General features: G+C 46.5%; 4 protein-coding genes across 8 annotated transcripts; 2 read left to right on the forward strand and 2 right to left on the reverse strand.

Annotated features, from left to right (window-relative positions):
* Positions 1-11,914: 11,914 nt before the first annotated feature.
* KCNE2 (potassium voltage-gated channel subfamily E regulatory subunit 2) lies at positions 11,915-17,959 on the forward strand. The gene is made up of 2 exons (XM_014843719.3): positions 11,915-11,995; positions 17,426-17,959. The coding sequence occupies exon 2, from the start codon at positions 17,438-17,440 to the stop codon at positions 17,807-17,809; it is 372 nt and encodes a 123-aa protein (XP_014699205.1). The 5' UTR covers positions 11,915-11,995; positions 17,426-17,437; the 3' UTR covers positions 17,810-17,959.
* A 3,955-nt stretch (positions 17,960-21,914) lies between these two features.
* Positions 21,915-33,131, forward strand: SMIM11 (small integral membrane protein 11). Of its 5 annotated transcripts, none has more exons than XM_070488822.1 (6): positions 21,940-22,007; positions 23,444-23,528; positions 24,801-24,883; positions 25,518-25,620; positions 30,455-30,632; positions 32,901-33,131. In XM_070488822.1, exons 4-5 carry the CDS (start codon positions 25,609-25,611, stop codon positions 30,617-30,619), a joined length of 177 nt encoding a protein of 58 aa, XP_070344923.1. In that variant the 5' UTR covers positions 21,940-22,007; positions 23,444-23,528; positions 24,801-24,883; positions 25,518-25,608; the 3' UTR covers positions 30,620-30,632; positions 32,901-33,131. The 5 variants fall into 5 exon arrangements, with proteins under 5 accessions (XP_044606897.1, XP_014699206.1, XP_070344923.1 ...); XM_070488823.1 differs by having other exon boundaries at positions 25,523-25,620; XM_044750962.2 differs by lacking the exon at positions 23,444-23,528 and having other exon boundaries at positions 21,915-22,007; positions 25,523-25,620.
* Positions 33,132-43,562: 10,431 nt separating this feature from the next.
* C18H21orf140 (chromosome 18 C21orf140 homolog) lies at positions 43,563-44,565 on the reverse strand. Its single transcript, XM_014843758.3, has one exon. The coding sequence runs from the start codon at positions 44,424-44,426 to the stop codon at positions 43,695-43,697; it is 732 nt and encodes a 243-aa protein (XP_014699244.3). The 5' UTR covers positions 44,427-44,565; the 3' UTR covers positions 43,563-43,694.
* A 14,425-nt stretch (positions 44,566-58,990) lies between these two features.
* Positions 58,991-60,226, reverse strand: SMIM34 (small integral membrane protein 34). Its single transcript, XM_044750899.2, is given in 2 exon segments — positions 58,991-60,133; positions 60,136-60,226. Coding segments are annotated over 2 exon segments (519 nt in total). The 3' UTR covers positions 58,991-59,705.
* Between the last annotated feature and the right edge of the window lie 10,571 nt (positions 60,227-70,797).

Here is a 70,797-nt window from a genome sequence, read left to right on the forward strand (position 1 = left end):
CCCGAGTTATGAGTCCCTCCTAAATGCTAGCTTCTCATCAATACAAATATAAGCCTCACAGAAAACAAACTGGAGAAGATTTTATTCCCAGAAAAGTTGACAAGGAATTTTGAAGTTTGAGGCAGGTTCTAAAAGCTGTTGGACACTGCTGCCCCTATCAGAGCCAAGACCCCGTGTGACATCATGATGTCTCCTTTGCTACTCCCTCCTAAGAACTTTCTTTAGCTTCCAGGAGGGGCTTATAAGGTCCTAGGCTGATGACATACTTAGAACCAGAGAGAAGCAGTAGCCATGACGGAGAAGGGATGTTCATTGTTTTCCTTTCATTTAATAACTGTTAATGAAGCATCTATGGAATGGATTAGATGCTGTGTTGGGCACTGTGCGTCTTAGCAGATGTGTAACACAAATTGTCGGTGTCAAAAAGCTGCAGTGAAATGTGGGAACCTTAAGAGTTACTTAGATGGATTTGGGATGGCAGAGGGAGTTGAGTTTTCTTTTTTTTTTCTTTTTTCTTTAATTAATTAACTAATTAATTAATTTTTAAAGATTGGCACCTAGGCTAACAACTGTTGCCAATCTTTTTTTTTTTTTTCTGCTTTATCTCCCCAAACCACTCCCCCCCCCCCCCCCGTACACAGTTGTATATCTTAGTTGCACGTCCTTCTAGTTTTGGGATGTGGGACGCCGCCTCAACGGGGCCTGACAACCGGTGCCATGTCCACGCCCAGGAGCCGAACCCTGGGCCGCCGCAGTGGAGCGTGCGAACTTAACCACTGGGCCACGGAGCCGGCCCCCTGAGTTTTCTTAATATATGTTTGCTGAATGAATAAATGAACGAAGAATAGGTCCATGATTGAGGATGAAGCTCGCTACAGTGGTCGAAGTTAAATCTTCATCTTAAATTCAATGCAAGTTAGCTTTACTCAAACTTAAAACTGTACTCAAGTAAAGTTTTACTGAAACTAAAACTCACAAACTGCCCCACTCTGCCTGGGAGTAAGAGGATTCCCGGGATGCAGGATGGAAAAGAATTCCCAGGGAATACAGCACGAGTTGGTCACCCAACGTGAAACTTCAAAGAAAGGAGAACTAGGAAGAAGAATTATTCTTGCACGGGAAATATCTGAATTAGGAAAATGGGAGGTCGTTGGGATATGAAGCGTGTATGAAGTAGTAGCCTTTCTGCTTTCGTGTTTTAGTACAGGCATATGAAGAAGTAGAAAAGAATGTATCCAAGTAGAAAGAAACAGGGAAATTAGCAGGTTATGAGGAATTCGGCACTGACAAGCAAAACAAGAGGTCTTCAGTTCTTAAAATATTCTCCAACAAACCCAGTTGTAAAGAAAACTGCGGCCATGGTTTCACTTCATCTCCACAAGGAACTGCAAAGAAATTCGTGGCTTTTAATCACTCGAAGTGAGGGTCTGAAACATTTTTCTGTTTTTCAGGAGCATTCACATACAGAAAAGTCCAAGTTAGAACAAACAGCGATTTGAGACAATTGATGTTTATTGGAAAGGTTCTATGTTCTACCTGGCTGTTGTATTTCTTTACTTTTTGCTGTAAAGTGTAGCCCTTTTAAAAGATGTGTGGATGTTAATATTTAGCGATTTGATTTTTAAGAAAGCAAAAATGCCTGCTATTTTAATAAAGAGCTTAACGTGCTAGAAATGCTATGGTTGCGATGGAAGCACGCACGGCGATATGAGGACTCAATCCGGGGCTTCTGGGAAAGGTCTAGCTGGTCCGCGCCATGGAAAAGCTCAGCTTTGGCGCCATCTCGTGTCAGCTACCTAAGTTTCGGGTACAAAACCTAGGAAGGGAGGCACGCTGCACACTTCAGCTCAGAAAGTGACAGGAAAGGCCTCTTTGATCACCAAAAACAATATTTTACTCATTTTGTACGGTGAATGGTTGTGCAAAAGAACGACTTAGACCCAGTTCTTTTATTCTCAAACTTTTGAGGCTGAGATTATGACTTTTGTAGCCATTTTTTTCTCATCGGGCGGATGAGCTCATTGTACTAATCTTGCAGATAGGAGTAAAGATGGGAAGCTTGGTACACAAAGTGCCTCCCACATTGCCTGGCACACAGCAGGTGCTCAATAAATGGGAGTAGCTGAGCTAGTAGCAATGGCTGTTGACATTATTGACGGGCAGGGGCGGGTGAACCTGGGGAAGCTGGCCACAGGCTGCAATTCAGATTGTATTAGAACTTTGGTGCTGTTAGGAATTTCCTGAGAGAAGATGATGCAGCGGTGCACTAAGAGCAGCGCAAGAATCTGAAAGTGCAGCGGGATCCTGGTTTCTTCAATGGCAGCAAAGCACAAGATCAAATTCCCCGGTAAGATTTTCCCCTGACACTTAAACAAGGCCCTTCGGTCCAGCCTCACCTTTGACCAGTTTTCAGAGACATCAGAAAGAGGAGACGGCTCTGCCTGAGGCCAGCAAACAGGAAAGGTAGCAATAATAACAGAAGAATTGAGTGAAGAGAGAAAATGACGGTCAGATCTCTTCTCAGCATCTTGGGCCCTCCCCGGGTAATCAATGGGCTGGACTGGATCATCTTTAAGGCCCCATGTCGGTCTAACATTTTGAATCCTAGGGGTTCCTAACCACGGATACAAAACATGAAGCTATGCTGGTGACAAAATGAAGCAACTGGAATTATCACTCATTGCTGAATGTAAACTGGGACAGTAACTCTGGAATCTGGCAATTTCTTAGCAAACGAAACATGCATCTACCGTATGACCCAGCAATTGTGCACTTGAGCATTTATCTCAGAGCAATGAAAACTAGTGCTCACACCCAAACCTGTGGGTAAATATTCATAGCAGCTCTGCTCACCATAGCGAAAAATGGAAAACTCAAATGTCCTTCAGCAGGTGAAAAGTTAGACATTTGTATAATGGAGTACTGCTCAGAAATAGAAATAAACTAGCTATTGACATACACAACAATTTGGATAGAGCTCATGGGCATTATGCTGAGTGGGAAAAAAAGCCAGTCTCAAAAGGTTCTGTGCTGCATCATCCTATTTATAGAACATTGCTGAAATGACAGGTTAATAGAGAAGGTGACCGGGGGATAGAGAAGGGGTGGGGGGGGTACAAGTGTAAAGTGGGATAAGAGGGAGTTCCTCAGTGGCTAGGGGGCAGTTCTGTACCTTGATTGTGATGGCTCTGTGAATGTATACATTAGATGAAATTGCATCAAACTACACACACACATGCAAATGAATGCAGGTAAAAACAGTGAAATCTGAATAAGGTCTGTGGTCTAGCTAACAGCATCATATCAATGTCAATTTCCTGGGTTTGACAGTACATTATAGCTCTGTAAGATGCCACCACTGGGGGAAGCTGGGCGAAGGGCACGTGAGACTCTACATTTTTGCGATTTCCTCTGAATCTATAATGATTTCAAAATTAAAAAAATTAAACTATATAGAATGGTTGTATTCATCACTCTCTTAAAAAAAAAAAGAAATTAAAAAAGAAATAAGCTGGCAGCCTTGCTAAGGGCTGTTGGCAGCTAGAGCAGGCGGGGGGAGACTCCACCTGCCAATAACCCTGCAAAGCCACTTTTACATGCAGAACTGACACCTCCAGACTTGGCTGCTTTATGAGCCGTGCCTGATCGACAGCCCTGTGGGGACACAGTGTGGTGGCTTTGAATACCACAGCCTCTGGTTTAGGTTTTCTTTCTCTAGCCCTGGCAGAGGGGAACCTATAATAAAAACCCTGAATAGTCAGGCTTGAAAGACCAGAAACCAGAAAGTGGTCCTCAGGAATTCTCCAGAGAGGGCAGCAGGTCCCCCCCGGCCATCCCTTTTCTGGATACTCAGTAAAGTTGTGCTGTCTCCCTGGGGTTGTGGATCTGAAGCAAAGTCTTTTGTTTTAATTTCATTGCATTGTGGCAAGAACGCTTAGTGTGAGCTCTACCCTTTTAAGAAACTTCAGTGTCAAATACAGTATTGTGGACTCTGGGTACGGTGTTGGACAGCAGATCCCTAGAGCTTATTCATCTTGCTTGACTGAAAGTTTGCCCCTGTTGATTAGTAACTGCCCGCGTTCACCTCCTCCCAGCCCCTGGTGACCACCATTCCACTCTGATTTTCTGAATTTGATTATTTTAGGTATCTCATAGAAGTGAACTCAGGCTCTGTTTGTCTTTCTGTGCCTGGCTTATTTCACTTAGCATAATGTCCTCCAGGGTCATCCATGTTGTCACACATTGCAGAATTTCCTTCTTTTTAAAGGCTGGATAGTATTCCATTGTATGTATATGCCACATTTTCTTCATCCGTTCATCCACTGATGGACATTTAAGTTGTTTCCACATCTTAGGTATAGTGAATAGCACTGCAATGAACGTGGGAGTGCTAATATTCTTCGAGATCCTGATTTCAACTCTTTTGGATAAATACCCAGGACTGGGATTGCTGGATCATATGGTAGTTCTAGTTTTAACTTTTTGAGGAACCTCCATAGTGGTTCCATAGTGACGGCACCATTTTGCATTCCCACCAGCAGTGTGCAAGGGCTCCAATTTCTTTACACCCCCATCACCACTGGTTGTTTTTTGTTTTTTTGGTAATAGCCATCCTAAAAGGTGTGAGGTGAAGCAAATTCTTAAAGCTACCACACTTTGAACCCAGGAAAGACTTGGAGATAGTTTTCTCCAGGACAAGGCAAGGAACCATGGATTTGTTTCAAATTTTCAAGGAGAGGGAAATCTTAGAGAAGATTTCTTAAGGGAGCAGGTGCTTGGGTTTGGCAGATGTGCCCCACTGAGGCCAAACCTGAGTGCGCCAAGAGGGCTGGGAGCCCATGGTGATGGAGTTGGGGGGTGGGTGTTCCCAGGGAGCACACGGGACTCTTCCTGCCCCGGACACTCTCCATCCCTGGCTTCTGTCTTTGAATCAGACACAGACGCTCCAGAGAAAACCCACTCAACCATCTGCCCAAATGAAGGGTTCAGGAATGAGGAGAGCTGTCAAGAATACATCTGGAAAGAGTTTCACTGGTTGCACTAACAGGAACCTGGATTCTGAGCAAAGACCAAAAGGCAGGCCTGATTCTTGGCAAAACTAGAAAGCAAAGTTTGCTTGTGACCCCTCCTCTGTTTCCCTGTCTGGGTTGATCTTCTTTTCCCTACAAGGGCCCATGGGCCTCCCACAGCTCCTGGGGGACAGGAAGCCCCACGCTGTCCCTTGAGTTCCGGGCCTCCCTTCTCATCTTTCCATCCTGTTTGAATCCCCACATGCCTGTAGCCCTCATGCTGCTGATTCTCTTTTGTTTGTTTTGATCCTTTTCTTCCTTGAAAATCATCTTTATCAAATGGCCTCATATAATGGCAAGGTCTCATTCACTCACTCCAGATTAATGCACCTGTGGAGAAATGCTACCAAGATAAACAGAAATTAAGACAATACCCTGCCAGTAGGTTATGCCATGTGTCATTGTGCACTTTGGTCCTTGCTGGAGGAAAATAGAACATGATGATGCTGAGATGTCCTTTGGCTTGCCATTGCAGAATAGGCCTGCTGCTTCTCGGTGGCAAGATTCTCATCCCCAAAAGCATGAAGCCAGAAAAGCTGGGGAAGCACCTCGGGTGAAGGCTCCATCTGAAGAGGATAAACTTTAACAGAACTTGGTTTGCTCTACACTAAAGCAGCGTCTCAGAAGCATCCTACAAGGTTGCTTCTTTCATTGATAAACAAAAGAAGCCCATGTGTCTGGGGGGTCCGGGTGAAGCCATATTTGTCAGAAATGGTTGAGCTTGAGGGCCAGTCCCATAGCTGAATAGTTAAGTTCGCATGTTCTGCTTCTGCGGCCCAGGGTTTTGCAGGTTTGGGTCCTGGGCATGGACATGGCACCGCTCATCAGACCATGGTGAGGTGGCATCCCACAGAGCACAACCAGAGGCCCTCGCAACTAGAATATACAACTATGTACTGGGCGGCTTTGGGGAGAAGAAGAAGAAAAAAGAAACAAACAAAAGATTGGCAACGTATGTTAGCTCAGGTGCCAATCTTTAAAATAAAAAAGAAATGGCTGCACTTGTTTGTGGCTTAGAGAAGAAGACAATTCCGGGAGTTCCTCAGTCAGATAATGTCGTCCACTCTAGAATCATTGTCATCTCTTCTAATATTCTAAAGCTGGGCATAGAGAAATTAGAAGCTCAGTGTGCAGCTGCATGAAACTCTCAGTCCTTCCCAGCACAGCCAGCTCCAGCTTTTCACAAAACCATCATGCTCATGCTAAGACCATCAAACAAGCTTCCTATTTTATGAGCCCCATTTGGAAACTTCAAGTGCTATTAATGTTTTTGAAATGATGAAAGTTTCTTTTCCAAGCATGTTTTTGATTGAAAGAATAATCTCAGTACCTTGTAAATCGATGAGGTTGTTGATTTCATCAGAACTGGAATCTAGAATTGCTACCTTTCCCATGAATTTGGGAAGCAGCGAGAGCTTTTGTTTCACCAGACTCAAAAAGGGAAACGCAAAGTTTCTGCTGTCAAGAAGCTCAAGTTCTCCTCAGAGATAGGAAGAAAAAAAACCAAGCAATAAAACATGATTTCGGAATTCAAACATGCCATGTATGGCAGTGCAGGCTGCACACAGACTCCATTCACACTCTAGTCCAAATGAATAGTGGTCCCTGGTTGTGAACTGTCCAGCCTATGCAACCGTATGTGGCGGCCCCGCACAACTTAGATAATTAAAAATGCTCTGAGGAAAATAAAACACAGTGGCTGGTGACTGGGGTGGACACCAGTGTTACAAATTGAATAGGCAGGAAAAAAACCTTTCTAAGAAGATGTCATTTGAAGTAAAGAAGAAGTGAGTTGTGCTAAGATGTGTAGGAAGAGCATTCCAGGCAGAGGAAACAGCTGATGCAAAGATGCTGTGGTAGCTGAAAAATGGCCCCTCAAAGATGTCCACGTCCTAGTCTGTGGAGCCTATGAATTAAGTTATCTTATGTGGTGAAAGGGACTTTGCAGTTGTGATTAAATTAATAGCCTTGAGATGAGATTATCCTGGGTCATCTGGGCAGGCCATGTACAATCACAAATGTCCTTATAAGAGGAAGGCAAGAGGGTCAGAGTTGTTAGTAAGAAATGTGATGATGACAGCAGAGATTGGAGTGATACAAGGAAGGGGCCATGAGCCAAGGAATACAGGCAGCCTTTAGAACGTGGAAAAGGCAAGGAAACAGGTTCTCCTCTAAGAGTGTCCAGAAGGAACCAACTCTGCTCACACCTTGAATTTAGCCCAGTGAGACCCACTTAAGACTTCTGACCTCCAGAACTTTAAGATAATAAATCTGTGTTGTTTTAAGCCAAGTTCACGGTAACTTGTTACAGCAACAATGAGAAACGAATACAGTTGCTAAGGCAGAAAAAAGAGGAGCGGGGAAGCAGGATCAGGCTAGGACCGGAAGATGAGATTAGAGAGGGCACCAGGGGTTACATCCTGGTGGGCTGCACTAAAAATTCTGGATTTTACTCTGAAGGTGCTGGGAAAGCCATGGGGAGTTTTAAGTAAGGGATTAGCATGTTCTGGCTTATGTTTCTAAAAGATCTTGCTGGTTGCTCTTAGAGGTGGATGAATGGGGACAAAGAGTGGAAAGCTGAAAGCAGTGAGCAAGTCATGACACAGTCCAGCCACGAGCCAGGGTGGTTTGAAGAGAAGCAGACTGAGTTGGGATGTGTTTTGAAGTGTCAAATGAAGACAGAAAACCACCAGAGCAGTCGGAAACAAAGCTAAATTTATTGCTTGCCAGGCGAAAAAGACAAGTCAAAGGGCCTGCCTGTGCAGAAATGGAAAGAACTAGGTTAAGGGCAGCAATGAGAAAGTACAACAAAGAAAAGGCAAGATTCTGAGAACAGGTGTCTAGTTGGCTCATGAGAAGGATTGTAACTCTTCTTTTCAATTGACCATTATGCTAATTTTTGACACAAAAGCGTAGGCACAGTTTTCAAAGAGATTGGGGTAGGTTCTATGGTTCTGGTAGGTTCATTGCCAGTGGGAATGCTCAAGGCTTGGAGAGATTTCTCTTTCATGAGAGGCAGTCAAAAGTATTTTCTAGTGGATTAGATGTGGGTGGTGAGGAAAAGAAAGAAATCAAAGCTAATTCTTAGGGTTTTGGCTTAAGGAACTGGGAGGATGGTGAGGCCACTTTACTGTCACAGAGTACAGAGGAGGAGCAGATTTGGTGGGAGAATTGAGTTCTGTTTGGACTTTTGAAGTTGAGATGTCCATTATACATACAAGTGGAAATGTCAAGTAAGCATTTGGATATTTGAGTCTGAACTTTAGAGGAGAGGACCGGGCTGGAGATGTGAATTTACAAGTCACCTAAATAAACATGGAGTTTTAAGAAATCAACTCTATCGTGGTATAGTTTACATAAAATTACATGTACCCATTTTAAGCGCATAGTCCTGACAAATGCATGCCCCCAGGCAACCACCACTAAAATCAAGCTCTAAAACAACTCAGTCACCCCCAAAAAGTTCTCTCTCAATCCTTTGCAGTCAACCTTCCCCTCATCTGGCCCCAGGAAACGACTGATCTGCTTTCTATCATGATAGATTACTTTTGCCTCTCTGGAATTTCTAGAAATGGAATCATGCGGTACGACCTCTTTTCTATCTGACTTCTTTTGCTCAGATAACGTTTTTGAGATTCATCCGTGTTGTTGCACGTATCGTTAGTTTATTCACCTTTATTGTTGAGCAATATTCTATTGTATGGATATACCATAATTTGTTTACCCATTCATCTGTTGAGGGATATTTGGATTAGTCCCAGTTTTCAGCTATTGCGAATAAAGCTATGATGAACATTCATGTGTAAGTCTTTGTGTGGACATACTTTTTTCACTTATCTTGGGTAAATACCCAAAAGTGAGATTATTGGGGCCACATAGTGACTTTCTAAGAAACTGCCAAACTGTTCCCACGTGGTTGCACCATTTTACATTTCCACCAGCAAGGCATGAAAGTTCCAGTTACTCCACATTCTCATCAACACTTCGTGTTGTCCGTCTTTTTAAAATTTAGCCATTCTGGTAGGTGTATAGTGGGTATCTCATTGTGGTCGTAAGTTCATTTTCCTAATGACTAGTGATGTTGAACCACTGAGGAATATAGAAAGAGATACCCCCTATCAAAGGTAGCTTTGATGTCTAAGAGATCAAAGGTAGCTAAGCAAAGATGAAATAACTATTCACTCCATGAAAAACAAAAACTTGTATAGGAGAGATGTAATTACAGCTCACTACTTGGGACATCAAAGAACAATATTTCTATCATCATAGAAATGCAAACTCTGAAGTTGGACTGAACCCTAAATGGTGACACAACTATCTGGGAGGGTGTGGAGGAGGGATGAGGATATGGATGTAGCGTCATCAATTCTGTTGCCTTACGGTAACAGTAGGTCCGTGGATAGAGCCCATGCGGGGTATCTCGTAGCAGGATTCGCTTGAGGCAGAGAGACCCTAACTGATTTGAAGTTCTCCAAAGGCAATTACCCCCAGTTTCTGCATGCCCCATCATTTATCATTAGCTGCTGTGTTTCAATTAAGGAGTCTCGTTAGCCTGCTGGTTTGTATCCATCGTGGGGCCCTAGGAACAGTTCTGGCAGCTTGAAAGGCAGACTCGATTTTAAACAAAGTCTCCCACAGCTCTTCTCTTTTGAGGGAGTTTTGGTTTTTGTTAGTGCCGGATGTCAGAGTGAATAATATCCAATTTCAATCCAAAGGCAGACTCGGCTCTCTGGGTTTGAAAGACATATGCCACGTGTAGGCAGAGGAGCTCTGAAAAGACGCGGGCTGCAATTCGATTTTCAGAGGGAACATTTGCCTTTATCTACCTTGCTTTCTGGGCAGATACCATTTTACTTTCCTGCTGGGGGCGATGCAGAGTGAGTCTGAGAGCCTTCTGCAGAGGTCAGGGGGCTGACCCCTGTCAAGGGGAAACGTGAAACAGTCCGTTCCCCCTTCCGTTTTCTTCTCCAGCTTGTAACTATACTTGGATCATATGTACACTTGCTTATGCATCCATTTCTTCAGTCCCCATCTCTTTCCACTCATGTGAATTGCGTATCAGGGCATGGGGAAGAGCTATCTAAAAATAAACCATTAAGGACCTACTCTTCACTCGGCGCTAGAACATTCTTTTCCTCGGTGAGGTCTGGTCAAACTCTGCCTCTCACTGCCATGTCCTCTTGCTTATTTCTCTTAAAAATAATAGCAAAAATTAATATGTAGGGGGCACTCACTTCCCTACTATGTGTCAGGTTCTGTAATAAGTGGTTTATATCCATCATCTCATCTAATTTTTATGGCTATCCACTAAGGAGGATTCTTACAGATGAAGGATTCAAAGATCAGAAACGCTAAGTAATTTGCTCACCTGGTTTTTCAGCCTCCAAAGCCGAGCTCTTAGCCTCCAGGACATATCGCTTTCCAATTCTGCCTCTAGTCACCGAAGTGCAGACTTGTGCACTCTTGATTCTCCTCACCTTTGCCCTAGGAGAATTTGAAGTCAAACAGCCAGGGCTACTTGAAGAGTGAGGGAGATGGGCCTCTGTTCCTTGTTTCCACCAGCAGGTGGCATAGTCACCCCAGTAGAACTTCCCACGGAGCCATTTGAATGTCTTCCTTCCATTTCTGAGGAGACACCGTCAGCCCAACTGGACTGTCAAACCATTCCTTTCTTTCCAGTTGGGTTTGCCTTATCTTGTTCAGTGAAGACAATCGACGAGGACAAATGGTGTGGAGTTATAGGGGTCCTTACTTCTTCAGATCATACCTACCATGTTAACTACCATAATTTGGAGATAATTTAAAATCCTAGACACCCAGTGTTCTTCAAACCACATTGTTCAGAGCACCACTTAATGAGGAAATCCAATTGTAAAACAAAGTCAACCTTCCTTTACACAGCTTCAAGGTCACGGTCATGGCCAGCCCTACGACCCTCCAGTGATTTTAGAGAACTGTAACTTCTGCAGCCGCCATGCAGGGTTGAATTCAAATCCTGGCTCTACCTCTATCATCCTGAGCTCTTGACCTCTCTGTGCCTGGATTGCCTCCGCTGTCAAGGTTATAGTACCTTCTCCAGCGGGTTGTGGCAATAACTACCTGAGGCTAATACAATAAAAGCATCTGAGAAGGCCCTGGCACGTGGTAATACTCAATAAGTGTTAGCTCTTATTAAGCACCGCTCTGCCAAATTCCAAGGACTCCCACCATGATAGAAAAGGATCTTTTGGTAAGTAGAGTTTGGTTAGCTCTTTTGAGGTGTTTACATACTTTGCTGGACTTGCTTCCATTTCCTCCGTATAGTAGCCAGTTTCTATTTCAAAAGATGATAATGTTCTTATAAAGTCATTTGGAAATTGTCCAAGAGAGGCATATTTAAACAAAATTTGCCTTATGCAGAGGTGGTCAGAACAGGGTCACTTGCCTTGAATCATACTGGCCTTCCTCTCAACCTACGCCAACCACCCAGGGATGCCCACGTTCGTCTCATCTCTCTGGGATGCTTTCCCTCCAAGCAAGTTCTGGCAAGAAATGGTGCTGTCCATTGAGACTTTTCCTGGGAGGGTCAGTCACTGTGCCCAGGCACTGTGCTGGATGGAGCTGGCATTACGGGGCCTGAAGAGGGAACTCGTGCTGCCTCTGCCCAATGCCAGACTCCAAGCAGGCACACCCCATCAGGCTCCAAGGTTAATTCCCAAATGCCGGTCAGTGTTTGACTTTCCACATAAGATTAGATTAAACATTTGGGTTCATAAAAGCCTAGGATTGCCGGCTGCATCTAGCAAGGGCTTAATTGGCTGCGAGTTGAGAGTGCCCAGCCCACTGAGATTTATGCACAATCCTAAGAGCTCGACAACACCAACAAGAAGGTTCAGATCAGCCTAGCTTTTTAGCAAGGAATTTCCCACTGCCCACACACTGCCTCGGTAAGTTTCCATTGCAAATTCTTTATTTTTTGAGGAATTAAGTAATGAAGCTCTCTATTTTCCTTTTCCAGAAAATTATAAAAGGAATGATTTTTGTGGCATAATACCTAGCCCTTCGTTTCTTCCTCCCACTCTCCCCCCTCCTTCCCTCCCTCTCTTTCTTTTTCCTCTTCTTCTTCTTTTTTTTTTTCAGTAGTATTTCCTTACTCATTCCTTCAGTAATTGCCTTTGGATGAAATTTTGGAAGTTTTTTTATGGGAGTTTCATGGTAAATGTAGATAAGTGTATCTTTTTTCTATTCTTGATATAAAAATGAAAGACTTTGCTGCCTTCTGCAGGCTCAGGTGATGCTAATGATCCACCATGTTTCAAGAAGACAGAACTTTGGATCTGGGGATCAAGTGGGTGTTACTTTCCTCATAGTGTCCAGATTGCCCTTGTTATGAATTACACACACTGTGACAGGCACAGCTGGAATAAGGGAATTATTATGTGTCCAAAGAAAGGGCAGAACTAATTGACGTGCATGAGCTCACCCATGGTCTCGGTCTCATTTCTTTTGCCCAGTTGAGCTCACCAGCCACAGGCGATATAAACAGGGAGTTATTGGAACGTGTGACCTCTGCTAGGACAGAGTGGGTGCTGGGTGCTAGGCTGGGTGACTTGGGTTTCTAGTCCCCAAGTTGCACGTGGCCAACATGCAAACCTTGTGACCTTGGGTCAGTGATTGAAGCTCTGTGGGCTACAGTCACTCCACCTGGCAAGTGAATAGTCCAGCCTAAATAATCTCTTGGGGCCTATCCTGGTTTTTGAGCATGAATTATTTATTGAAAATGCCCCAAAATATAGGACTATATATATTAGGTCAAACTATATGAAGTTGCCAGTATTTGACCATTTTTAATTTATATAAAGAGCAATTTAATATGGTTTAATGGAACATTAATAATAGTTGCCTTCACATTACTGAAGTAAACACCAATTATGGTATTCTCTCTAGAGGAGGGAGAAGTATGTATACCAAATATAGTCAAGGTCTACCAGCTAAACAGTTACTCTGGATATCAGAAATGTAAATTTATTTGAATATGTTTTAGCATAATGTCCACCAATGAAACTGCTTTCACACACTGTGGTTTGTTTTTTCGTGTGCTCCTGGAACAGACAATGGACTGCTCAGTCATGTCTCATGCAACAGAGTTCAAAAACCGAATCCCCCTTGGACTTGACTTTTTCAGCCTGGCCAGGGGTCAGCACTTGGGGACTTAACCCCCTTAGGATCTTTTCGGCTCTGTGATTAAGCCTCTCCTGATCTGCCTAGCAGAGGCCTTTGTCCACGTTAGAAGAGCTAAGAATCAGTGGTATTAGCGCCAACAGGTCGGTGAATGCTACCACACCCGCACCTTCAAACAAACCCAAATGACTCCAGTGGAATTGGGCACTGACGTCCCTCATCTCAGAGAGATTTTTTGCAGAGATTCTGGAGGGGCTTTGGGAGGCTCAGGAGGCCCCTGAAAGTGAATGTAGAGCTTCGTATGTGCATATGTACACTTTTCAAGGGATCTGTGAACTCTTCCTCTCCCCTCCCCTGAAAATGAGTTAAGAATCACTGTTCCCATAGTTTCCAGTCGAATTCCACAGGACGCGGAGAGAAACACTCATTCATCCACCAAACATTTAGTAAAGGCCACTATGTCCCAACCACGACGTTGGGCCCTGGGATTCAAAGACAAATAAAACAGTCTCAGCCCACCATCAGCTCAGGCTCTCGTGTAATGATGATTCTAATGACTGACGCTCTCTGAACATCAGTTTCCTTGTCTCTAGAGTGGAGGTAATAACCCCAATGTCATGGCGTGGTTCTGAGCATGGCATGAATGAGCACACAATAAACGGGTAATTGAAAACAAGCAAGCAAACATGGCAGTTTGCAGAAGAAGCACAGACAAGGGGTCTCCAACCCAGACTGGGAAGCCAGGGAAAGGCTGGGGGGTGAGTTTTCTGAAACTACAAGAGCATACCACTTTCTTGTGCATGTGAGTCAGGAAACATTCAGCTCCTTTGTCCTGGAGAAATTGTATTTCTTTCTTCTTCTGCGGGACAACATAGGCAAAGTCATTGAGAAGACCAGGGTTACTTCAGTGCTCCCTCCCTTCTCCTTTGGGACCCAATTCCCTCCCCCTCAATATTTAAAGTGCCCCATCCTCATTCTGGCTGTGGACTCTCAGCCTTCCCTTGAGGCACCCCATCCCAGATGGGCTTGCTAAGCATCGAAACATACCTCTCCATGTCCCCATTCCTCAGAGCCCTGAAGGAAGGGGACTAATGACTGAGCACTTCTTATGAGTCAGGCACTGACCTGGGTTTTCCACAGGTGGTGAAAAGCTAACCAGCTGCTTTGATGAAAACATTCGCAGAAGGATGTTGGCAGTGAGTGTGGCCTGTCCTATTGCCCATCCCCTATCACACTGGGACCTTTACTTCCTCCACTCAGAGGAGCCACTGGTGAACTCCAAGCACAGCTCACAAAGGAGACACATGGGAAGCGGGGTGGGGAGAGAAGCTCAAGTCACTTAGGAGCTTGCAGCGCCACCCTCTCTCTGGGGGAGCCCAGATCCAAGGCAGGGCCTCATGAGGCCCAGTGCATACTGGAGTTGCTTCAGAGAAGTGCTATCCAACAAGTGAAAGTAGCTAGAATAATTCCAATATTGACAGGATCTCAGAAAGAACCCTACAAGGGATCTGAGTCTCTACCTGGAAGAGGTTCGTTCTTCCCCTTCTTGGTTTCTTCCTCCTCCACAGTTGTTCAGGACACGCCCCCATACCAGCTTCCCTCAATGCCCATCCCTGTGACTTTCCTCTGCCCCATTACCAGCCCTTTATTTTGTAAACTTAGATCTTCTGGTTCTTTTCCAGTTGTCTCTATGTTCTACCCATTTTCCAATTTGGCTTCACAAAAGGAAACTGAAATCTCTCTGGAGGGTGAGCAGGGGGACAGATAAGCTGGCAAAATCACAATTTGCTTCATCGGATGATGAGGTGGAGAAGGGTTGGCCGAGACGGAAGGTAGGAACGCTCGCAGGTGAAGTCATCCTGCCCCGTCGCGTTTGTAAGACCAGACCCGACACAGCACAGAGGGTGTGGGTAGTTGTCTTTCGATTGATGAAACAAGGGTGAACTCCCCCAAAATGAGTAGACTTTGTCTCTCCAAGGGTTAGGAGCCAGTGGTGAAGTCTTGAGTAGGATTAAAGCCACTTATCTACACTCTTTCAGTGAACTGTATTATTTTAAGTGGGGAAAAGCACGTCTCTATTACATTTCTTGGAATATGAGCTTGGCCTGGCTTTGAGGCAATCATCTACTTGTTAAGTTTCTTTTCAACCCACTAGGCTTTGCGTGGAGGTGAGAAGGAGAGGAAGATCTTAGAGCTCTTTGAATAATAGAACTTAAAACAGACTGAGAAACATATTATCTTAGTGACAGTAACTCTCAATGTGGGAAGTGTTGGGAAGGCATGTTCTGTGGGAGAAAGACCTGGAAGTTTGTCTGTCCCCCTTTCCAAGGCAGGGAGGTCTGAAACATCTCTTTTCATAGGACGAAAGGAAGACACATGTTAAAGAGAGGGGACACTCCTTTCAGAACAGTATCAGGCAAACCTGTGGTTGGGTCCTTTGGGCTTGTATTGACTGGGTGGACCTGCAGGTCCCAGCCAATCACAGGTTTCCTTCCTGCCTGTAGTCCTTCTGGTTCTGTTCACACCTCCATGCCCATTTATGAACCAGGTTCAGCTCGGTCCTCTGAGCTCCTTTATCACTTGTTCATACCTGTCACAACTCTTGGGACTTCGCATTGTCATCTGTTTGCATCTCTCCCACTACACTGAGCTTCCACAGACAGAATGCTCGTATTCATCATCTCGGCATTTCCAATGTCTAGCATGTCCCTGGCACATTAATTTATTCATCAGACATTCATTGGGTGCCAACTATGTGTCAGGTTCTGTGACCGACATTGGGCTGGGCCAAGGTAGACAAAGGGGCTTTGAGGCCTGTCCTCATGGAGATGACAGTCAAGAAGGAAAGATGAGACCAGAAGCCAATAATCACACACACGCAGACACAGACACACACCAGTGATTGATATGCACAATTGCCACGTATTGCAAAGAGTGCTTTGAGGAAAAATAACAAGATGCTCTTGGAGAAAAGCGGTGGTGGGAACCAACTGAGAGCAGGGCCAAGGAAGTTTTCTTAGAAGTGACAGTTAAGCTAGGACTGTAAGGGGCAGAGGGTAGCAGAGGGACGAACAAGGCAAGAGTATTCTACTTTGAAGGAATAGAATATGCAAATATCCTGAAGCAGGAGAATGTTTATCGACTTGCAGGAAGGAAGGCCCAGTATGACCAGATTGCTGTGAGTGTGGGGTAAATGGGGAGGTGTTCAGGGATCGGCTCAGGTCTGGCCAGGTGCACCCCGATAAGAAATTAGGATTTTATTTTAAGACCAACAGGACGGTGTTGCATTGTTTTAAAAGCAAGGGAATGATACCACCCTATTTCTGTCGTAAAAAGAGCATATTGACTGCTGTGCAGGACAGACGTGCCCCCCATAAGATGGCTTCGGGGAGAGCTGTGTTGGATTGCGTTGTATCATCCCCGTGAGAGATGTTGGCAGCTGGGCAGTGATAGTGAGGATGGAGAGGAGAGCTGGATTTGAGAAATACGAATCATCTCTCAGGTTGTTTCTTTGTATCGCTTACCTAAAATACTTCTTTCAAATTTGGATGTACATACTCATCTCTTTGGGATATTTGGAAAAAGAACTGCCTAGACACAGGAGATGAAACAAACCACAAAATCTGTCAATGCTCTTGCAATCTTCTGCCCCGTAATTCTCTAAAAACACGGGACATACATGAGTCACTGTTTCATTCAACTGGTGTTTGTTGAACGCCTGCTATGAACAAGGCATTGTGCTAGCCGTTGTGAGGTTACTGATCTATTTAAAAACAAAGTAATGCAAGATTAGTGATGAAAATTTGGAACATTAGAAAAGTATAAAAAAGAAAAAGAATTTTCTTTAAACATACCTCCCACTATCAACATTTTGAAACGTTTATTTCCAGTCTTTTCCATTTTCATAGGCATGTACACATTTATTTACGTATATAAATTGGGAGCATACTATATATAGTTTTATCTCTTCCATTAAACTTTTATTGCAAGATGTCAAGTATGCAAAAAATTCATAAAATGCATATGAAACGTTTAAAGGATAACAAACTATGCACTCAATCAATCACCAGCCAGGTTAAGAAGAAATAATATTACTTCCCCCTCGGATGCCCCTCCCTCCATCCCTTAAGGTAGCCAAATGCAGAAAGGATCCGTTTTCTTAACCTTGTTCAACTATCTTATGATTTAAATTGCAGCAGAAGGGCAAGATGCCCACTTTATCCAATTTGACACAGACCCTGGAAGATGTCTTCAAAAAGATTTTTATTACCTATATGAACAATTGGCGCAGGAACACGACAGCTGAGCAAGAGGCCCTGCAAGCTAAAGTGGACGCTGAGAATTTCTACTATGTCATCTTGTACCTTATGGTGATGATTGGAATGTTCTCTTTCATCATTGTAGCCATCCTGGTGAGCACGGTGAAATCCAAGAGACGAGAACACTCCAACGACCCCTACCACCAGTACATCGTAGAGGACTGGCAAGAGAAATACAGGAGTCAAATTTTGAATCTAGAGGAACCAAAGGCCACCATCCACAAGAACATTAGTGCAACCGAGTTCCAGATGTCGCCTTGATAAGCAAGAGAGCCATAAAGCCAACCCGTGACATCCAGGCACGAAGGGATGCCCGTGCCATGGAGCAAATTCAAATTGTCATTGCTCAGAAGACATTAAGTTCCCTGGTCTTTGTTGAGAATTTCCATGGAGATCATGTGGTTGGTCAATTAAGACAGATGACATTTCAATCTCAGTGATTCGTGCTTCTCGGCAGAGCAAAATGTTTGATGCCGAAGACCTCTTTTACTTTCTGTACAATGTAAATGTCATTTTAATCAATGTCAACAGTGAAAATAAAGCCAAATTTGAAGTAAAGTGCCTGGGCAGTGGCAGTGAGGGTAGAAAGGAGAGATTAACAAATCACTGGACGTTCTTTCTCATGAAACATTATTTTGTCTGTGACTAATTCAATTTATAAATAACCCAGATGTATTACCCAGAAGCTGAGGTTCAAAAATCTATCACTTGCTACTGGATTGACACAGGAGCATTTCTTTATTAATTCATGAACGTATATTTTGAAATGATGAATGAACAGAATCATGGGGTTACTTTACGTGTATTGTTTTCCTGGCATTTAGTTTATCTGGAAGTCTGAAGATAGAACAAACATTTCACAAGGGAAAATAGTCCACACCAGAGATGCAGAATCTTTAAGAACTACCCAGTGCAACAGAAACATATTTTTAAACGAATACTTAAAGTTTTAGAGAAAATTAACTTTTAAAAGTTCTCATTATTTTAGAAAAAATATGAAGTTGTAACATTACTTTATAAGCAACCTATTCTTTTCACTCAATTTATTTTCTATTTACAATTACTTATTTCCACTTATGTTTTGAGAGACGAAAGGTATAGAAAGTGTCTAAATTGCTGATGTCTGTTGAAAAGCTAGACAGTATCTTCTTAATATTTTGCACCTTGGGGTTCACGATATCATAGGATGTCAGGGAGGCACCTCATATTCTCATCATATCATTTCATTTATAAATAGGAATCTGCAGTCCAAAGATTAGGTGCCTTCATTCATTAATTCGATAAGCAACATTTAACATCTGTCTACTTGGGTCACCGGCCTAGACCCCAGAAATCTAGAGATGAACGAGACTCCCTGAGCTGGAGGAACACACTGAGTAGAGAGGGAGTCCTAGACATAAACACCATGATGACATAACGTGACAAGGTTATGAGAGAGATCAACACAAAGTGGGCAGAGCTATTGCAGGGAAACGAGGGGAGGCCTAATGTGGGTCATGGTCTACTCAGCAGCTGAGAGTAGGAAGTCAATGCAAGACAGGGGTATGTGGCTATAGCTTCGTGCCTCCTAGCTGACCCTTTTCTCCTCCCCCATGTCCTCATCTGCTCAGACAAGGCAGGGCAACCGTGAGCAGGGCCTCAAGTCTTAGGGCACTAAGACAAAATTCAAAATTGGAGCCCTTCTTCAAGGCGTGCTTGTAGGACACCTTACATCGACTACAGGCTTTATCTGTTTAGAGTGAGAGATTTACAGTATCTGTTTCCTAAAAACAAACGTGCAATTATACTAACACAAGCATTAAATACAGTGTTAGGGAAAGTCATTCATATTCCAAGAGCAGATATGGCAAGAGTGGCTTCCTTAGATCAGAAACCCAGAAATGCTGTTCCACAGGGAAAATTCATCCCAGTGCGCCCCGAGCAGCAATCCAGGCTAAAAAATCCAGGCCTTGGGTTGGATCCCAGACAGGGATCCGAGGTTTCCACCAGCTGACAAAGACTGTCTTCTTGACCAAACTTAGTCACGCTCCTCTGAGCACTCTTCTCCACTAGGCCTCAACCTTGGCCTATAAAAACTGCAGACTCAGGGCTGGCCTGCTGGTGCAGTGGTTAAGTTCGCACGTTCCACTTTGGCGGCCTGGGGTTCGCCAGTTTGGATCCCAGGTGCGGACATGGCACGGCTTGGCAAGCTGTGCTGTGGTAGGCGTCTCACATATAAAGTAGAGGAAGACGAACACGGATGTTAGCTCAGGGCCAGTCTTCCTCAGCAAAAAGAGGAGGATTGGCAGTGGATGTTAGCTCAGGGCTGATCTTCCTGAAAAAAAACAAAACAAAACTGCAGACTCTTGGCACAAATGGTTTCATCCTCCTCCCCACACTAAGAGACTGGAACAAATACTAGCATAGTTTCTAACAGCTCAAGGTTACATCTCTAAGAGGATCCTGCCCCCCTTAGAGTATCTGCCTGAGAAAGCTCCATGCTGCCAGAAGAATTTACAGTTCATTCCAGCCAAAACCTGGTGGTAGGCAAATCAGCCCCCTGAATCCCCTCTTGGAGCAGTTACTTTAGAAAGCTTTCCATTATAAATCCTTTCTCTCCCACTTTTGAGACGTAAATCTTTTATCACCCAGAACCATCTTGTCTCTTCGAAATGCCCACATTCAAGGAGGGAACTCTCCCTGCCCGGTGGGCACCTTGCTCTAACTTGCACCACTGCCTCTGGTCATAAAGACAGAAATTCGTTTCTCCTCCAGGTAAGTGCCTATTAACAAACCCAGATCAGATTGACCAATTCCCCGCTTTTTGTAAGTTTCCACTTCCTTGATTCTGCTCAAGTGCCTCCACTCCCTCAGTCTCTCTTTAAAATTCCCAATTACTTCTGCACAAATCAAAGTCGAGTTTAGTTCATGCTGGACCCTCCTTCCCGTTGCAATAGTTCCTGAATAAAGTCTATCCTTAACACTTTAACTCGTGCCTGGCTTTGTTCATCTTTGACACACGAAAACAAATTGAGGGACAAAAATCTAGCTTTTCCCAATTAAGTTCATTTTATTATCATCACTGAAAGCATAGGGAGTGACACAGATGGTAATCAGCCACTTTACTTTTGGGGAATAGGAATTGCTGAATCTTTACAAGCATGTTGGGTATACAGTTGTGGAAACCATCTATCCTAGTTTGCCACTCCAGCATCAATTCCCATCAGACCCAGGCTTGCCACTTTCAACTCGGCCACTAAGGATGCCAATTCAAACAACTTGCTGTTTTTCTTTTCCATCCCGTTTGCTTTCAGAGTTACTCCTGCTTGGTCTACTGGCTCCACAGAACCCGAGTCCTACCTAGTCCTTACAGGGTAGCTCAGAAGCGATTTGACAAAGTGCTCATGGTAGTGGCTGCCCTGATGGAGTCTAGATCCAGATTACTGAGACAGGTCCCAGTTCCAGCACTTGCTGACTTTAAAACCCTGGACAACTCCTTTAATCTCTCTATGTCTCCATCGCCTCACCTGTGAAACGGTCATAATGACATTATGTCCTTTACAGGCTTGTTATGAGACTTCAGTAAGACAAGAGTCTCCAAGTGCTTAGAACAAAGCTATTTTTGTCACTTTCTCCAGGAAAACTTCGCTTGTTGACAGAACTAAACCCCCTACCCCTCGGTCTGTCCTTTCCTTTGCACTCCCTAGCATTTTGTACCTCATCATCACACAATGTCATAACGGGATCGGGAGTTAGACCGCCTGGGTTCAAACCTAGATTCTGTCGCTGCAATTCGCGCGTTGTCTTGCGTCAGCCACTTAACCTCCCTTTGCCTCAGTTTCCTCATCCACAGAAGAGTGAGCCGAGCCGTGGTAAGAGCTCTGTGAACATTCCTGTTCGTTCCCTTGTATTTGGGCGTCCAGTTTGCGCTCTCCCCGAGCAGGGACTGAGTATGCTCAAACTCTGCATGCGTTTACGAAACATTTGTTGAATGAATGTATCTGAGAACAGTACCAAGCACCCTGCCGCTATCCCAAAGGAAAATGCATGCATTTTGTCAACGAAGATGAACGCTGTTTGGAAACTTCTGGGGACCCACGTGTGCTCAGACAGCTGCGAGGAGCACTCAGGGAATGAGGGACAGGCGAGGACCGAGGGGCCCCGCGACGCCCCGCCCTCCGCCAGTCCTCCTCCAGCTCGGATAAATTCGGAATGAGAACACACCCCAGGAGCGGGCTCAGGTACCCGACCCACTCCCAGCTGCTCCCCACCGGGCCAATCCCCATCCGCAACCCGCGCCGCAGCTGCATAAAGGCCGCCCAGGCTACTGCGCCGGCGCGGGGTGGTGTGCCTACGAAGGCTGCTGGGCCCACTGCGCCGGCGCAGAGCGGTGCACTTCGGGACTGGTAGTTCCCCGCGGCATTGTGGGAGTCGTGGTTTGTCTGCGGGCCGGGCGCTGGAGCCTCCGCGGCCTGGAGCTGTAAGTGGATGACGCCCGGGTCAGCGGGATCCTGACCCGAAGCAGGACAGCTCTTTGGGGACCTGGGGAGTCCGGCTGGCGGCTCGCGTTCACGCTTTCTCTCCAGGACGCCCGCCAGCTGGCCCCCGGCTGTGGGTGGGGACCTGGGGGTTGACGGCCACCCCGGCCCGCACCCACGGAGCGCCCCTGCCTGGCCGGGTCATCCAGGCGCCGCGAGATCCGCCGACCCGGCGCCGGGGGCGGCGTGTTTAGGCCGGCACGCGGTCCGAGCGGGGCCCAGAGGCAGCCAGAGGGTGTTGGTGTCTGAAGGGTTTTGGGGGACGAGCGAATGTTCCGGACGCCGTGTTCTGTGGAAGGGTGAGGGATGCAGTGGCCGCCCTTGGCCCCCATCCTGGGGTCTGAGCAGGGCAGGTGTTCCTCTCCAAGTGTCGGGCTGAGGCCCAGCCCCTCTGGCCCTGGGAACCCCGGCTGACCGGGCTGTGGGGCTCAGAGGTCCACCAAGTGATGCCCAAGCTTCGCATTGAACCTCCCCTCCCCCAACCAGCCCTACCTCAAATGATCAGGTGAAGAGTTGGGGAGAAAAGGGTAGAGACTGGGAATGAGAACAGCTTCGCAAAGTTCACACTAAGGACACAGCCTAACTAGTGGCTGGAATGAGCTTAGACATCAAGAGACAGACGGATCCTTGAGTTTGTTAGGTGTGCCAAGAAGAAAACATAGTTTGTGGCCAATCCATTCTCCGTATTGCTTTAATCGGCCTAACCAAAATGAGTGAATAATTTTTCTCTGTTTTCTAGGAGAAATCTGGCAAAGGAAAAAATTAGGATATTTTTGCAGTAAATGAAATAGAATGATTTCTATCTAAGCCATTGGTTCTTGAGTTTTAAGCTGATACTGTGGATAGTTCCGGGGAAGTTTAAAATTTGCTACACTTCATAGATTTTATGCCTCACCAAATTGTCCCCATCTTGTTGGTTTTTGCAGTTCAGCCCTCACGTGCCAGCTGCCTCCTGTTTCTAATACTGCATCTGGTGTACATATGGCAGCCAAGCAAATAGCCTGCGGATATTTTTAGCTTTCTCAGTTGTCCTCATTTGCTGAAGTCCTGCGGGGTGCGACAGAAATGGCTGAGTTGGAGCATGTAATTGAAGGGAGATGGGGAAAGGTTATAATTTGGAGGCAGTGGGTGGAAATGAGCCAGCTTGCTCTGCCCTCTCGTCTCCTACCCTCACGGGACCCCTTTCACTACTTGCAGGTTGATATTAAATGTTTCTTTCCTGAAGAGCTTGAATTTATTGCTCTAGGTATGACGTCGAGGCAGCTGCCAGTGTATTTTTCCAGTCAGGTTCTGTGATATCAGAGACAGTGGTGACTTAGGAATTTCAGAGTTGTTCTTTGGATTCTGCTTTTAAAAATAAGAACGCTTTGTTTTAAAGAGATTAGTGACTTGCTCCAGGTCACATGCCCTGCCGTTGGTGTCACCAGGAATAGAGTCCGCATCTGCAGTTCTCCGGGCCACAGGTGGTTCTTGATACCTTGTCCTTTTGTCTTGCAGTGACTGCTGTTTGCCGTGCATGCCCCTCATGTATGTTCTTCAGCTTGGCATGTCCATTAGTGGCAGGAGGGATATTTGTCATAACAATAATGGTTATTTATTTAGTGCTTTCTGTGTGCTGAGTGTATACAATCCACTCTCTGAAGGAGAATTCACAGATGGGGAGCTGAGGCTTAGAGAGGCCCAATGGCTTGTCCAAGGTCACACTAGTAAGCATAGTACATGTTTGCCCAATGGCTGGACCACTGGGTGTTCTTTTAGTTTATTTCCTCCTCTAAGCTTTTTGGACCTATTTGTTGTCCTTGACCTTGGGAATTAATCTCTTACCTACTTCAGTTCGCTAGATATGTAGTTTGGCCCCAGAAAATTTGTCAGGAACAGCCAAACTCAGTTATTGCATTTGTACAAAACTCAAAGTAGAAGTTTTAAAAATAAAATTTCCATGACCTTAAACATTTTATTTTGATTTACAAATGGGTAAACCCTGAGACTATTAGAGATTACTCGAAGTGAAAATTCCAACAGCAGGTTGTAACATGTTAGGAAAGTATTTCTCCAGTGCGCATCAGCATCTGCTGCTACTTAAAGATGAACAGGCCATTTATACACAAAGGTAACAGGCACCTTCAGTCGCCGTCGTCACATTCAAACAGGTGTATGGTGTAAATTCCTGTCCTTGGCTTATCTGACTTTGAAAAAGTTATGGGGAAAACCTGGCTATCTCGTGCCACCTGCCAGCTTGTTTTCATGATCGTGTGTGACCTTGAATAGATGAGGTATGACCTTTTTATATTCAGATGCTTTTGTAAGCGAAAGTTTTTCTACAACATCTTTCCTGAAGTTCATCTCATCCCCATTCTAAAGGTCTGTGGAATTTTCTGCTGCTTTTCTGAATTCTAAGTGCATTGAAAGAAGCTCCCTGGTGATTGTTGAATGCAGAGCTCTCTGCCTGCATCAGGTTAAGACTCGGGAGCCGTGTGGATGGGTTCGAATCCCGGTTCCCACCGTGTGACCCTGGATGCATTATGTAATCTTTCTGTTCCCTCGTCTCGGAAGTGGAGACAATAAACTCTCCCTCGTAGGACTGCTGTGAAGGCAGAACGAGTTCATGCATCTGTGCACTTCAGCATGCCCGCACGACAAAGGGAAGCTGTGATTATTGTGCTGTAAGTGCCGAATTTCAGAAAACCTAGGGGCCCTCGAGCCCATCTAGTTGACACCCCTTTCTTCATTTACAGATGGGACCGAGGCCCCCAGAGGAAAGTCACTTTCCAGAGTGTGTAGGTTCTCCATCCAGAGCTCGAGTCTTCTGAGTCTTGGGGTATGTGTCGTATTCTAAAAATGGTGGCATGCAGGGCCTCAGAGCAGATCCTGTGCTCCGCTGTGTCCCTGCCGTGTCACTTCCTGCCTCACCTCCTCCTTGGTCTCCCTCACGTTTTAGAGGGAATCCTAGATAGGAATTTCTTTCTTAGGACAGTTTTTTCCCCCTGTCATTTATTCCCTTCCCTCCAGATGTTTTTTAAAAACCTAGATTAGCTTAATTAACACTCAGAGGACCTGAGCACCAGAAAGGCACTCAGCCATAAACCGGCTCTTAGGGCAGGAGTGGGTGGAGGAACAGATTCTGGACCCGGGCTCTCGTGTCCTCAGATGGATGGGAAGGAGCATGTGTCGCCTTAGGAGCAGCGCTGCCCCGTCCACTTGGGCCCAGGCTCCCAGCCCTGGTGAAGGGCAGCGAGGAGATCTTTCTGCCCAACAAGGGCCAAGGCTGTCTCAGCCCTCACCTGGGCCATCTGCTTTCCACCGGGCTCTGGGTCTTGTGGGAACCCTTAACCCTCCTCTCTACAGAGCTTGCTCTCTTTGCTCATCTGCCCTCTCTCCATCAAAGAGGAGTCTTCCTAAGGTGGTCTGCTCTAGAGAGCCCAGACTGACCTGTTTCTTCTCTTCTCCACCAGAGCAGTGGGTCCTGGTCTTCCAGCTCCCTCTCCTCGTGTGCCTGTCTGCGTGGACCTCATTGATCGGGAGTGAATTCACGGCTGGTCCAACATGAACTGGAAGGTGAGAATAGTTTTAAACACTTAGGGCTTGGGTTTGTTCTTTCTCCTGATTCTAAGAATTCAGAATGATAGTTTTGTAGAGGTAAGTTGATTAAAAAGATTAAAGCAGGAATCATAACATTTAATCTTTTAAGTTAAAACATATAAATGTACATTTGTTCATCAGACTTTTGGAGGCAGGCGAGGCCTTTTCTTTGCCAGGGTGTCCACTGCCTCCAGATCTGCCTTACTTCACTTGCAAAAACCACGCCTTTGAAGTTTCACCTACAGTGTCACATTTTGCTTTCTTTAAAGTGGATTAAGATCTTACAAAGCAATCTGTACACAAAGTCTTTCCAGATTGTAATGCTCTTCCCTAATCTTTTATATTTGTGTTGCCAACAGCATTTTTTTTCCAACTCAAATTAAGCCTTTCAAAGCATTCGGTTAGTTTTCATGGAAACAACTTTTTCTTTTATGTGGTCATATTGCATAAGTGTCAATGTTTAAATAAATTATCTGTTATAACATCAGGTACACTTAAACTGACTGGGGAATAAACACCACTGACCCTTGTGAAACATGAGATCAGCTGGTGGGAGCAGAAGTTCAAGGGCAGCTGAAGAGGTTCCCATTAACCATGGGCAGCAGTCTGCGGGTCTTAGAGAGGGAGAGGAGAGTGCCCCGTTAGATCTCTGAAGTAGCGGGGTGAGCTTGGGAAGTTGGCTAACAGAGCAGCCCCTAAAATACGTGTTTGTTGTAGATTCTTTGAAAAGTATGAAATCAAATAAAAATCATACATTGTCTCACCATCCAGAGATGGCTGCTGTTAACAATTTTGGTGTATTTTCTTCCAGTATTTTTTTCCATATATATAAGTTTAGTGTGTGTACTTTCAAATTTAGGTTCTTGTTGTACATGTTTTTTCAATTATTATAAGCATTTCCTTGTTCAAAACATCCACCTGCTTTCTGTTGCAAGAACTGGAAAGGTCTGGAAGCAGGATCCGGGAGCTAGGAGAGTACAGACTCTCCCTCCTTCTCCAGCTCCTTGGGGCACGGGCTTGGGGTCCCTGCAGGAGGGCTGTGGGGACTTCTCCAGAAGAGCCTGGTTGAAGTGAAGGAGGCAGAGTGAGGATTCTGTGAAGGGTTGAAAATTAGGCGCATTTGTTAATCAGGTAGTGGGGTTCCAGAGCTCACAGTGAGACGGTGGGAGAGAGAGGGTGTAAGGGGAAGAAGCAGAAGCACTGGGGGTGGGAGTTAGGGCAGGACTTCTGCCCGCTGCAGCGCCGAAAGGACGGCAGGCAGTAACTGTGCTACAGGCCATGTCAGCAAGGTCAGAGCGCTGTGCTTGGTGCCGCAAAGGCTCTCACACTTCAGCATCAAAACCACTGTGTTAATAGGCCTCTTGTGGCTCCCACCCCTGCGTTTCTGATCGCGTAGGCCTGGGGTTAATGAGTTCCCAGCTGATGCTAATGCACACCGGTCTAAAGCAATGCACAGAGGAAGCTTTCTTTTTAATGGTGGAGTGACATCAACCCACTTGACCCCCCAGGCCAGTCCTGCTTGTGGCAAAAGGACTCCTTTCTGTATCAGGAACAAAATCCACCTGGACCTTCCCAGCTTTAGGCAGACACACAGCACCATGGCTGCCAGGGAGCAACGTCATGTTTAAAAAGGGAGCCCTTCCCTTTAGCATCAGAAAGGAGTGGCCTCTCCTTGTGCCCTGACTGCTCGGAGCCCCAGGAGGCTGGAGGATTATGTAGCCCCCGGTGCATTCCCTCTCTGCCTTGGGGGCCTGTGGCCGTCAGTCAGCACTGCCCGTGCATTGGCAACAGAGCGTAGCCTCATTCTTTAAAGGGTCAGCCATGCTCATTATGCAGGTGTTGGGGTTTTGTTTAAGAAACTTGGTGTAGATCTAGTCCACCCCAACAACATTTTATTCATTTACCGCCTTGAGGGTTTGCATGTTTTGAAAGTTAATGTGAGAAGGGGTTTGTTAGAAGGAAATCAAAGGAAGAGATTCAACACCACTGAAGCCTGGTACCCCAGAGGGCAGGACCGGGGCCCCTTGGTACGCAAGAAGGCCCCTTTGCTTCAGCCCTTGTAGCATCCTTGACCTCTCCTGCCTCTGCTCTGGCCCCCTCTCAAACCTGAAACTTCTGCCTCTTGTCACCTCTTCTCCATTACCTTTAAAAAGAAAGTAAATACCAAAACCTCTTAGCTGTGCCCATCTGTGGATGTGTTACCATTTCAGGGATTTTCTAACTTCTGATTGAGAGAGACATTACTGTAGCTGCTAAAGCTAAGTTTCGTGTTTAGCTCACGCGGGCGACACCCTGGGCTGTGATGTGGGCTCCATCACGGTAGGACTCTCGTGGCTCATCCGTAGATCGAGAGACTTAGAAGATGGTAGCTCTTCCAATATGAACAGGGCTCAGTTAGCCTAGAAAATCCTAGTGAACATAAAAAGAGGTGTATTTCAACAAACTCGTGATTTTTGCCTCCAAAGAGACAAATAACATTTAACATTCTTTTCTTTCATAGCTGATTTATAAACGTGGAGTCAAGCCTCTTCTCTCTAAAATGAGAACCTTCCAGAAAGTAAATGACTTAGAGGATGATTTGGAAGAGGTGGGGAGGTTGGCCATGGGTCTCAGGAGGAAGGACCTGGAAACCAAATCAGCATTCTAAGCTGCTTATGTTTGTCGAGATAGAAAGTTTCACTTATGTAACTTTTTTAGTCTTTTGTATTGTTGCCAGAGTGATCTTTCTGAAGTGCATATGTTCTGTTTATTCTCGACTGTTAAAATGATTTTGTGGTTGAAAACTATTACCTAGTGACTCCGAGTGTTCTTGTGTTCCTATTGTTTTAGTTAAATTAAACCAATTTAAGTATTTGGAGTCCTCCTTTTGATACCTGTTACGTTCCTACTGCGTCACATTACAGCCTTCCTCAAATGTCCGTAAGGAACCCGTTCAGTAACTTCAGAGGTGGTGGTTCCAGCTGCCTTTGGTAGGGTCAGTAGCCACGCCGTCGTTGATTTGCATAATTTACTTGTGAAATTGGTGAGGCTCAGGGAGAGCGGCATGTCTGTTACAGTCGTGTGTGGCGATGACGAGTTCAGGCTTTGGGGCGGTCGGAGCACAGTCAGACCCTCACCTTTCTGGACTTGACGTTCTCTCAGCCGTAAAATGAGGACAGTCTGTCTGCCTTGTGGGGACACTCTGAGGATTAAAGGGAGAAGTCTGTGTGAGGCGCTTAGAGCACAGGAAGCTCCCAGTGGGTGGTAGCTGATGCTACAGCTTCCATATGTGAAATCTTCATCTAGGTCTGAGTCATAAAGAATTAGAATAAAACTATAGGAACATACGTGTCCATAATTTCTCATTTCATTAATGCCATTTCATTGAAAATCAGGAATCAGTGGAAAGAAGCCTGGCACGGGGGTTAGAATGTTCTGTCCCAACTCTGGCCTCATCAGGAATTAGCTGTGTGATACTGATTGATGTCTCAACTGCCAGGAGCTTTACTTTCCTAGTTTATAAAACAAGGTGGTAGACTGAGTCATCTTTAAAATCCTTTCCTGCCCTTCAGGTCTGTGAGCATATTGTTCTCAGCTAAAGTTTTCACTAACTAGTTTCAGATTAACTGGAGCTACACTGTTAGGGGGAGGACAAGTGTACTCCCTGTAGTAGAATCTCATTCTATGGGTGTTAACATATCATACGTGGTGTTTGGCAATTTAACTAATGATTTCATTAGAATAAGTCCTACCTAGTCCTTTAGAATAATGATCATTCAACAAAAGTGTACCTTTTTGCTTTATTTGGGAAGGTTTTTTTTTTTTTTGCTTTAGGAAGATTCCCCCTGAGCTAACGTCTCTGCCAGTCTTCCTCTATTTTGTATGTGGGCCACCACCACAGCACGGCTGCCAATGAGTGGTGTAGGTCTGTGCCCAGGAACTGAACCCAGGCTGTCAAAGTGGAGTGCACTGAACTTAACCACTAGGCCATAGGGCCGGCCCCAGGTAGGAATTTTTAATTGCACCAAAAACTCATAATTATCCTTCAGGTCATACTAATCATGTTGACAAATCTAGCATAGTTTTTGCCTTGAGATACTATTGTGGTAGATAGAATTTCATAAGAAAGCTCACTCGTGCAAAGAGGAATTCAAATCCCCGCTTGTTCCCCAGACTTCATGTTAGCCAATGGCTTAAAACTTCTCTCCAACAGAAAATTACAGGAACAGTAAATAGTGGCCACGTTTTAATGTTTTAAGTTTTATTGTACTTTATTTTTGTATTTATTTTACATTCAAGTACGAGTGCTCATGGGTAGCTGGAACCAAGAGGAAATTGTGTACTAAAGTAGAAGAATCCAGAAGGAAGGTCTGGTCCAGCCTTCCTTCACAGGTGAAAAGGAAAAAGCTCAGAAAAGTCAAGTGACTGACCCAGGTCGCACAGTCAGTTGGTGGCAGAGTGGAGCCATCACCCAGGCTCCCTGGCTCTGGCTCCTTGCACTGGACCACGTTGCTGCATCAGAAGCAGAGGGCCTGGGTGATGGGCAAAGTACTTGGTCAGGTCACGAGAGACCAGCGTTATGACGTCTGTAGTCTACTGGTGGTCCTCTTGGTGAAGCCAGCAGCCAGGGGGTGATGAAAGGCAGAGCTCAAACCAGACTGTCAGTGATGTGGGGACAGGCACCGTGTCTGTCCTGCTCACCAGTGAAGCCCCAGCACCTGGCCTAGCGCCTGTTACATAGGAGGTGCTCGGTAAATGTTGACTGACGGAACATAAAAGCAACACTCCTTATCAACTGCAGAACGTTGAGAGTGGTTCTTTCTTCTTTAAGGTGCTTGAGCACGTGCCCCTGCTGCTGTATATCTTGGCAGCGAAAACATTAATTCTCTGCCTGGCATTTGCTGGAGTCAAAGTCTACCAGAGGAAGAGACTGGAAGCAAAACAGCGACAGCTGGAAGCTGAGAAGCAGCAGCAGGCGGAGAAGAAAGACAACTAAAGGGAAATCAGAGGTACTGGGACTTTGCAAGTGTGAACTGTACGGTGGGTCAGGGTGGGCCGTCCTCGGATGTGAGAGCTCAGAGAACCCCACGTCCCTCGGGTCTGGAAGTGGCTGGGGGCTCGGGGCCCCGCCTGTCGTCTGAGGTCGAGCTGCTCTGGATGAGGCGAGTGCAGATCCCAGCCCTTGAGCCAGGGCACATGTGTGATCCGTCCGCGCCTCGGCTCTGAGCCTGCCTGGTTCTCCCTTAGCGGGAGTGCTGGTGCTTTCCAGCTGCTGGGCCACAGCACTCCTGGGAATTTCATGAAAGCGGTGGACCTTCTCCCCGGAGAAGTGCACATACTAGAAATACCTACAAGTGTGTGTAAAATTCCTCCCGGGTCATTTGAAACCCCTGCCTGTGCCTGAGATCAGAAACCCTCTGTCTTCAGGATGAAGTCTGACTCCCGGGTACGGCGTGTAAATCCCTTCCCAGTCCAGGTCACATTTGCGCTTCTGCTGCCCTCTCCCCGTGCTCCTGCAGGCCACTGCTTCACCACAGTAGACTGCCAGGCCCCTCTGCTGCTGCTTGTTGGCTCCCTGGCCTAGAGGGCCCTTCCCAAAGACGACCTCACCAGGCGCGAAGTCTTACTCCTCGTCGTAGCCCAGTGCCCACAGCGCACACAGGGTGCCCGGAACGTGTTTGTTAAGTACATCAAGGCACCAGGAAGTTGTTATTAAGCCCAGTGAGAGAGTTATCATATGACAGTTAGCAGTCTCCTTAATTCTGGTGTGCTGTCCAATTTCTTCATTTATCAGGTTGAATTCTGTGCTTCTCTAAAAGTTAGAGGATTCAAATATCATGGTAGGTGGTTCCAGATCAGTGATTCCCAAACTTGGCTAGCAGTCAGAATTGCCTAGGGTGCTTGCTGAAAATTCAGATTCCGGGGCTGGCCTGGTGGCACAGCAGTTAAGTTCGCACGTTCTGCTTCCGTGGCCCGGGGTTCGTTGGTTCGGATCCCTGGTGCAGACATGGCACCGCTTAGCAAGCCATGCTGTGGCAGGCATCCCACATATAAAGTAGAGGAAGGTGGGCACGGATGTTAGCTCGGAGCCAGTCTTCCTCAGCAAAAAGAGGAGCATTGGCAGCAGATGTTAGCTCAGAGCTAATCTTCCTAAACAAAATAAATAAAATAAAAATGAAAATACAGATTCCCAGGCTCCAGCCTCAGAGAGATTCCGTTTGCCTGTGGTTGGGTCTGGACATCTGTTCTTACGTAGTCCTCTTAGCAACAGGTCACTGTAGGAACCACAGGGCTGGTGGCATCCAAAACCCCACCCACGCTGAGCTTCCATGCTTCTGGAAAGGTGACCTTCCTTACAGTACCTGCAGACTTGTCGAGGGTACGGGCAGTCTTGTTAGTCATAATAGTGGTGCTCACTCAATGGTTATTCTGTGCTGGCGTTTTGCTGAGCGTTTCATACACAGCGGTGTTGTGTCGTATCCTCCTCCTGACAACTCTGTGAGGTCCATGCAGATTGAGAAAGTGGCTCACACTGTACACGGTGAGGAGCAGAACCAGAACTGGCCCAGGCCACACACCCCACCGCCGGGCCGCACCCCTGGCTGCACCGCCTCGCTGAGCGCAGGGCCGTGAGCTGTGGGAAGGCCCGCGGCTCCCTGGTGCTCCCCTCCTCTGTCACCTGCCCGGCACCACTCCCTGAGCCTCGGGGAGCTGCACACTTCTGCCAGGCAAAGGAGGTTACTGTGGTGGAATCTCGCCTTTTTTTGTTTTTAAGATGTGTTATGGACTGAAACTCAAGAGTAGGCACTAGGGTGATGGAAAAGGGAGCAGTTAGAAGTTAAGAAGGGTGAGGGAAGGCGGTTCTATTGAAATCTTGACTGAATTTCCGTTCCAGACGTCATTTTGTGTGTTAACCCAAGAAGAGGAACAAAGATTGGGTGTGTGGTCATAAACGCTTCTTCTATCCCACAAACACCCACAGAGGCCTGCAGTGACATGGGGACCATGGCTCACACAGCTGTGCTTGGAGCTGGCCACGGGCTTCACATTCCCTCCCAGGGGGCAGCTCCTCAAAGCCTGGAGCCTTGTTTTAAACAAAAGGATTTCTAGATGGAAGGAAATTATGACACTAAAAATCTCTTCATTAATAAATGAACTCCAGTGGTTTCTGTTAGTTAATCTAAATGGCTGAACACAGGGGCTAACGCTGAGCAAGTGAAATGTTCACTATTATTTTATTAGACATTTCATGCTATCCCTTTGGTCTTCCTTTCTAGATTTTGTAATTTAAATGTCAGCTTGAGGGGACTCCAGCTGAGAAGAAAGAGAAGAAAGACTTAATTATTGAATCATGGGTCAGAGGATAAACTCCCAAACTATAGCTCTAACTTAAAATAATGTGAATTTTTATGTGCTTTTGAAAGAAACAGTATTTTGTTTACTGAAATAAAATACCTTTGTAAAAAAAGGTGTCTCTGGTCTTTGGAATAAACCAAAGTCTGTCTCTCTGTCTGTCTGTGTGTCTCTCTCTCATACACACACCCCCCTCTATGTTGTGAGAGGAGGGACTTCTGCAAACTCACCCTCTTCCAGCATTTTCTCACTGTGGGTCCCAGATCACAGTCCTCCACAGAGGACTGGGCCGCAGGAGAAGTGGCGTTGGCCACGGGGGATGGAAGCCTCGGCCTGCTCGCCGTCCCCCACCCCTCCGTCCCTCTAGTCTGCCCCCTGCCATACACCCCTTTTCTTCTCTTCCCTCCCACAAGCACTGTCACCCTTGTGCGCGTGTTTTCATTGTTGGGGTGGAAGGAGTTTGTCCAGGAGCATTGATGCCTCTGCCGATCTGTGAGGGTCCTTGTATGGAGGATCACCGTGTGCCCATCTGCCACGATGGGTCCCAAGTCTTGAGGGACCCAAGCGCTGAGTCCTGTGGTGAGGGAACAGTGAGCTTTGTCCTCTTCCCACCGGTTTGCTTGTTGGGGTTTGCTGAGAAGAGAGGAAGGGTGGACACACCGAGGGGACTTTCAGATCGGAGAGCAGGGGGCCTGATAAGACTTTTTGACTTGGCACCTAACAGACTGAGGTCTCTATTAAAAGGTTCAAGTTCTCTCACTTTTCGAGAGACCAGAGAGGATGGGGAATGAGAAAGCAGTCACCAAAGCTGTGAATGCGGTGGAGTGTTGGGTTCCATTGCCACTGGCCATGTGGACAATTTGTGTGACTGTGTATTAATAAATGTCTACTGTGTCCCGGCCCAGATTGGTAGAAGGTGGAATTTTAAACGTGAGAAGTAGAGGGAATTTTATCTTAAATTTTCCTGTTTGCTGGATGCTGTTAATCACAATTTAGAGAGCAGGATTCACATGGAGTCAGAATTATGAGTGCAGAATAGACCCTGACTCTACAAACTGCAAATCCCAAAATAGTCAAAAGGGGGCTTTCCGTTAAGCTTGCACCCCAGCCTTCCTGCGAGTCTTTGCCCGGGAGCCTCCCTCCGCCGGGGATCTCGTGGAGTGTGAACGAATGGCCAGAGCAGAGGAGTAATGCCCTTGGGTTTCTGTGACCTGGCCCCCAAGCTTCCCTCACCTACTCAGGTGGGGCCCAGAACGACCCTGGGTCACGGCCGACCCTCCTGTCATCGTCAGAGCGCCCTCTGCAGCCTGGCAGGTGACCTGCCCGCCCTGCTCTAGAGACGCAGCCTCTGCTTCCTCTCTCTGCGGGACTAGGGTGTCACTGGTTGCCAGCACGCCTGGCATAACCCCCACCTCTGCGTGCCCTTTCCTCCCACTGCGCTCCTGCCCGTGTGCCTCATAAATCCGAGGGGGAGGGGCTGTTGGCTTTTCACGAAGAACCTTAATATGCCTAACCAGTAGATGTTTATGTTTATTTTAAACACAGGTGCTTTTCTAGGCTTTGGGACTTAAAACTCAGTTTTGGAATTTGCGGAACATCTGGCCGTCTTGGAAAATTTGTAGAGGATGACCTAAGAATGGGACTAAACCGTTGACCACATCCGTGGGTTTTCTGTAAACAGTGTGTGGGGGTTTTTTTAGTTACCTTTCTTATACGCTTTTCCACCACTAGGGGGAGGTGATCAGTCACCAGTTGGAGTTATTGATAGCATTCCACTCCATATACATGAAGTCAGTCGATTTGTAGTTGACTTTAAATAATTGGTTGGATACACGCATGCGTGGGTGGATGTAGGTGGATAGATAGATGATAAAGCCCACAACTAGGACTCCATCTGGACTGCACCCATCCGGCCACTCTCTGACCATAATCGAGCATAAGTCCACAAGAAGGAGAAGACCCTGGGTGGCTGAAAGGTGTTTCAAAGACATAAACGGAAATCCATGTCCTCCATCCACAAGAGGGGCCTAGGATCCCAGATCCTATTCAATCTTATTGGACACGTTCCTAACACATTTTTTGGATTTTCAAGCTTACAACATACTAGAAATAGAAAGGAAGAAAGGCTGTTGGCAGCAGAAATACCTTAGAGCAAGAGAGACAGTCTTTAAGCAGCAGACTAAGAGAACTCATGGTGTGATTGCCCAGTGCCGGATCAGGAACACCACATATTACGAAGTGACGTTCGTAATGATGAGCTTAGTCATTAAGAAAAAGGTTAGGCTGTGTTTATATACTTTGCTTAACAAGGCAGAGACACATGTAGTGTATTTCAGGAACTGAATAGTTCCAACAAAAAATCTGGGGTGCTTTAAAAAGGGTCACCTCCCCCCAAGCTATGTCCAAATTCTCATTCTAGGGAAATGTGGCTGTCTGCAGGACGCATTCCTAACGGTTTCCAGGCCGGTCTCCCTGGCTGGATTCCGTGGACATTCGTTGAGCTCGGCTCTGTGGAGCAGGTCTTGTCCTTGTTGGACTGAAGCCGGGGGTCACAGAGTCTAGAGGGAGAAGAGAGTTGAGGCTGGGGTCTAAGGCGAGCACGCACGAGAGGCTGTCTAAAATGCAGACCCCTGGGCTGGATTCCAGATCCACTGCATCAGAACCTGTCGGGGAGAGACCAGGAATTTGCGATTTGATCACCCCCAGGGGATTCCGAGCAGGTGGGCCTTCGACCTCCTTTTGAGGTTTAAACAGAGGGCAGAGGGAGATGAACCAGAAGCTGAGAGCGGGAGAGTGCAGAGCAGGAGAGCGTGAAGGTGGCGTGAACCCTCATTCTGCCCTTGTCCTTCCAAGCACTTTATACCTGTACCTCCAACAGTTGCTTCATCCCTTCTCACAAGTAAGGAAACTGAGGCACAGAGAGCTTAGTCACCCTGTCTGTCGTCCCCCAGCTGGCGAGAGAAAGAGAAAAGATGTAGGCCTGGTGGTCCAGCTTTTCACTTCTAAGCACTGAAAGGGAAGACGGGCAGGAGTTCTTGTTCTTCCCAGTTGTGAGTCATCAAGTCTTCAAGATGGCAGCGTGAGGGCCACAAGGACAGAGGCCAGGCTGGGGCGAGCCGAGGACCTGGGAGGACATGAGGAAATGGAAACACTGCCATTTGCGTTATTCAAGAGTGTGTGCATGTGTGTGTGTGTGAGCGCGCGCAAGTGGTCGTGTCTGCAGAGGCAGGAAACAAACTTTTTTTCCTTTATTTTGGTGAGGAAGATTGGCCCTGAGCTAATGTCTGTGCCAATCTTCCTTCACTTTGTATGTGGGATATTACCACAGCATGGCTTGACGAGTGGTGGTAGGTCCAAGCCTGGGATCCGAACCTGTGAACCCTGGGCCACTGAAGTGGTGCATGCAAACTTAACCACTATGCCATGGGGCCAGCCCTGAAACAAACTTATTTATTTATTTTTTTTTAAAGATTTTATTTTTTCCTTTTTCTCCCCAAAGCCCCCCAGTACATAGTTGCACATCCTTCGTTGTGGGTCCCTCTAGTTGTGGCATGTGGGACGCTGCCTCAGCGTGGCTTGATGAGCAGTGCCATGTCCGCGCCCAGGATTCGAACCAACGAAACACTGGGCCGCCTGCAGTGGAGCGCGCGAACTTAACCACTCGGCCACGGGGCCAGCCCCGAAACAAACTTATTTTTGAACACTGTGTTAGTTGCAAGTAACTGGTTAGTTTTCAAATGATTGGCTTAATAGTTTCCTTGTGTTTCCAGATGTTTTGGACACTCTATCAATTGTGCTTTTTTCAGATTCACAATCAGCCTCATTGGATTAAATTTGGAGGTACTTCACCTAGAAACATAACGAGCTGATGACTTGAGAATTGTAGGAGAAGTTATCCTGTTTCCCCACTTTGCAGACGCTGCAAACCTCACAGGAGGGGAGAGACTTTGGTGTCTCAGGGGAAGGCAGGATGGAGGGCAAGGTTTACTCCAGAAGGCGGGAGCTTGAGCAGGATCTTGAGCAGAATCAAGGCTGAAGGCAACAGCAGAGGAAGGGAGACCGGCTGCCGGAGGAAGTGGGGAGGGAACCTGGGGGCCATCTGGGGCCAGGGCACTGAGGCCCCTGATAAGTGCAGGGCAAGGGGAAGTCGAGGGAAGCCGTGCTGGTGGCCTCAGTTTCCCTTTTGGCTTGAGGCAAGGCCTTCTGCTCCAAATGGGAGGGGTGTGGGTGCATTGGGCAGAGCCCCTGGGGCTTGACCAGAGCCTCGAGGAGCCCAGCTTCTGCAACCCCCTCCCCTCTCCCTTCTCCCGTCAGGTGGAGCACCGTCCTCCCAGCCCCCTCCAGTGTCCGGTGTCCCCCCGCTTCCAGGTGCTTATGAGTGTCAGGAGGCTGGCTGAGCTGGGAGAGAGAGAGAGAAAGAGAGCCGAGCCATCAGGTGTCAGAAGGAGCAACAAGCCAAAAACGAGGGTTAAGCCTTTAGCCACTTACTGCCAGGGCACAAGACGGTACAAGCAAGAATCTAAACCCGAGGACACCCCGGCTCTTCCCATCCCACTTCCATGGAACAGCGCACCTGTCCAGGTCAGGGGGCTCCGTGCAGACGGGGGTCATCTCCCTGTTGACTGACTGCAAACAGAAGGCTCTGTTTTATGGACCCTGGCATGGGGGTGGGAGGCAAGGCGGAAGGACTGAGACTGGAAAAGTACTGGGTGCTGAGTCACAGCGGGGCAAAGTGTCTTCCAGGTGTCCCCTCCCCTCTGTGAGGAGGCGTCAGCAGAGGAGCCTGAAGACCCAGCCTCAGATGGAGATCCAGGAAGGAGGGCTCCGGGCTGGGTGTGCAGACGTGTAAGCGCTGGGCCAGCCAGGGGCCTGAGTCCTGACTGCCCCTCCCATCAGAAACCGCAGGGCCCTGGCTGCCGCCACATCTGCTGGGGGAGGTAGCTTGTGTCCCTGTGGGTCCTGTTCACTGCCTGTGGTCCAGCCTGAAAACTCACCCAGAGGGTTCAACCTGGAGTGGCCTCCTTGTGGGAAGGGCTGTGATTCCACAGCCGAACTGAAGGGGCGTCTTCCTGCTCAACACCCTTTGGGGTTCCTTTCCCTGCAGAAGAAAGCCTGGCCCCCCGCACAGGATGCGCTATCGTTTCCTTTTCCCCTCCCGTCCCTGTCCCACTGCCATTCTTCCTCTCCTTCCGCTTGCCTTTCTCACTCTGCTCCCCACTCTCCAGCTAACACACACACAACGTTCACACAAGGTCACACACACACACACACCTCTCACAGTCTCACACATGCAGTCTCTCTCACACACACACTCACACGCCTGTGCCCCAGGAAGCGGGGAGACTTGAACGCTTGCACGAGCCCCTGCCTCGAGGGCCCTCCTGTCCCCCTCCTTTGCCCATGATGAAATCCTCGCTCCTCCTCTGACTTCTGCTCCAGTCTCTCTCTTCCTGTGGCTCTGACCCCATCTCCCCAGCACCAGGCGCTAGACTGGGAGCCCTCGCCACCCTGACCTCCAGCCTCCCACTGACCGAGAGATGCCCCGCCCCCCAGACCCTGACCTCTGTGAGGGCCTGAGCTCATCTTCTTTGGTACGTCTGTTCCTGGCACACTTTACCAGGCAGCTAGAAAGTGCTCAAATGTTTGAGGAGTGGATGAGTGGTAACACCAAAAGGAAGGAGAGCAGGGAGTGTAGCCGAGACTGCCATTGCCACCTAAATATTCCTTCTCCTCTCCTCCCTACTATTAGAACCCCGACTTTTAGCTGGGGTCACACTGCCACCCAAAATAAAAGACTATATTTCCCAGCTTCCCTTGCAACAAAGTCTGGCCAATGAGATTTAAGTGGAAGTGTTGTGTGGGACTTCCTGGAAGTTCCCTTAAAAGGAAAGGAATGAGCCCCTCTTCTTCCCTTTCTCCCTCTCTACTGCCTGGAATGCTAATGCAATGGCTTGTTCAGCAGCCATTTTGGACTATTGAGTGGCTTTGAGGATAGAACAAATTCTAGGACAGTGGAGTAAAAGATAGGACCCTGGGTTCTTGATGAACCTGGATCCATCTCATTAACAGTGAACTGCCACTTTAACACTTCTTGTTTTGGGTCTATTTTGCTTAAATCTCTGTAGTTACATCTCCAGTACTCATAGCCCAACCCAATCCTAACTGCCCATGGAGCCAGCTGGAGAGGGGTGTGAGGGCTTCCCAATAGGAAGTCGTGGATTCTAGCCCTGAGCCACCTGTCAGTACGGGTATGCGTGCCCCAGGTGAATCAGTTATGCCTGGCCTTGTCTTCATCTGTAAAACGAGCTTAAAGGTCACTGCCCTGCCCATGTACAGAGTGGTCGTCTGAACCTAATGAGATCAAGTATGTAACAATGATTTGTATAGCGCTGGCCTGGTGGCGTAGTGGTTGAGTTCGTACACCCAGGGTTCGCTGGTTCAGATCCTGGCCGCAGACCTACACACTGCTCATCAAGCCATGCTGTTGCAGGATCCCACATAGAAGAACTAGAAGGACATACAACAAGGATATATAACTATGTACTGGGACTTTGGGGAGAAAAAAGAAAAGAGGAAGATTGGCAACAGATATTAGCTCAGGGCCAATCTTCCTCACCAAAACAAAAGCATACCTTAAAAAAAAATGATTTGTATACATAAAACCTTCACAAATAGAAGGAGTGTGAACTGCCTGGATGGGCAGCTCCACCCCCTGCTGGGCCAGACGCGGCTCCATCAACCCCGCTGGGCTTGGACCTTCCTTGGATGGACAAGGCCAGAGCCAGGGGTATCCGGCTTCACTTGACACCTTTGGGCTCTTTCCAGGGCTGCACCATTTTCCAACTCACCACCGACTTCTCAGGAGTCGCCCTGGCCCACGGGAAGAGAGTGGGATGTGGTTGTTGGTGATGGTGAGGACCAGAGAGGGCGGGAGTTCCGTCAGCCAACGTCTCGGGGGAATAGCGCCGCCGACATCGTAAAGTCTCTCCCAGAGGATGTGTCCAGACACGCGGGGTTGCTGGGCACTGTCACCCACTTTTTATTTCATGCAAACGCCACACATGGCTGCTCCCCAAGAGATTCTGGGCTGCACGCGCCATCCTCCCTGTCCACACCACTGGAAGAAACCTCTTATTGTCATTGACTTCCTAACCCATCACAGATGATCTCAGAAGAAATGCCAGAGAATGGAGTTTCCTTTGATCACAGTATCTTAAGATGTGTCTGCTCTTATTATGCCCCTATGATAAGAAGAAGCAAGAATTTTCCTCAAGGAGAGAAAAGGAAATGAGGTCAGCGACGTCAGGTATAATTGTAGCCATACTTGCTGGAACCTGGGGCTGGACAGTAAGAATAGGAGCTTCAGGTTCTTGGGCCCTCAGGAGGCGCCAGACACGATGAGGTGGGTTGGCATGTGCTAAGCATTTTAAAGGCCTCAAGACTAGTTTACCAGTGAGTTAACTGAGCCTGCGGGAAGGAAAGTAACTTGTCCAAAGTCTCATCAACTTGAGATTCCAACTAGGTCCACCCCCTCCCCAAAGCCCAGCGCCCTTTCCGTTACTTTCTGCTGGAAGTTTCCATGCTTAGTATAAAGCAGCGTCTCTTAGTTGTGAAGACAATCCAAATTGCACATTAAACATGGTCCTTTTGGTCTCTCTGGTTGTATGGACCTTCTCTCCCCCTACTCGCCTGCCTGACAGTTAAACAAGGCCTCAGAGGGTTGGAACCCTGAATTCGTCTCACTAGATCGTTTCGGTTTTCAAACAACAATAGCTCCAGTTGGTTTATCTTGTTCATCTGAGAACCTAAAGACCTTCCATTGTTTCCTCACCGCCAAGTAACGTGTCTTCAAGAGGTATTCCGCCTCTGGCTCAGTGTCCTGCTAGAATACGTTTCTGTTGTGGTGTCCAGTTGGAGATGGCTGCTTTGCCAGGAGGTCTGGTCTGATGTCAGAGGCGGCCCTTCCCCCGCATGAACTGTGGGAGTGAGAAGGGAAAAGCTGGCCTTCGATAACTAAGCCAGGCTCGGTAGTTAGGCTCCTGGGCTCTGGAATCTGACTGGCCAAGTGAGCTCCTGACATCTCAGTTTCCTCTCGTAAAATGGGAAGATGGTAGAATCTACCTGATGGGGTTGCAATCAGGATTAAATGAACCGCTTGTTAGTAGAGAGGCAGTGTGAATAATGGCTCTAAGCATGAACTCTGGCCTTGAACCACAGCTCCTCTGCACAGGAGCAAGTTACATAACTCTGTGCCTCAGTTTACCCCATCTGAAAATGGAGAAAACAGTAATTCCTACATCACAGACTATTGCAAAGATTAAATGATTCAGCAAGTGTAGCTGTGAGTGCTTAACTCTGGGTAGGTGTGTGATGAATGTGATGCTGGGGCAAAATGCACTCATGTCCCCAAACCCGGGCCACCCACACTTGGGCCTGCACAGTGCCAGTGCAGTGAAGTCAGCAGGGAGGGTTGAGTCCTCTTTCTTGCTCTCAGGAAACTTGAATTCTGAAACATACGTGACACAGGTGGTGAAAAAGCCCACACAAGTGTCCCACGCGGTGAGGGTTATTTCACCCGGTTAACTGCTGATGGGGAATGTGGTAGTTCAGTTGGGAGGAGAAGACTTTCTTTACCTGTGGTCAGCTGAGAAACGGTCCCCAAAGGTACCCAGGTCCTCATCCCTGGGCCCTGTGAATGTGACCTTATGTGGAAAAATCCTCCCCATCTCAAAATCCTCAACTCAATCCCATCTGCAGAGAAGATTCTGGATTATCCAGGTGGGCCCTAAAATGCAATCATGAGTGTCTTCATAAGAGGGAGGTTTGACACAGAAGAGGAGAAAGTAACATGGCCAGGGAAGCAGAGGTCGGAGTGATGTAGCCACAAGCCAAGGAATGCCGGCAGTCACCAGAAACCAGAAGAGGCAAGGAATGGCTTCTCCCTTGGGGCCTCTGGAGGGAGCGTGGCCCTGCCCACACCTTGGTTTTGGCTCAATGGAACTGATTGTAGATTTCAGGCCTCCAGAACTGGGAGAGAATAAGTTTCGGTTTTTTCGAGCCACCAAGTTTGTGGTAGTTTCTTACAGCAGCCATGGGAAACAAGCACAACACCATGGGCTGTAAAGTGGGCTGTGCAACAACTGACATGGCCTGGTTCCATGTGGTCGGCAGTTGTAGGCGCAGTTCATCCCCAGATAAAACGCACAAGGACAAGATGCTACAGAAGTCCACCACTTGGTGGCCGAAAAGCATTGAACATCTATTTTCATTGGACAAGGCGTTTCTGAATAATGCGGGGAGGTTCAGAAAGGAAGCAGGGCAGGAAGACAAGCAAGGAATCTGATGCCTTCTGTGCTGGGCCAGCAGGAGCCCCGCTCACAATCCTGTAAATGGGCAAGTCTGTTAGGAGTTGGGTAGAAATGCTCAGAAGTTACTTTTATTTTTTTAGAGCCTCCCCTTAGATCGTTTATCAACTAGTCACCCTCTAGAAGAGATCTCTGTTTTTTTTTAAAGGTATGCTTTTTCTGTTGCTGAGGAAGATTGGCCCTGACCTAACACCTGTTGCCAATCTTCCTCTTTTTTTTTTCTCCCCAAAGCCCTAGTATAGTTGTACATCCTAGCTGTAAGTACTTCTAGTTCTTCTATGTGGGACACCACCACAGCATGGCCTGACAAACGGTGCTAAGTCCACACCCAGGATCTGAACCAGCAAACCCTGGGCTGCCTCAGCGGAGCGCACGAACTTAACCACTACGCCACCAGGCCAACCCCAGAAGTTACTGGGGAATAATTACACCCCAGAATAATTACTTCCATTGTAAACTTACTATCTGAACAGATATAAACAAGAGTGAACTTCATGATGTGTTTAATAGGAGGCAGGCCTTTTTCTATAAAAGTGAAAAATATCACCATAAATCCTTGCAATCTACATCAGCAGCAGCCCCAAACTGGAACAGGGTGCTGCTGCACCAACTGCACGTGGCTTAGCTCTCAGGGCGCTGAGATGCGACTCCATGACAAAGTTTTATGACCTCCTGTTGGGATTCTTGGGTTGGGATGGGAGATGAATTGGGTAAGGGGGTTCCACAGACCCCGTTCCCTCCACCTGTTCACCCATCAAGTCCCCCTTGAACCAATCACTGTGATAGCTTTCCAGGTTCTTATTGGGACCACCAAATTGCCTTGGAGCATCTGGATGGGATTTCACCTCCATGGATGCTTCTTGCCTTGCTTTCACGCAATGGGAAGGAGAGAGCCTGTCTGGACCACATCTCCAGCTGCTGGCAAGCTGGCTTCCTGTGGATTACATTGGTGGGCTGAAACTGGTTGGCACACTACTTAATTTCAACTTTTTTGTGATTACGCACTTGGTTCTATTTGTTTCTCAGACCAAAATTTTGAACACACAACCTTTAGCTCTGCTCACTGCCAAGCTGGTTTAGGCTGGATTGCCTCTAATCCTCCCTGTGACATAGCCCTCAGAGAGGCCTTAACGGGATGGAAGTCGAGATCCCTAATTTACCAATGACCTTTAATGAAACCTCCAGTGAACCTAAAGTACTTTGCCAATGCCTTTAGGAGCCTCAGTCCTCACAGCATCCCTGCGAGGTCACTGTTGGAGTGTCTTTGGCTGCAGTGGTCCAGAATCGAGCCCAATGGAGTTGGTAAAGACCATGCCTGTAGCATAGTCCCACCACTTGTTGGAGGAATCACCCTCAAGAAAATTTACCAAGATAGTAGTTTTCCCATCTCCGCACTTTGTTAGTTAGTGTTTTCCATTTGCTTGGGTTTATCCTGTCAATCCCTTTGCTAATTAAATCACTTAAAAGTATATACTGGTAAGAATAGACACTGTCAATGGACTGCAAACAAAACTCCTTTCTGTTATTGATGATAAACCATTTCAGAAAAGACCAGGCTGTGTCTAAAGGGTTCAGGTAATTGTAAGGGGAAGGCAGAGAGAGCAGTTCATGGCCACAGGACTTGGCCACCTCAGGGCAACACACGATGCTCGTTAAGTTAATGACTGACTCTTTATCTTCCTTTGGCCTCATCTCATCCTGCAGCCTTCTCTCTTTGACCACAATGGCGCACCTCCCATAGGCCTTCTTTGCTGCATCACAGAACTCGAAGAAGAGGTTGTCTTCTTGTTTGACGCATAACTCATCTCTTAGGAACATCCGATATTTCCAGGGCACCCATCCTTGACTACCACCGGCATGCACAATACACCAAGTTGGAGTCTGAATGTAATATCCGTCATTAAAATCTTCCCCGGTGACAAGGCTTTCAGGGATTTCAGCTTCCCCCAAATATACGGTCTTAAATCCATCGTATTGCAGCGTTCTCAGGGTCTTCAAATACTGCAGGCATTGCTTCCTCTTGGTGGTATCAAATAGATTTCTGCTAATGATGTTTCTCAAAAGAAGGTTTGTGAAGTGAGGCATGATGGCTCCTCAAGGGTCTTTAAAAGCTGGCATGTCTCCCTCCGTGGAGATCTAGCCAGAGTGGAATGATGACCTCACAAAGGGCACTCTTACACTGGGCCAGTCCCATAGATACACTGGATTTCCAAGCATCATGGAACACATACTCGGAACTATTCTCTCATGGCTTATGCCGTATGGGAATGGAAATGCTATCCACATAAAATGTTTCTTTGACATCACTTCTGCAGTAAGTCTGGGATGGAGATTGGCGATTGTATTAGTTTGCTAGAGTTGCCATAACAAAATACCACGGGGTGGGTGACTTGAACAACAGAAATTTATTGTCTCATGGTTCTGGAAGCTGGAAGTCCAAGATGAAGGTGTCAGCAGATGTGGTTTCTTCTGAGGCCTCTCTTCTTGGCTTGTATATAGCTGTCTTCTCTCTGTGTCCTCACGTGGCCTTTCCTCTGTGTCCATGTATGACTCAGCCCTAATCTCCCCTTCTAACAAGGTCACCAGGCCTGTTGGATTAGGGCCAACCCATACGACATCATTTTAGCATCATCACCTCTTTAAAGCCTCTCTCCAAATACAGTCACATTCCGAGGTACTGGGGGTGGTGGTTAGGGCTTCACCATATGATTTTTGGGGGACACAATCCAGCCCATAACAACAATCTTTTCAGAGTGATGAGCCAAGTTTCTGACTCCTCTCCATGTGGTTCATGAGGATGGAGAGGAATATTTGCATCCATCCATCCAAAATATATTTATTTTGTGCCAGGCACCAGAGGTACAGCCATGACATGTCCAATGAGGCCTGAACATGTGTGTGGCATATGTCTGTATGCATGGAGTTCACACCAGCTGTCTGCCCACTCTGACAAGCAAGATAATTTTTCCAGGTGGCAGAAGAAAGTACGGCAAATAGCAAAAGAAAATCAGCCTGCGTACCTACTTTCACTGGGGCTGCGAATTCTTGAGCTGATTCAATACCCCATCTGGAAAGCAGGTTTAATTTCACGTACTCAAGGCCAAATGTCAGTTTGCTTGAAATGCTAGGAGTCTCCTCAATTTCCTTTGTTTGTATTTTCCTGCCCCCTTATGCAAAGTTAATGATGTTTCATAAATGTGCATAATGGATTCCCTCAACTGAAGATGTGGACAAAATGATTGATCAGGTCCTTTGCCCAACTGTTGAATGGATGAGAACTTTTCCTCCCACAAGGGCTTTCTTGGGATTAAGGTTTAGGCAACCCCAGACAGTAGGACTTCTCCAGCACAGCAAAGTTAACACGAGGCCTGTGCTCTCCGAACAGCCTCTCTCAGAGGCCAGGATCAGTGGTTTGGGTTGACAATTGGCTTGTGGCCATTTTGTCTTGGGATTTTTCTTTTGGTAGCAGGAATTATTTTTCAGACCAAATGAGACATGGACGCCAAATATGTAGAACAGAAGTGGCTGCTTCTGTGGCTGCTCTGGCTGGAGTGGTAATGGTGGTCCCAGAGGCCCCCTGTTCAGTCACTCCCCTCCTCCCTCTTGCCCCAAGGGACCCTGTGGCCTGGAATGGCAGTGTGAAAACACCATATAATACAACGAAGTCAATTTTTTTGCGTGTGTGTGTGTGAGAAAGATTGTCCCTGAGCTAACATCTGTGCCAGTCTTCCTCTATTTTACATGTGGGCTGCTGCCACAGCATGGGTTTGATGAGCAGTGTGTAGGTCCATGCCTGGGATCTGAACCCGTGAACCCCGGGCTGCTGAAGCAGAGCACCTGAACCCAACCACCACACCACCAGGCTGGCCCCAAAGTCAATTTTAAGACAACAGTTTTTTGCTTCTCTCATCCAATTTTTAGTTATGTATGGATATGAGAAACATGTTCAGAAGTATAGAAGGGAATGTATAATATGTTATCCTTTGTGTAAATATATATCTGTATGTAAACAATAAATACATAAGAAAATTTGCTATATTTTCAAATATAAACAACGGAAGAATAAACCACACATTAATTAAAAATGCTTACCTATAAGAAGAGGGCTAGAACAGGAGAAATGAAAAAAGCAAGAAATCTAGACTTTCTTTTTTTTTTTGTTTTCAGGAAGATTAGACCTGAGCTAACATCCACCACCAATCCTACTCTTTTTGCTGAGGAAAACTGGCCCTGAGCTAATGTCTGTGCCCATCTTCCTCTACTTTATATGTAGGATGCCTGCCACAGCAAGGCTTGACAAGCAGTGCATAGGTCTGAGCCCAGGATCCGAGCTGCGAATCCTGGGCCATGAAAGTGGACTTCACTGCTGCACCACTGGGCTGGCCTCTCGGCTTTTCTGAACGTATCTTCTTTTACAGTTTTGACCAGAAAATGTAAGAATTTTACATTTTTTTTTAAAAAAAGCAAAACAAGAAAATGGTCTTTAAGATATACAAATAAAACTCAAACTAATGAGCCTAACTGCTTATTGGGTCAGTAACAACAACAACAACAAAAAACCCTCAATCCAGTAGCAATGTACACTCCTACCCACTAGGTTATGGTCTCTAAATGTTGTTTCCTACTATAGGAATCAGAGATCCTTTCATTCCAGGTCTAGGGTAGGAAATGTACAAGATGAGGTTGGGACATCAAAGACTACCAGGTCTGTTGAAAGGAACTAAGAGTCAATTAAAGAAGGCTCCCATGGCCAAAGATGGAAGAATTTGAGCACCAATCAATCAACCAATCAATAAACAATGTGATAAATTGAAGCAGAATGTATGTATAAAAATCTTTGCATTCACAATGGTACTCAAACAAACGAATACTCAAAAAACTCAGTGATTGCCTTTGGAGGTGACTATGAAGGGCACCATTGCATTATTTTGCCAATTAATAAGTAAAAGAATCAAATGCTTGTGTGGCCTTTCCTTGTGTGGATTCCATTTCAGAGTGGGTATCAATGACCTGGAAGAGTGTCCGTGACTTATCGTTAGGTTTACAAAAGCAAGTAGACGCAGAGTATGATTCATTTTTAAAAAATCAAACATCTATTTAAGGATCTATATCTACCTTTGCGGATCCAGATAGACAAGTGTCTGGATGACACAACAATTCTAACAGTGTTCCCTCTGGTAAGTGGAACAGAGGTGTGGATGGAGGAAGAGCCAGTAGCTGGAAATTATTCACAACACACAGGCGTTGTGTTTATACCTTAAAAGGTAATGAGAAAGTTTTTTTTAATTTAAATTCTGACAGGTTAAGAGATCCTCGGTTTCCCACTGCCCGCCCCTTCCCAGCCCTGAAATAGGAGGAAGTACTCTGACCACCCAGGTGCGTGTAGAGGTTTAATTAACAGACCACTTAGCAAACAGGAAGTGTGCAGACAGCATATAAACAGTGTCCCCATGACCCCACTCTCAATGCCGTTCTCCCACGCAGTCATCGGTTCCTCCTCCTCCTCCTGCTTTGCATTCACGTCTTTGTGTCTCTGTTCAGCCCATCCATCCTGCTCAAGAGAGAAACTTTCGGATTTGCCAGGTGCAGTTCTTCTGGAACCGCTAGGAAAGGCCCTGGCCCCTTTGCATGAAGCATCTTAGTTAATCCTCGCTGGGACCCGTGAGGTTGGAAGGATTGTCGCCCCATTTGCAGGACGAGTTGCTTAGGGAGAGAGGGCAGAGGGGCCCCTTTTGTCTCCTTGCCAAGCAAGAGAAGAGTCCCCAGTCACCTCTTTCTCTGCAAAGGAGATTCTTTTTAAAAAAATCCTTCTAATGTGCTTTCTAGAGCCACGGAGAGTTGACCAGGACAAGGGGGCTTCTCACATTCCTTGACCCTCTCCAGAGCTTCTTTTCCTCACATGCAAGATGAGAGAATTGGACCAGGCAAGGGCTGAGGTTCATTCACCCTAAAATTGGATTTTTTTCTTTCTCGTGGAACAAAAAAGATATATATATAAGTGTGGATGTAAGTATGTGTTTGTGTGTGCAGACTCATGAGTGTGTGTGTTTGTGTATACGTGTATGGAATGTTGCATATGTGGGTGAGTTTGCATGTTTGTAAAGGGTGCGCAAATGCGTGTGTAAATGTGTGTGTACATATGTGTCTGTATGTGAGTGCATGTGGCCTGTGTTGTGTGTGTGTGCGCGCGTGTGTGCATGTGTGACTTTTGAATACCTGGGACCTGTGGGAGGACATCCCTCTCCAGATGTGCTTCCTGTTTGCTCAGCAGCCGAGCTCCCAGAGAACGCCCTCCTCAGGCCTGGCCTGGAGTGACAGCACTTCCCACTGGGCCCGGAGCTGGAACCATTAGTTGGAGTAATTACCAAATTCTCTTCAGCCTCCTGCGGCTCACTTCTTGCCTTGTTTGGCTGAGCCAAGACTTCCATCTCTGGCTTCTCCTACGGCCCTCCCCTGGGAGGTAAGAATAACACACAGAGCTCAAGACTTCTTCCGGGCTGTGCCTGGGACAGTGGACCCCAGCCCAGGTGCATCCGGGAATTGCATGGGGAGCTTTACCCCATTGCTTGTGTCTGAGCTCCAAGCTCGGGGGTTCTGATTGAATTGGCCTAGGGTGAGGCCTGTGCATCATGGAGATTTTTACAAGCTTCTTCGTGACTCTGGGGTGAAGTCAAGGTGAGAACTGTTGTCTTCAAGCAGGTTCTAATCAGGGCCCGGTGGGGACATGTGGGTACAGGATGTTAGAGCTGCTGGGACCTCAGAGATAGTCTTAAAAGGAATAGAACACATTCTTCGTGTAAACATATATAGACTTTTTAATATAGAAACATTTGAGTTTTATATAAATAAAGATAGAAGGTAGGGAATGGGGTTGGGCTTCTCCTTGCTCCCTGTGGTGGCCTGAGGAACCTCCATGGAACATGGCGTCTTAGTCCATTCCAGCTGCTGTAAGAAGTTTCCAGAGACTGGGGGAGCTTCAACAACAGACATTTATTTCTCACAGCTCTGGAGGCTGAGAAGTCCGACATCAAAATGCTGGTGGATATAGTATCTGGTGACAGCTGCCTCTCGCGTTTGCGGACAGCCATCTTTTCGTTGTACGCTCGCCTTGGGGAGAGCAGAGGGAGGAGGCAAGCTGTGAGTCTCTTCTTATGAGGGCAAGAATCCCGTCCTGGGGGCTCCACCCTCATGAACCAATTACCCCTCAAAGGCCCCGCCTCCCAACACCATCTCATGGAAGCTGGGATTTCAACATACGAATTTTGGGGAGACACAGATATTCAGTCCATAGCACCTGGTCTGAGAGTCTCACATTTGCTTCAACTCTGGTAGCCATCACTCCTCTGCCCCAGATGTTTTGGCTCTGGGCCTTCCAGGCACATGGTAGGTAGGATGGCTTGTGATGGGAGCAGCCATGGGCTCATTCTAGCCAGTGAGCGGCCAGCGGAAGTGATGGTGTCCCTTCCAGGCTGGAGCATTTAATTATCCGAGTGAGACCCTCCAGAGCTTTGCCCTCTGGCACTGAGACCAGCGATGGTTCCCAGAGTGGCTGCTCCGGAAACCTGGCTCTCAGAGTGCGGACAGCAACGACATGGAGCAGAGCCTCAGCCGACCTGCTGTGTACATGTGGCCTGAGACAGCAATCAACCCAGCCCAAACTTGTAACCTTCCCTCTCATCACCTTGAATGAAAATAAAAGTATATTTTAGACAAAGACTTAGTGGAAACATCACGTGGACTTGAGAATCTGGTAGACTCAACTTTGAACCTCTTGCCAGCTGTGTGACATTATACAGATTTCTTAACCTCTCTGAGCCTCAATTCCCTAATAGTACCCACCTCGTGGAGCGTATAAGGCGATCACCAGGCTAGTATACTCCAAAGCACTTAGCATTTGGTAGCGTTCATTAAATGTTGGTTTTCTTGCCTTCCTATCGCATTTTTAATGGACATATGTTGCCTACCTACCCTGCTTCCGTCGCCCTCCCTCCCTCCTGATGGTATCCTGAGTTTGGTTCAGGTGTTCACCTGTCTCCCATGAAGCTCAGGTTCTCTTGGAGGAAGCCATGACCACTCCAGCTCCAGATTTAAGCTGATCAGCGCATTCCACTGCTGGGCCCACCGCATGGTTCGGGGTGCGCTTGTGACATAAAGAGACCCAGTCAACCTCAGGGTTCTTGCTTGGACTTCTGAGCACTCAGCCTCCAAGAGACGGGGCCAAACTTACTTCCTTGCCTCTGTCTTTCCCTAGGAGGAGAGCTGTCCTCTGTCCTTCATACAAAAAGCCTCTCCAGCCAACACTTGTTCAGACACATCCAACCCCCGGCAGGGGACACAGCCTGGGTTCCAGCTGGGACCCCTACTTATTTGTTTTCTGCTAATTAAACTTCCTAATATAACTCTGTGCTAAGTGGGTTCGCAAGGCAGGGGGTGTGGGATAAAGGGCCCTGCCTGGCTTGGAGAGGAGGCAGTCCCCTCTGCATTTCGTACTAATAAAGAGACACATGAGTGACAGTACTTGTCTGGGCCATGGTGGCAGCTCCCAGCAGAAGGGACGAAATAATCAGGATTTCAAACAACCAGGAAGACCGTGACTGGGGGTCAGACAGCTCAGCATCTCCCTGGCAAGTAATAATTACAATAATAATCATCTCCAAAGAAGTTTAGGATTTGTGCCCACAGGAAGGCAACGCAGAAATCCATGTCATGGAAATGATGTGGCTTAAGTTGACATTTATGACTTTTATTGAAGACTCATCAACATAATCCCGCTGGTTGGTTTCACTTCATTAAATTTGCCAGTGTGCCGAATTATATTGCTCTGTGCGGATGCTGGATGACATAAATCTCTTTTTCTGCCCTGACCTGCGGTTTATCCATCCATTTTTCAGTACTGTTGTAACATATTGTCCCGAATTTCCAACACTTTATGCATGCTCTTCTTACAAAGAGGTCACAGCCCATGGAAGGTTTTCCTTCTGTCACACACTGAGTGGTCATCCTGCCAGGGCTGGGAGGAGGGGTCTAATTGGAGGGGATGTCCATACGCCACAGGGAACCCAAGAGAGGTCATGACCCCTTCTGAAGGTGATCCGCCCTGAATCTCTCCCTTTATAGGAGGTGTTTATCACAGGCCAGGTCCCTGAAGGGCGGTTCTTCTCCTGCAGCCCATCCTTACTTCATCCCCCCACCACACCATATCTGTCCAGGCTCACTGGCCCCCCTCCCTACTCCTACAAGACCCTGGCTCACCTCCAGCTTTGCTCCTTTTGCCCTGCTCTGTAAGTGCTCCCTTGACACTGTCTTCACCAGGAGACTGTGTTTCTCTGCATCTCTGGCCCTAGCACAGTGCCTGGGCCTTTGCGCGCCTGTGGTAGAATAAGGAACGTATATTTAGTCTTTGTCCCCAATTCCTAGCACAGAGTTTCTAAAACCCTTGGAATTTCTGGAGTAGTAGGAGCATCTTTTATTATTCATCACAAGCCCCTTTCAACCATACCCAAGTTTACGCTGATAAGGTGACTCTTGGTGGTCCCCTAGATAGCTGCAGGATGGGGGCTGGTTGCCAGAGGAATGAACCCTGTGATCAGAGTGTTGGAAATTTCACCACCACCCCTCAATCTCCGGGGAGGGGAGAGGGACAGGAGAGCGAGTTAACCAGCAACGGCCAATGATTTAATCAACCATGTGTGCGTAATGAAGCCTCCATGAAAACTCCTAAAACATGGGATTTGGAAAGCTTCTGAGCTCGTGGACACACAGAGGTGCTGGGAGGGTGGTGCCCCAGGAGAGGGCATGGAAGCTCAGTGCCCTTCTCCCATTCCTTGCCCCGTGGGTCTCTTCCCTGTGGCTGTTCCTGAGTTGTGTCCTGTGTAAGAAACCAGTAATCCAGTAAGTCAAGTGTTTTCTGTGAGCCGTTCAAGCAAATTATGGAACCTGAGGAGGAGGTCGTGGGAACCCCCAATTTATAGGTGACAAATAAAAATGGCAAGCAATAGGATATATTGGAGTATATGAGGAAGCCATTTGGTATAAACCTAATTCGGCCTGACCTTGTCTTTCCAAAAGGGCCTGACCGAGGCCCTTGAGCGTGCATTGCATATCTGCTTTAGAGATTCCCTATGGCAAGAGCAAAGGCCCTTGAGATAAAGATGCAACTTCCCTCCCCCTGCCAACGTTGGCATCTCCTTAAAGATTAAGCATCTTTCTTTAGGCTGGCAACCGATTGCAGCACTCATCTGTGACCCCCCAGCCGGAGGCAACACACCTGCCACCCTGCAGCGTTCACTGAGACAGCAGACCTATCTGCCATTTCCATCAATTGGTGTGCTGACAGAGCAGCCTCGTGACTATTGTAAAAGGGACATTTCAATCATATGTGAAACACCCTCTTTGAGGGTATATAACCACCTTGTGTACCCCCACTTCTTTGGAGTGCTCGGTTCCTTTGTGGAAAGACTCTCCCGGGTTATAATCCTAAGATTTAAGCTCAGAATAAACTCACCCAAATTTTCATTTATAGATTGGTTATGGATTATTTTCGTCGACATAGGCAATTGGTCAGAAGTGCAGGTGACAACCTGGGACCTGAGACTGGCATCTGAGGTGGGGGCAGTCTTGTGGGATGAACCCTTGGCTTGTGGGGTCTGCACTCACTCTGGGCAGTCAGTGTCAGAGCAGAATTGAATTGGGGTCTGAAGGGTGGGAGAACTGATTTTTGGTGTGGAAAACCCACACATTTGGTGTCACAAGTGTGAGTAAAAACAGCTCAGAATGTCCGTTGAAAATGTCTGGGGAATCATATGACCTCAGGACAAGAACGTTGTGCACCTTGCCAATATGCAGTGTTACTTTGATAGGTCTGCTACAAAAAGATGAATTAAGACGAAGAGCAGAAAAGAGAGGGAAGGAAAGAAAAAGGGGTTATAAGTTGTTGCTTGGGAAGCAGCCTTAACACAATAGATGTGTGGCTTTTCCCCTCCTGATCTCTGAGCACTCACCATCACCCATTTTATAGTTATAAATATGCTGTCACGTAGCACCTCTTGCCTGACTTTTGTATTTGTAGTTAATCTTGTATGATTTATACCCTCCGGGCTTTAACTACGTAAGAGTAAGCTGTCTTAGGCTTTATGTAGCAAAGCGTCATGCACAAAGTAGGTGGTGTGTACATAGCAGCTTATTGGTCGATTTAACTAGAGTAATAGAAAATGAAAAAGAAGTAAAAGGCTCACAAACGTGGAGGCTGTCTCTTGGTTTCCATGACAATGTTTTATTGTCATGGAGCCAGTCCCACACTAAACATTAATCCTTGGCCAAGGTCAATGAAAGAAGTGGCCCATCGTCTGGTTAAGGCTGAAGGATATATTGAAGTCTCCCGGTAACCACGGGGTCCAGAAGCCTGTTGAGCTTCCTTTCGTCCACCATGGCCCAAGTTTGCTTGGCTGTGGACTTTCATTGTTTGTCAGACCTTGTATCACTCTGGGTGCAAAGCCCCTCAATGAGCGGCGAACATTTAATGTATAGAATTACTATTACTAAACAGAGAAGCTATAAAGACGTAAAGAGAACTCTAAAGGCGCCCAGGGCTACGGGAGAGTGCCCAGGGAAGGACAACTCTGAAGCGGGGGGTCCCCACCCCAAGCAGGGGTTCAGACCTTGTTAGAGGAGGTGTGGTTGCAGCCACAGGGTAGAGGAGAAGTTTGTGGGGTTGCCTGGGCCAGAGCTGGGCCACAGTCTTCCGACAGCAGGAAACAATTTCCCAGGGCACAAGAGGGCCAAGCTGGTGGGCGGGGCAGGGATCCCTCCGGGGACGCTGCCGCTGTTTCCCGTGGCCCTCCTGACGGGGAGACCATGCGCCCCAGGCTGCACGGAGCCCTGCCAGCGAGCCGGCTCCTGTGAGCTCCGAACTCCACATGGCACAAAGGACGCCCCTGAACTCTGTGCTAAGAGGCTCGACCAAACCGTAGCCTGGCTTCCACCTGCTCTAGGCAGTGTCCATAAAGATGACCGCACACCCACGCTGAGTCTTGGCTCAAGAAAACACAATTCTGCGAAACCACGAAATGTATGTTGTCCCACAACATACACGTTGTGTACAACCCACCTTGCCAAACCGTTTTCAGTAATTCTCCACCTCCCCCTTCTGGAATCTTCCACTTCCACCAGCGCCCAGTCCCTTATTGTGCCTTCTCTGTTCTCCCTTTAAAAACCTCAGCTATTTGTCTCAGTTGGAGTGCAGCTCAGTCTGCACCGGCGTCTCCCTCCCCTACTGCCCTCATCTGAACATGATCTGTCTTGCCTCCTTTAACGAGTGTCCAGTGCTGGCTTTTCTTGGACACTCCATCTTTGTCAGCTGGGACTGCCATAACAAATATCACAGACTGGGGGCTTACACAGTAGACGTTTATTTCTCACAGTTCTGGAGGCTGGAAGTCCAAGGTCAAGGTGCGGGCACATTCAGCTTCTGAGGGAGACTCTTCCCGGTTTGCCACCTTCTTGCTGTATCTTCACAGGGTGGAGAGAGTGAGCTCTGGTGTCTTTCTTCCATAAGGACACTAATTCCATCATGGGGGCTCCACCCTCTTGACCTCATGGAAACCTAATACCTCCCAAAGATCTCGCCTCCAAATGCCATCACACTGGGGATAAGGCTCCAACATATGAATTTGGAGGGGCCGTAAACACTCAGTCCACAGAACACTACCAACCCCTGACCCCTCTACCTGACGTCCACTAGCCTTGCTGGCCTCTGTCCTGGACGGTTGTTTTCCGTAGCCTTTCCATCCTGGGCACAGTGCACACCAGACTATGTATCACCCTGCCAGCAAGTGGGCTTCCTACATCCTGACTCTCTCTGAGCCCCCGCCCACCAGCCTTGGCTCTCCAGGGCCCTGAGAAATTGTTTTCTGCTGCCCCGAGACTGTGGCCCAGCTCTGGCCCAGGCAACCCCATGAACTTCTCCACCAACCAGTGGCTGCAAACAGAACTTCTCTGATGAGGTCTAAACCTCAGCCTTAGGGAGCGGACCCCCTTCCAAGTCTGTCCTCTGGACACTCTCCCTCAGCCCTGGGACATGCTTTAGAGTTCTCTTTACATCCTTGTAGTTTCTTCCCCATCACAATTTAGTAATTCTTTATGTGACACTCCCTCTGTTCAAATGACTGCGTGGTCTGTCTCCAGCTTCATTTGTGGGTGTCACCAAAGACGCAGTGTAGGATACAGGGGTGCAGAGGATGGGCGACAGGCAGCTGAGATAGCGCATGTAGCACACTCCGTGCCTGGCCCTACCAAGTCCTTTCATTTTGGCTTTTATTGTTTTTAAGTGAATTTTTTTTAGCAGATCTGCAGGAGGCTGGGCAACAGAAGTCTTTCTGGAGGAAATGATGTCTGAGGTGCTTTGAAGACAGAGAAGCGAGCTGGGCACATGGGCGGAAAGGGAGCCGCCAGGGCCAAGGCTGGAAGCTCGCCCACCTGCCAGGGACCGAAGTGAGATAGAAAGATAAATGTACTTTGTAAACATAGAGAGAGACTGTAGACAGTAATAATCCAACTATCTTTGCTTTCTGGAAGTGGACCTTACTCCAACCAATCCCCTTGTTCAAATTCCATGCTTATTATATTTTCTGGGGACTAGACATTTCCACCAGAAAGAAGTGCCTCGTGAAAATCGTTAGGACCTACCATCCCAAATGAAAGAGCACCCACTGTAAACAATTTACTGACGCACTAGTGTCACATCCTTCATTCATTCGGCAAATACCTATTGTGAATTTCGTAAGCAGTGGGTCATGTCAAAATTAATAAGATGTTGTCCTTACTCTTATTCTCTTCCCTGCACCCATTCTACAGATATTTGGTTAAATCTGGTACCATCCTCCCAATGACTTTTGTGACCTTTAGATAGTTTAGCTGAAACTAAACTTAAACTAGACTACAGCATTTCTGTCCCCAACATCCCGTGTCTGCCATCTGCTTCAAATTCACTGGCCACTCTAGGAAAGGCTGAGTAAATACTCACAAATGTTTCGTCTCTGAATTCTTTCTTTCAATCTTTTTAAAAAATGTTATGATAATTATATCACACCAGACAACGATAATGCAGCTGAGCCGATTAGAATTTTATTTAGAATAGACGTGTTCCAATCACAGAGGAAGTCTCCAGTAACCTTGACTCGATTTGGTACAAATCCTGGTACCATCAGCCACAAGTCCCCAGAGGAGCCATTCCTGGAAACGGCCAACTGGATCCATTCTGCATTGATCTTAAATAATTTCCATTTCAGAGGAAGGCCTTATCTGACCTGATCCCCTAACCTTGGGGGAAACTTATAGGGACAAAGAAAGAAAAAGTGTCTGGAATGTTGGGAATCAGCTGCCTCTGTTCCTGTCTCCACCAGGGTTGGTGGAACAAGCAAATCTCTCCCCCACTCTATGAACTGAACACATGCTGTGCCCAGGCACCCTCCCCACCAGTCCCACTACATGGGGTTTGCCAAGACAGCGGTTAATTGCTCTGCACCTGAGCATATTAGATTTAAGGGATTTTGCATAAACTATCCATATAACTTGAGATTGCTTCCCACGCGTCTTGCTTAAAATGGAGACTATGCAGATGCAGTTCCCATCCAAGAACACATCTGCCAGGCAAACTCTCAAACTAGCTCCCCAGAAGGTGGGGGAAGTTGGATCAAGCAACAGTTAGGTGACTTGGAAAAATGCCCTTGGATCTCATGTAACTGTCTGGGTGTCAATGGGAAGACAGTGGCTTTTGCTCCTTAGGAAAGACCTTTGGAGTTAGGCCTTGACCACGTGTCTAACATGACAAGCCCTCCTTGGGGTTTCCATAGCAGTTTATTGACAGAGTCAGGGCTTGGGGATTAAAGAGAACAGATTTCGTTGAATGCTTTTTGAGAGGTCAAGCAACAAGAAATCTCATAAGTGATCACTGAGCTGACATAAGAAGCATACGAAATCTATGTTTTCCCTATAAATACTAAAATACTATAAATATGAAAATCTTGATGAAAGAAATATCTCAACTTACCACATCACATAGCTTTTCTTTTCAAATTCCACTCCAGAGCCCATTTTCTTCAGGAAGTTATTTATCCAGTGGTATCATTTAGGATACTCTTGGTTGAGGGGGACAGAAAGCCTGCCTCCAATGGACTTAAGAAAGGGAATTTATTGGCTCACAAACTAAAACAATCCAGTGGTAAATTTAAGGCTGTAGGCACAGTTCGATCAGGACTTTAGTCTCTAAAATTTTCTCAGCTCCCCTCTCTGTGTTGGCCTTTGCCCTCAAATTGGCTTTTCTCATGGTGGCAACATGGTTCCGGCAATTCCAGATCTGTGTTTAACACCATCCAGAGCAAGAGAGTGCTTTCGTGTCCCAGAATTCCCCCTTAAAGTCTTCCAGGTCATTCCTATGGGGTGGGCTTACTTAGGTCATGGGTCTGTCTTGGAGCCGATCAGTGAAGCTGGGAGATGGAACACACTGATTGGAGTAACCTAGGTCTCTTATTTCAGCCCATGAACTGGGAGTAGTTCCAGCTTCCCTAGAGCCACATGGATCCCCAAATGTAAATTAGAGGCTGTTGGGTTAAAGAAGGTGGAAATGCACACTGGGAAAGCGACCAACAGGAGAGGATCATATCCTTAAATTCACTTAAGTTCTGGCCTTTCACTCCCATTTTAACACATTCTGCATTCTTACTCATTATGGATTACATTTTGTCTATCTTTGTGTCTTCTGTTTTGTCCTGCCCTTTAACCAACTCAAACATACGGAGAAAGCCCAGCCATAACCATATAAACAAACTAACACTTTGTTGGAGAACCCGTGAGATGATGATGTAGAAAATATGGAAACAAAGAAAAATACTTGGAAGTCTACCCCACCTTCCAAAAACAAAAGCTTGGGGATTAAGTTTGAACTTTATGAAATCACGGGGCTGGTGTAGACGACTGTCTGCAGGCAGGGAAAAAAATATTTCACTCGTAGGGAACATCCCCAAAAGCCAAACTGGTTGAACTTCACAGAAGTTGGTATAAGATTCAATTTTTCTCTTTGCTTGCTGAAAGCCACTTGTAGAAATTCAGCTAATCCCAATTGCTCTAAGTTAATCAGTCATCTATGCCAGATCTTATTTCTTTTTTTTTTAGGCAGAGACATGTATATGAGTAATAGATATTTGTAAAACATTTGAGCGAATCATACTGCGCCTAATGTAACAAACCTAAAAGTGGCTGTTCCGTCTAAACGTAAAACTTGAATCTCACGGACTTGATTCAGAGCACAGGTCATCACCTGTTATGCAGATGGGTTCTCCTGTAGGACAAGGGAAGACAGCCATTGCTTACAGACCAATTGCCAGTGGACTAGTTGTTTCCTGTTCCACAGTAGCGTTACCACCGCCACCAACATCAACCATTCCAACACCACCACTGTCAACATCAACCACCACCAACCATCAACTATCACCATCACCAACCATCAACATCAACCACCACCAACACCACCACCATCAATCACTACCAACCCCACCACCACTAGCACAACCCTCCCTACCATCACCACCAACCCCAATACGCCATCAGCGTCAATCATCATCACCTCCACCACAACAAGGCTTATATTTACATATTTATTTTACTTTTCAAAATATATTCATATGCATGATTTCATTAGCTCTTATCTACTTTGTAAGATTGGCAGAACTGGCATCATTATCCTCGCTTTGTCTGTGTGGAAACGAAGGTCCAGAGAGGTGAAGTGGTGTGCGCAAGGACACCAAAGTGGTTGACAATCAAACACAGACTAGAGATTGGTTCTTCTGACTGCAAAATGAACGCTTTTTTTCAGTCGACCCCATCCTCCCAATGAAAATGAAGAACTTCTGACTAAATTCTGATATTAACAACTTTGGTTCTATGCTCCAGTCAGAGTCTTTGAATGAAAGGTCATTTGAGACCATATATTGCAGCCCTCATGTGTTCCAGGTGAGCCACTAGCCACTCAAAGTTCATATGACCCCCTAGAAGTTCAGTTTTCATCCAGGGCATTTGACTCCAAACTCAGCCTTCTTTCCACGACAGGAGGCCACCTTCCCATATACCCCTCAGGAGTCTCCTATGTTCCTCTGGGAACACTGAGTGCCCCATGCCCTTCCCTGGAGCACAAGCTTTTCCAGTGAAGAATGAATATGACTGAAAGCTGCTGCCCCTGCTTTCTCTTCCCAAAGTGCCAGAAAGTCTGAGAAGGAAATGGGATGCTGGCTTTCAGTCACATCCCTATCAGCCAGAAGTGCCCACAGCTCAGAGATGCTCTTCCAGCCCCATTCAAGGACCTTGACTCCTCTCTCAATGTTCCCGATAAATCCAAAGCTGTTCCCCGGCAAGAAAGTTGGCCCCTGTAGAGGCCTGCCTGTCTTGACTTTCAGGGGTCCCTTGGAGTTCGGTTTGGGGCCCGCTATTTCCACGCTCTGGCCCCACGCTGGGCTGGCTGGGCGGCAGGACAGCTCTGTTGCTAATGGTCAGTGTGGAGCGTTTGGCCACCTTGCTCTGGAGCCCTTTCTTTTTGAGTTCAGAGGTCAAATTTGAGTAATGCATATCTTCCAAGCACTTATCATTCTTTCTGAGGATGTCGCTGGCCAACTGGAAGAGGAAAATCACTCCGTAGATGCCAATGATGGTGAGGATGTACCAGGCAGCGCTGGTCCCATCTGGAAGGTTCAGGGCCCTGGTGGAGTTGGTGCTGTTCCTCCCCTCCATGTGGGCCTTCAGCAGGTGCCCAGGACAGTGCTGGTCTGGGTCTGGATGGGGCCTCCCGGAGAGTCCACTTGATCACTGAGAAATAGAGAGGTCTGGATGAGACCCAGCATCCTGGGCTGAGGGCTGCCTGGCTCAGCCAATGCCAGCAGGGCCTCGCAATAGCAGGAAACGTGGGACTGCTTAAAGACACTTTCTCTATTGAATTGGCAGGAACCTAATAATATATATGTTGATAAATTCTTAAAAATCAAGAGTTCAAAACACCAAGCTCTTGAACAGGACATGCAACATCATAAATATGTCAATTGTCCCTAAAATAATCTATGTAACTAACAAAATTGCAATAAAAATAGAGTTGCTTTGTGAAATAGACAAATGATGCATATTGAAAAATCAACCATCAGATTAACTATGAAAACTCTGAAAAAAATAGTGATGAATGGAAATGAGCCAAGCCAAAGATTTAAAACTAGCCAGCTAGAAAAATAATTTACAGTTGTCGGAATAAATGAATGCCTTATTTGCCCACAGCCCACCTGTGGCTCATTGGACTTTGCAAAGGGTCTGGGGGCTCTTCAGAACCAGGTACAACTCTCCCTAAAAAGTCTCCCCATAAGACTGCAATAGCTAAAAGAGTGTGATGCTGCTGCATAGACAGGCAGACCAATGGAACAGAGGAAGACACCGTCGGAAAGCTAAGAATTGGAATTGGTGGATAAGAAAGAGGCATTTCTGCCCAGTAGGAAAAAGATGGATTATTCAATAAGTAACATTGGAGCCATATGCTGTTGGATTCACATCTCTCACTTTATGTCCCAAAACAGTCCAGATAAATCAAAGATTTTAACATAAAAAAATGAAACAATTTAAAGTACTAGAAAAAAGCATGGTAGATTTTTTTCTTTCACCACCTCGGAGTGGGACATCCCTTTCAAAGCATAAACAAAAATTGAGAGGGGGGCACAAAAAAAGAAGGAAGGAAGAAAGAAAAAAAGACAGAAAATGTTAAATTCAACTACATAGACAATTTTAAGGTTATTATATACCATAAAACCAAAAGACAACAAACTGGAGAAAAATTGCAATTTTATCACTAAATTTCTTAATAGCTTTCAAGTCCAAAATCTCAGTAGAAAAGTACGCAAAGGATAATGGACAATTAGGTCAGAGGAAAAAAAGCAAACCTTGAACACAGAAAAAGCTTCTTGTATGATTCACAATAAGATGAACGCAAATTAAAATTACAAGATAAAATTTTGTTATCTGTTGGGTTTGCAAACTCATGATGCTTCAGAATGCACCGTGTGGATGTGTCTGCAGGGCCACCAGGCCTTCGCTAAATTGCTGGCAAGAGTGCAAATTCATGCAACCAATACGGAGGGCAGGTTGACAAAATCTAGCAACATTACCAACGCACTTACCTTTGATCTAGTGATTCCACCTCTAGGAATTGATCCTAAAGATACTCTGAAACGTGTCCAAAACAATGCATGTTTAAGGTTACTCATTGCAGCATTGCTTGTGATGACTAATGCTTGAGAACAGCCTGAATAGCATCAATTGGGAGATGGTTTCAGACATTTTGGAACCTCCATGCGGTGGAATACTATGCAGCCCTAAACAGCAATAAACAGAATTTTGATACTAAATATTAACAAATGAAAAAGTAACCTAACTGTGATATAGTGTGCAATCATATGCATAAATAAAGGAGGGAAGCGTTATTTGCAAAATATTTCTGGGAGAATACACAAGAAATTGGTACCTATGGTTGTTCATGGGGAAGAGAATTGGGGGAGGGAGATGTCCTTTAGTACTTTTCTCTGATACCCTTTTGTACATGTTGTCCCATGTGTATTTATTTTCAAAAAGAAGTTAATTTAAAAATGAAAGACTACAAGTGGACACTTTTCTGGTCTGCTTGGAAATGTCTCTGGGTAAAGATACTGTGTGACCTTCCAGGACCAGAAGATTAAGATCTTAACTACTGTTTAATTCAAAACTGTTTTCTCTAGTAGGGGAGCCAGTGAAAATGAAATGATAACAGCCGAAGAAGTGGTAAAACTGGGAGACATTTTTAGTTGAGCCTCCCTGGTTCAAATCTCCATTTCTTGTGCTCTGTGAGCACAGCTAGATTAAGACACATCAGGATAAATCCCATAGCTCACTGAGTATACCAAAGGTGCTCCATAAATGCTTTCCATGGGAGATTTGTTTGCTGCTAGTTCATTTTGCTAATGCAAGATTCAGAGAGGCTGGCATTTTTTATCATGGTTAACTGTCAGGATGAGTGAATAATCTTATTACTTTTAGATGAAAAGAGAAACCACTTAAAAAAATAACTCTACAAATCACATGTGACAAAACCCCAATGAACAGATTTAATTATACAAAATTGGTCATGCATAAGAAACAACAAAACAATCACGAATTTTACATCACTGATGGTGCAATGGTTTGAGAACTTCACGTCAGGAAGGGGAAAAAATTCCCATAGTTATTAAAAAACAAATCAGCCAACAAGAACGTCAGAAACCTTAATGAAGGCAAGAGAACTTGCTTACACCTGGAACACATACCTAAACTCATACACCTTTCTGGAATTGTTATAGAAAGATGTGATATGTTCAAATACATATAAAATATACCCAACTAAGAACGATAGAACATTGAATTATTTTAAAACCAGTTTATTTTCCACATGAAAAAACTCACTATATTAATTATTGCAATAAATTGTTCTTTACCTTTTTTAAGAAAAATAAGAGTAAATTAGATTATATCTTACTGGATAAACACATCCTGTAGAAGAGACAACCCTTTGTGCCATTTTGCATTTGCCATTTAACAATGTGAAATATACAGGTAATTCCATAACTGCCCGTCCTTGCATCATAGCAGAATATACTCACATTCCACGAGTTGGTCTTTTCCTCAACTCTTGGGGAGGCAAGTTTAAGCGGCTGCCATGGAAAGAGAAAAGGATAAAAGGAGAACTCCTTCTTGCAAATGATCACAGTCCTGTTGCATTTGGTCTGCACTGAGGGTCCTGAGCAGGGAGTAACATGATACCCTGAGAATTTTACAGCAGTATCAAATAGACACTTAGCACAGAGGAATTGGACTAATTCTCTCTCATTCAATCAATCAGAGGATCGATGTCAATCTGTCTTGTTGAGAAGTCTGGCTTGTTGAGAAGGTCTGAAGCAAAGGAATTGTTTCAAAAACACTGTCACCAAAGAGACTCCAGCCCTCCCAGGTCCCATCCAGGCCTGTGGTGGTGGAAGCTCTCCCTGAGGCTGGCTCACCAGCTTATAGCCTGGATGGCTCCTGAATTCCCCTGCTCTGCACCTGTTGCAGGTGTGGCAGAGGCCCATTGCCACAGGGCCAGGAAACTCCACGGTCAAGAGTCACCAGTTTCCTCTTGGAATGTCTCCCAGATGAGGAAACCCAGACAGGAAGGAGCAGGCACATGAGGACGCAGCTGAGGGGCTGGAGTTTGCCCTCAGGGATCAGTGGGCAATGGGCTCACAGGCCAGGCTGTGGGGAAAGGTGCTTCTCTTCCCCACAACCCTGAGTCACAGACCTCATTAGAATAAAAGCAGGTTTAACTGGAAATTGCCAGAATAAGAGTCTGGAAGAAAAGAGAACACGGAGAGGAAAGGTTGGAAGACTCTGGCAGGTTCTGTAAGGCAGCCATCCTCTCCAGCCCCACATCTCCTGACTCCTCACTAATATGACCATGACCTGCTAAACTTGTGAGGGCTGTTGGCTTTTAAGATGTAATTTGATCAAATTTCCATCAATGGGGGACTAGATAAGTAATTTATAAAACAAGCTATGTGATGCAGCAATTCCACTCTGAGGCATATACCCAGGAGAAATGGAAACATACATCCAGACAAAAACAAGTATATGAATGTTCACAGCAGCATTATTCATAACAGCCGAAGAGTGGAAATAGTCGGAACGTCCATCAACAGATGAAAGGATAAATAAAATGTGGTAGCTCTATGCAATGGAGTACTATTTGGCAATAAAAAGGAATAAAGTGTTGACACATGATCCAGCATAGATGAACCTTGAAAACATTATGTTAAGTGAAAGAAGCCACTTACAAGGGACAACATATTGTATGAGTCCATGTATATGAAATGTCAGGAAGAGACAAATCTATAAAGACAAAAAGTAAATTAGTGGTTGCCTAGGGAGCAACCCTCGGCAGGGAGTTGGAGGGGTCATTACTAAGGGGTACAGGGGGTGGTAAAAGTCTTCTACAATTAATTGTGGTGCTGGTCGCATAACTCTGTGAATACATAAAGGTCTTGAATTATAAACTTTAACGCAGTGAATTTTATGGTATGTGAATTATATCTCAATAATATAATACAGGTATGCAATGGAATACTATGCAGCTGTGAAAAAGAATGAGGATGCTATTTGTGCACTGATGTGTAAAGATCTCCAAGACGTACTGTTGAATGAAAACAGCAGAGATTATTTTACCATCTATGTAAAAAAGTAGGGAGAGAATCAAATGGATCTGGTTTTGCTTGCGTAGGCATTGAAAAGCTGCTTTAAGGACAACAGAGAAGGTAAGAACAGGAGTTCCTTGAAGGAGGAGAGACCTGGGTAGATGGAGAGCTAGAGTGGGAGGGAGAATTCTCACTGTCTATTCTTTATGAATATAAAGAATTTTAACCATGTGTGTGTTGTCTATTCAATGATAAATACATCCATCAATTAAATGTAAGTCTTTGTCCAAATTCTATTTAGGCTCTTGCTGTCTCTTGCTACGGAATGGCTGAACTGTGGCTCTTCCGGCTCTGCCACACAGATGGGGATTTCCAGCAATGACCAGGTGATGTGAGAAGGGGCAGAAGGGAGGCCCTGGGTGATAAAGGGCCAGTGGCAGTGACAGGGCTGGGTAGGAGTCAGGGCTCCGGTCCCAGCTGGGTCCTTGCTGTGTGACCCCAGGCAAGTCCTGTCCCCTCCATGAACCGCAGTTTCCTCACCTGTAAGGTGGAGGAGCGGCAGGATCAGATACCCTCTGGTTCCAGGAAGGCAGGTGGGAAGGCTGGGTGTGGAGGTGGCTTCACGGGAGCGCTGCCAATGCGGCCGCCTCGGCACAGGGAAGACACGCCCTGGCGGCTCTCGGCCAAGAGGTGGAGGCCTCGGAGAGTGTGTCATCTGTGAGGTCAGCTGTCATCCCTGAAGGTTTCTGCATTCAGCTCAGCAGGATGCTGGTGTGGGATGTGGGGAGTGATAAGCTCCCGAAAAATGGGGGGCTGTTCCCCCTTAAAGATCGGGGGCATCTTCAGGCTCAGAGAATTGACTTGCCCAATGTCACACAGCTTGTAGGTGTCAGAGGTGGGATGTCTGACACCAAAGGCATTCTCCTTCCACATCCTGAATGTCACCTTCAAGCTGCACCCAGGGTCCCATGAATTCTCCCGATTGCTTGTCCTACAGGTGGAACTGTGTACTGTCACTGCTAGGGCATATGCATGACCTTGAAACCCTCTCTGTGGCCAAAATCAAACTATGACATTAAAAGTCAGCATGATGGATGTCCTTCAGCTAAGGGCAAGTGACTAGAGGGGGCAGGAGGGGATCCTCAGGTGCTGGTTGTGTTCCGTTTCATGGTTTGCTCACTTTGGGGCACTTCATAGAGCTGCACACTTAGGCTGTGTTCACTTTTCTGCATGCATGTTACACTTCAGTGCAAACCTTCTCCTGTTGTTTCCTTAACATGGAGAGCCCTAATAGGCAACAGGAAAAAAAAATTAAGGTTTATATAGAAAAATACAAATGCTATTTTTATAGGATTCTGTATTCCGTCGTGGCTGTGGCCACACGGTACCTTCTAATGAAGAGTGTTCTGTCCCTGGGGGTGGGGGACGGTCAAGCTCATGGTCACAGGGGGTGGGCAGCTGCCTGCCTTTTTATGCAGTGTGGCTGACGCTCACTGTTTGTCATTCCGGAAAGCTTATACAACAGTGAAATGGAACAGCTTGTACCACCATGAAGGCAGATATTTTCTTCCTATGTGTGTATGTCTCCTTAGGCCTTCTGGTTCAGTCCAGACCAATGTTGACCTAAACGCAATCAAGCAAAACCGCTCGCCCAGTAAATATTTGTCTGAGCTACAGCCCTGGGAGAAAGGACTCCGATACCCTCTGGCTCCTCTCACATCAGAGACTAAACTCTCCTGGAGGGCCGTGGACATTTTTCTGTTTTGGGTTCACTGAAGAGCCAGTGGGCTTAGAAGACGTCTAAATTGGGAGCAAAGGTGGCCATGATGTGGACTTGACTCTCCAAAAAGACAAAAAAGGAAAAGAAACAAGGCTTTTGCATTTGAGGGTGCCAGAACTGATATTAAAAAAACTGTCAATATAAATGCTCATATCCACAGCTGGCATTCTTTCTAAGGAGTATTTTCTAGAGAGGGCACACCTCACCAGCCAATTCGGACATCCCACCATGCAAAGGAATATGAAAAATGACGGTTCAGGAGCCCTGTGGAGGGCCTGCCCTGCTCCAGCAAAGGGCTCTCAGAGCTCCTCCTGGCCAAGAACACAGATTCTGGATGTTTCTGCCTTTGCAGCGGGTACAACCTTCCAGAGGACATTTCGAAGACGTTTTACATATTTTAAAAATCTTTCACTTATGCGTCATTCTTTCTTTTCCTTTTAACTTCATTGTTGTCGTCTCCAGCATTCAAGGACGTTAACTGTCACTGCTTGTCTCCAGGGAGGGGCAGAGGAAAGCTCACAGCCTTGGGAATGGGAGGACCCAGCTTCCAGTAGGGTTTTATGGCTTGCTAACTGAGGGACTGTGGGCAAGTCCCTCCACTGCTCTGAACCTCAGCTGTAAAAAAAAAAAAAAAAAAAAAGAGATAAATTGTGACGACATAAGTGACTCCACAAACCCAAGGGGCAAATACAGTCACATCTCATTTCTTCTCCCAACCGATGGCTTGAGCCCCTGGTTGCCTGGTTAACAGGACATCTTATACTTATCTCCCTCTTAAGACCTCCTGCGTTGACCAGGTCTCCCAGGTACTTTGTCCAGAGCCGGCAGGCTGGGTAGTCTGGCTTCCTCCGCGAGGCCCACAGGACCAGTATCTGAATAATCCTCTGCTGCTGTTGCCTCCAGCCGCCACATGGGGCCGCTGTTGAACACCGCCCTTGCCCGCTCTGACGGATGATGCTGAGGAAATCTACAACGACCTCAAGACAGTGCCCCCAGGAGAAGGCATTAGCTCTAAACGCCTGCCTGTTGCTAGTTTACACTGCAGAAGCGACAAATAAGACTGTTCCGCTCCATTAGCTCTCTCTCACTCCCCTGCTTCAGCCCTGGGAGGTCAGACACCACGGTTAATCAGTCGAGGGAGTCAAAGCAGAAGAGTAGGGGTGGAAGACAGAAGCACGTGCAGCCGCCACTTTCCCGCTGCAGCTCTCTTGCTCCTGCAGCCTGAGCTGGGAGAAGTGAGGGGTCTCCATCTTAAATCTAGTTCAGAATTTTGATTTTGATCTGGGACTGCATAGTTTAATTACTGAATTAGGACCATTTTCCCCAACCTAACATGACCATAGGGGCAGGGAAAGATCAAACCTTACATGGGTAGAGCCCACAGAGCAGAATGAAAGAATTAAACAAACGGCAGGAGCACAAATAAGGCTGAGTTATTACGACATCCCGTGAGTCTTGTCTGTCACGGTGATGGCTACCATCAGCATGCTCTGGGACGCACATTCAAAATTACACAACAGTTAGCAGAAAGGGAGATTTTATGGGCTCAAGTAAGCAAGAGAGAGGCAGAGTAGAGGTGGCCTAAGGGGCCCAGGGACGAGGACCCATGTCTGTCTTCCATCTTTGCCTCTCTTTGCACCCTGTCCTATGGTAGAAGGATTTTCTCCACATAGTGTAGCATGTGACACTCAGACCCACATCCCAACAGTCTACTACCGAAGGGGGAAGAGGCTGCTTTTCTGCCTGTTTAGCCAGGAAAATCCCAGGGAATGGCTCTGATTGGCTGGAGTCAGATATGTGCTTCGGGAAATCACTGTAGAACTGGGGTTGGGTCCCATGATGGAACCAGTTGGTAGCACATCCTCCAAAAAAGAGAAAAGCTACCTGTCCTACATGGCTTGGGCTGCAGAATAGAGCATGGATCGAAGAGGGACAGGAGCAGAGGCAGAGAAATCAGTCAGGCAGCTGTGGGCATAATCCAGGCAAGAGGGTAGTGAGAGCAAGACTGGAGGGAACTCAATGGGTTCGAGAGATATTTGGGAAGTAGAATGTACAGAACTTGATTAGTTTGTGTAGTGAGTTGAATGATGTTGGCTATGAACTGAACTGTGTCCCTCCAAAATTTGCATGTTGAAGTCCCACCCCCCAAAATGATGGTATTTGGAGATGGGGGCCTTCAAGGGGTAATTAGGATTAGATGAGGTCATGAGGATGGGGCCCCTGTGAAGGGATTAGTGCCCTTATAAGCAGCGAGCAGACAGCTTGCTCTCCCCCACCCCTCACCCTGGAGGACAAGGTGAGAAAGGGGCCATCTGTAAGCTAGGAAGGGAACTCTCACCAGACACCGAATCTGCTGGCACCTGGATCTCAGACTTCCAGCCTCCAGAACTGTGAGAAACACATTTCTGTTGTTTAAACCAAAATACTATGTTGTTTGTTATGGCAGCCTGAACAGACTAAGACAGTGTTGCCCCAAAAGATATGTCCACCTGGAACCTCAGCATGTGACCTTATTTGGAATAATGGCCTTTGTGGAAGTAATTAAGGGAAGGGTCTCAATCATCCTGGATTAGAGCAGATCCTAAGTCCAATGGTGAGTGTCCTTATAAGAGACAGAAGAGGATACACAGTGACACAGGGAAGAAGGTCATGGGGTGACAGAGGCAGAAATTGGAGTCACGCTGCCACAAGCCAAGGAGTGGCTGGAGCCACCACAGCTGGAAGAGATGAGAAAGGACTCCTCTCTAGAGCCTTCAGAGAGTGTGTGGCCCTGCTGACACTTAGATTTTGGATTTCTGACCCCAGAACTATGAGAAATTAATTTCTGCCACCAAACTTGTGGAAATGTATTGCAGCAGCCCTTGGAAACGAATACAGTTGGATATAAATATGTCCTTATAGCCATCGTTATCATGATTATCATATAGGAAAGCATTGTTTATAAAATTGGACTTCAGTTCACTCATTCAAATATTCAGGGGTCGGCCTAGTGGCATAGTGGTTAAGTTTGTGCACTCTGCTTCGGCAGCCTGGGGTTCACAGGTTAGGGTCCGGGGCGCAGACCTACGCACTGCTTATCAAGCCATGCTGTGGCAGGCATCCCACACATAAAGTAGAAGAAGATGGGCACAGATGTTGGCTCAGGGCCAATCTTCCTTAGCAAAAATAGAAGGATTGGTGGCAGATGTTAGCTCAGGGCTAATCTTCTTCCAAAAAAACCCCAACCCCCCCAAAACCAAATATTCATTCAAAAATGCTTATTAAGTGCTTACGATATGCCAGCAGACACTGTACTAGATGAGTGCTGGGTGTCCAAAGGAGAGCAAGACAGACAGATCCCACAGATCCCCTGCCTTCAAGGAGCTTATATTTAGTGCAAGGAGAGGCAAAAACAAATAAGCAAATAATAAAAAGTAATATAAACTGGTTTTCGAACCATAAAGGAAACAAGATGCTGAAACAAGGAATGAAGAGATGGAGGAGGAGAGGCTTCTCTAGAAAGAATCACCAGAAAAGGTGGCCAGATGGGCAGCACAATTAGTGGTATTCTAATTTTGTCTTCACCCGTATTGGACAGGCAGTAGATATTGTCTGAGACGTCGAGGATTAACCATATTATAAAAAGTTGTTTAAAAATAACCGCGAGAACAGATGGCTAACAAGCACATGAAAAGATGCTCAACATCATTAGCAATTAGGGAAATGCAAATCAAAACCACAATGAAATAACACTTCACACACACACACACACACACACACACAAAGGAAATGAACTGGTGAGGGTGTGAAGAAATTGGAATCCTCCTACACCCTTCTCATCTGCTGTGGAAAAGAGTATGGTGGTTCCTCAAGAAGCTAATTGTACAGTTGCCATATTATCCACCCCCAGCTATATAACAAATATTCATACACTAATGTTCAGTAGCACTATCCACAATAGCCAAAAGGTGGAAACAACCCAAATATCCACCAATGGATGAATGGATTAAAAAAACATGGTATTTCCACACAATGAAATATTATTCAGCCAGGAAAAGGAGTGAAGTAGGGACACACACTACAACATGGATGAACCTTGAAAACATGCTAAGTGAAATAAGCCAGATGCAAAAGGACAAATATTGTGTGCTTCCACTTATATGAGGCACCGAGACTATTCATAGAAACAGAAAGTAGAATGGTGGTTGCCAGGGGCTGAGGAAGGGGGAACGGGGAGTGACTGCTTAATGGTTATGAGATTTCCTTTGGGGAGATGAAAATGTTTTGGAACTAGATGGAGGTGGTGGTTGCACAACACTGAGAATGTACTAAATGCCATTGAAGTGGACACTTTAAAAAGGTTAATTTTATGTCATGTGAATTTCATGACAATAAAAAATTTAAAAGAATAATAACCACTGGGAGAAACAGAATATAAACATTCCAA

Source organism: Equus asinus, chromosome 18 (assembly GCF_041296235.1).
Source record: "Equus asinus isolate D_3611 breed Donkey chromosome 18, EquAss-T2T_v2, whole genome shotgun sequence".
NCBI lineage: Eukaryota > Metazoa > Chordata > Mammalia > Perissodactyla > Equidae > Equus > Equus asinus.

Coding starts and splice junctions, on each gene's coding strand:
- C18H21orf140 (XM_014843758.3), bottom strand. CDS start 44,426: ATGCCTCACTTCACAAACCTTCTTTTGAGAAACATCATTAGCAGAAAT.
- KCNE2 (XM_014843719.3), top strand. CDS start 17,438: ATGCCCACTTTATCCAATTTGACACAGACCCTGGAAGATGTCTTCAAA.